Genomic DNA, 58,173 nt, shown 5'->3' on the forward strand with positions numbered 1-58,173 from the left:
GTTGCAGCAAGGTCAACTGTGGGTCATGAATCAAGGTCTCCAGCAGTGTAATAGCAAAATGTAATAACAAAAGTGATATCTAACTTGTGAAGATAACATTTTTACCAGTCAAAGAAATGCTGGGATTTCACTAATGTATAAATAATGAATAGGCCTATATGTTCTTTATTTTTCTCTGTTTACACACTTTCACACTGAGCACATTGGATTATATCAAATTAATATCAGCTGGCTTAATTTTTTACAAGTACAAGATTTCACTGACAGATGACCCAATCATCTGTAGAATGATATTCTCTTGTCTGAGCGACCAATGGTATAAGCCTAAAAGTCAGCGTATCACTGAAGCCGAAAGAGGACCTTCCGCTACTTCGCAACCTCGAACTTTCTAATAGAAGGCGAAGTAAAGCTGCCTCGTCCAAACCATTCAACATTGTTCAACTTTTGTTGACTCAACAACTGGTTGAATGCTGTTGATGTAAGTTGAGTGTGCCGTCCACGCAGCAAATCATATAGGTCAACATTGTCCAACAATGTTGTCGTGTGTTGAGCTGAGCTGTTTTTACCAAACTTTCGATAAATTGGAGGGAAATTTCTATCATTATCTCAAATGCATGAGGCACAATGATTTTATTTTGTCCCTGTCTTTGTAATCTTTGGAGAGAGTGTTGTACAGGCAAGGGTATTTTTCATACTCCTGTATTAACCAACTGTCTCATCGTGAGACCAGTTTCTCTCTTTAGCCTTCGGTGCCGCCATTTGCCAGGTCACGTGTCTTACGAAGGTCACGTTATTTCTACACGCCCGCTGATTGGCTACTTGCACTGAACTTGTTGACCAACATACACATGTACAATTCCGACTGAACAATGTTGGATGCTGATGGGTGTTGTTGAATGATGTCGAATTAAACACGGCTCGACTTGTTGACTTAACTTCAAGTTGATTTTTGCTAAGTCAACAAAATTTGAGTGATGTTGAATAGTTTGAATGGGGCTTAATGATGCGAGAGTTGCTATCTCGCAGCCTCGCTGCCTCACATCATCGCCCTGTAGTAAGAAGGTTGGGGTAACAAGGTGGGGAGGTACAAAGGCAGCGATGCGACCAGGTAGCGAGGCGATGAGGTAGCGAAAGGTTCTCTGTCGGATTCCACAGTGTACATTACTTATACTCTAGTGCACTGATTTTTGAGCCCAAAACCGGAGAGTGTCTATGCAATTGCTTAAATTAAATCACTATTGGAAATGGGCAACATTCACACTGATCCCGTTAGAATGAGAAACGGTTGAGAATATTACACACATGCGGATTTCCCGCTTCAAACTCGACTTTTGTATTGTCTTTGGAGTCATGATCAATGAGTGGAAAGAACACCACTGGCCTTTCTTCACTTAAAAAATCATTCTGTTCATTTTAACAGAAAGTCTGTTGTCTGAATGATGCTAGAATGTATTCTGTTACTCTAACACGATATTGCGTCACATTCAACATAACATCCTGTCAGCCTAATAGAATGGTTATGTTGAATTAATGGAATATGTCTGTTATATTTAACAGAATAACCATTTGTAATAACAGAATACATTCTTGCATCACTCAGATAACAGACCTACTGTTAAAAGATTAATTTTTTGAAAGTACTCTGCTAAAAATGCCATTAAACTTGAAGCTATTATTTGTCAAAAACTTCTCTCCAATGGACACAGATTTATTCCTACATTAGCGACTAAAGTGTGCAACCTTAAGAAGGACGATTTACATTGTTAACAATGAGACAAAGTGTTCTGTTTACCTTTGAAATATGTGCTTTGTTTGTTTGTTTATTCACCAATATAATATACTTAACATAAGATTCATATAAACATACAGAAACATACTGGCGGGAATAAAGCTCCATGGAGCTTGCTCTATCCCATTAACATACAATTTGTATATAATACGGGCATGTGAACTATTGTGATTATAATCATTGTGATTATCTGTTCCTGTGAAAAAAGTAAATAAATAAATAATATATACAGGTGCTTATATTAACGACTATCAAGTATATTATTGTGTGTTAGACTAAACGGAGAACAAGTGCTGCATCATATACGATTTCAGTTTAGATTTGAATAAGGAAATTGACTGAATATTGTGTAAGTATGAAGGGAGTTTGTTCCATTCCCGGGGGCCAGCTACTTTAAGTGAACGATAGGATTGATTTTTGATTGATTTGATTGGTGTTTTACGCCGTACTCAAGAATATTTCACTTATACGACGGCGGACAGCAATATGGTGGGAGGAAACCGGATAGAGCCCGGGGGAAACCCACGACCATTTGCAGATTGCTGCCAGACCTTCCCACTTACGACCAGAGAGGAAGCCAGCATGAGCTGTACTTGAACTCACAGCGACCGCATTGGCGAGAGACTTTTGGGTTATTAAGCAGTGCTAGCGCGCTAACCAACTGAGCCACGGAGGCCCCGTGAACGATAGGACAGATTACTTTTAAAGGGGATTCGATACAGATCTAATAGCCGACGTGTGTCAATGTTTTTAATAAAGCAATTATTAAAGCAAGATGATAATACTTCGGGGTGATAAAAAAAATTTATGCAATATCATATTAGTAGAAAAAATGTTCACTTCAGATAACGGCAGAATTTCAAGAGTACAAAATAACTTATACTTATACGTCTTTGCCCACAAAATAATCCCATGTGAAAAATAAGGGTAGATCAAAGAATAATAAAGGATAAAAAGTGTTTTTTTTATTCACCGTGTCCTTTATGTTCTTTAATATATCTAGATTCCTCGAGACCTTTTTACGAATACAATCTATGTGTGAGGTCCATTTTAGCTTTTCGTTAAACATAAATAGATTAGGATTGGTCTCAGAACCCACACTTGAGGCACACCACATGTAACGTCTGTGGATTCAGACAATGCATTGCTGAAGGTTGTACACTGAGTACGGTTTGACAGGTAGCTACTCAGCCAGTCATTTGACAAGCCCCGGAAGCCATAGTGATCTAGTTTTGAAAGAAGAATGTTATGATTGACAATGTCAAAAGCCTTTGATAAGTCAAGGAAGGTAGCCACAGTATAATGTTTGTTCTCCCTAGCGGTTATAAGTTTGTTATATAATGAGCAGGCGGCGTACTGAGTTAAATGGTTCCTTCTGAAACCATACTGATTAATATCAATTATGTTATATGACTCGAGATAATCAATGATAAAATTGATAGCAGCTTTTTCTAATATTTTGCTTAGACATGGAAGAATAGATATTGGTCTATAGTTTTCTAATATGTCATGCCTACCAGCTTTGCAACCCGGGAACATTTTTGCTCTTTTTAGAATATCGGGGACGACGCCTGATGAGAACGACAGATTAATAATGTGGGCTAGAGGAGCCGATATATAGTCCAAGACAAGTTTCACAGTAGACATGGATACCATCTAGTCCAGCAGCAGCATTAGATTTCAAGGATGTTAGGGCATTAAAGATGTCTGTTGGTGAAATGTATGGAAAGGAAAAGATGATCTGAAAAAATTTTCTGCACTGAAGGTACATTAGACTCAAGATTTGAGGCCAAAGAGCTAAATTATTCGTTGAAACCCTTAGCTATTTCAGTTTTATGTTCCATCAATTTCAAAACACGAGGATAAATGATCCTTGTTTTTGTTTTTCATCAATTCGTTTAATATTTTCCACGTGTTCTTGATGTCATTGTTATACTTGTTAAACTGATTTTCAAAATATTTTTTCTTGCCACACGAAGAGTGGAATTTAGGCGATTTCTGTACATTCTATATTGTTTTCGCGTTCGATCCGTTTTATTTATTAGCTGCTGATGGTAGAGTCTATTTTTCTCATTGATCGATATCAGGATGTTGTTGGTTACCCACGGTTTGATTTTTTTTTGTTTATTTACGCTAATCGTAGTCAATGGGAAACAATAATTATACAGTGAACTAAACTTGTGAAAGAATACGTCCATTGTTATGTTTACATCAGTAGTTTCTTGATAAACAAAATCCCAGTTTACATTTTGAATTTGCCGGGAAAATGTGTCTTTGTTAGTAATGGAGAATTTGCGAAAGCTTGTTTCATGTACGTGTGATTTTTGTTTATATTTGGCTTTTAGAATATGGAATGTGGGAAAATGATCTGTGATGTCAGTTAGGAGAATGCCAGAAAGAAAGCGATCAGTGTGAAAATTAGTAAAAATATTGTCGATTAAAGTGGCAGAGTGGGATTGGACATTATTTATAAAAAAATCTCTATCAACCTTTTCCCCACCCATTCGGTCAGCCTTTTGATACCGACAGATTGAATAAATAACGTTTATTTATTTTATTTATTTGAAACAATATTTTACTTGTATGCTGGCGACCAGCATAATGCCGGTGGACGAATAAATAATAACTAAAAGGGACTATAACAACACGGTGAAGCTCTAGACAAAGCTTCCAATATCATCACAAAGAGTTTAAAAATGGTACTTGTTGCTGCTGCGTTTGGTGTTGAGCGGTGAGGGGTGAGAGGTGAGAACAAGGAAACAGGGCTGGTAGGCTGGTGTCAGTATAATGTTACTGGGTGGGGTGTCATGTTTGGTGTCTTCGGCATTATACTTCATTGACAACACTTTGGCGACATGGACTCGCCCTCCACAAGAAGACACTGTATATGTAAACACGTTCAATGGCCGCCTCTTCGCCATGTAGCCTACCTAACACACCTATTGAATTAAAGCCACAAATGAATCGGCGGGAGCGGAGGTAGTTTTCCCTACTTTGTGAGCTAAAAGGCGTAAGAGTTGCCTCTCCTGAAAATAGATTTCGCTTCGGGCTAACAGCTCTTATTTTCACCAGCGGCTGTGTCCCTTTCACGTGTCCCGTGACAACCGTGGATTTAAGCGTCAGTAGACCTGAACCTCACACAGCAGCTCATCTCAACCTGTCAGCAGGCGGCTCTTGGGGGTAAGTTACTAGCACACTTCTGTTTGTTACCATATCGAATGAATTGCATAAATTGTGGGTACTTCATCATGGTCTTAATTTTCAACATCGGGGACACGGTATACAGTATTCACATCATGTAATCTTGTGCACACGGCCACGCCTGTTAAACGCTGGAAATTTTGGACACTCAGATATATAACTTCTGCACAGTGAGTTGTCACAGTTACAGGCATTGTCTTTCAATCACTAGGAAACACGTGTTAGTCTTGATTCAATCCCAGCTTTTGATTTTCTTTGATTTCCCAGCCATCATATTTTATACAGGTCGGTACTTTTGTACGAGTAACCTTGTTTCCTCCAACCATGAAACTGAAGTTCGTCATACCGGCCCGTATTTTGGGTCACGTTAACACTAAGCTACCAGTGGAGCGGGGTGGGCCTTTTTTGTTTGGGTGGTGTGGGTGGGTGGGGGGGCAATTTTGTACAGTTCAGTGAAGCGAAGTACCGCCATTGTGCACAGATTTAGGCCTACATGTATAAGCCTTACACGCATAATCAAAAGACATTTCAAGAAAATTTGTCATGGAATTTCGTGACTTTTAGTCAACTTTACATGGGATGTCGCAGCTGTTGTCATTTTGCGCTTGTTTTTACAATAAGATACTCTTTAGGCTTCGCTCTATAGATATAATCAGGCAATGGACTCCTCATATTTAATGCTGAAAACATTAATAATTACACATTGTCTCCATTGTTTGCTGCTAGTCTCCATCCTATACGTATCAACGGGTGTACGTGAAGAATGTATGTGACCACAGCTGATCAAGTGACGCAGATTCCACTTAAAAACTAGCGCCTTCTTTCACCGGAATTTAAAATCGGAACTCTCTGTCCAAACACCAGCGCTCTACCCTGTGAGCTATTGTAGAATTTTTTGTTGTCTCCTCTAGCGTAAGCTCTAGAAAACTGCTCCCGTGACATCTCTCCCGTTTCTCAAGTACAAAGGCCGGTGGCGGACATTTGGATTTTCTGGATTTCGATGTTACATTTATATGGTCGAATACACAATAGGAACACTTCCGGCCAGACAACTTAGTTCTCTCACATGGGTGTTCAATTGACGTACAAACATTGCAGAGAGAACTTTAAAATTGCAGTTGCTGTCCAGTAATTCATTGACGAACCAGCTTTGCACAGTGAACATCTCAGAAGGAGCTCTGAAGAATGAACTTAATCTTTACAACCCAGAGATATTTCGTTCCTAGTGAGTTACTTCAGCGATGTTGCTGATTTTCCTCTAGAGGCGACATGCATCGCCTCGCGAACGTTCAATGGGCTAAAACTTCATCTACATTTCTTACACAGCTCGTCAGTCATGTTCGAGATACATTTGAATAAGTACTCGGAAACAGCGGGCTAAGTCTTCGGCTTTTTCTCAGTAGGACTCCATTATACGTTAATTTCAAACACAGCGCATGAATGACAGATGGTGCTTGTAGGTCATGTGCACGGAGATGTTTTGGTACAGAGCACGTTCACATATCTCTAAACCGACACACATCAGCTACAGAAATATACAGGGAGAAATGCGACAATGGTACGAACGTTAGTTCAGTATCCGTCGGAGCAGTTGCGGCTAACTAAAACGGCAATTTCATCAACCGAATGACTCGAGCCAAGCAGTGAAACCACTGTGTACGTCATTTACCGTCCAAGCTAGAAAATAAAAAACGTGAACTGTTTAAAGAAACAAAATTAAGAATCTCTATAAAGTTGTGGTAGTTTAAAAGCACTTTCAGGAACCCTCAGTCCATTGTCCATCAAATGTTTCACGCGAACAAAATACTCGCTTCGAACAACACAAATATAATAATCTAAGAAGTTGACTATGAATTTTCAGCATTAGATAAGGTGTAGTTTATGAATTAGACATAGTATGCTCACGATTCAACGTTTAACAGAAGTCCCTTTCAAGAAAACGTTGGGTATTTCCTATCCGCACTTAGAACCTCCTTTGCGTTACTTGTGCTATACACTATTGTAGCCCTTTCTTATTATCTTGGCATTGCCTGGAACATACAGAACTTTTTAATTTGTTCACCTAACGACCCAGCCACTTTGCAATTTTCTGGCAGCAACAGTGCCAAATCAATAATTGCTTTTTTATGCCAATAACATGACCTTAGGCCAGTGATATAAACTATGGTATTAAAAAAAAACAGACATAACTAGGATGCCCTCCCCTATATTAGATGGACATATGACAGCGTTACATAATAATTTATACTTTGTGTATATAACTCCCTTATACACCGATTATCACTGCTCTTGTTCAGAGAAACCGAGCAATACACAAAATAAAACACTCGCGAGCGACTATAAGTCCTCATATATGCTGGCAGCAGGCAACAGGAAGAACATATACAGAATATAGGTCTCTGTCCATTTCAGCATAGATTCATTTCATCTCCTTCGGTTCCTAAAATGTCAGTTAGGCTAAGCGAAATTTCAGCTATCAAAGTTCAGAAAGCGTTGTCTTCTTATATTATAAACGCAACCGACAATACGTATGGGGTACCTAAGGACTGAAGAACGACATGTTTAAGGGAACTTATTGATGTGTTAGAACCTTCCTGCTGGGATGTACTTGTTTAACAGCTTAAACGCCAGAAAAACCTAGAAAATGCTAAATATTTCGCATGGCGCTAACAGACCACCATAGTGACAAGCCACGCAGTCTGTAAACGGGCTATCTACGAAAGGTTTTACCAAGGAACCAGACATTCGGCGATGCACATGTTTACAACAACCTGCGGATGGTCGTGGGTTTCCTCCAGGCTCCGCCCGGTTCCCCCCCCCCCCCCCCACCATATTGCTGGCCGCCGTCGTATAAGTGAAATATTCTTGAGTACGGCGTAAATCACCAAATAAATAAATAAATAAATAAATAAATTTTATTTTTATTTTTTCACATTGTATCCGTAGATTTACATGCACAGTTTAAAGTGTTCTGATTGCACTGAATAATGTTAATACATGTACATATATGCACGTTTCGTCATTGTAAATAATAAGGGCTGTGACATTGCATACATACCTATACAAATCATGTACAGTTGAAGACGTGATCAAGTAATCATAGCTTTTAATTTGTGATCATCACATACGGATGAACCATCTGCCTGCATGGTTACATCAGGTTGTAAGAACTTTAACGATGTATGTCAAGGAAAGGTTCATTTAGTTATTTTATTTATTCGATTGGTGTTTTGTGTATATAACGTATATGATGTGATATTATCATAAATAACGTAAACGCCAAAAAAGTTACATCGGATAATCTGGTTCCTCCGTCCATAAAATCGTTTAATGGACAAATTTTTGAGTATGGCGTTAAAAAAGTAATCAAAGAAACAAACAAATCAATCAGCATGACCCTCACTGAACGATGGGATTGGAAGCCTCCATATGGCTTGTGTTTCTTAACCTAAGACCCAGAAGGTCACAGGTTCGAATCCCACTGGCCTTAAACCTGACAGCCCCAAGTGAAAATTTTAAACAAACAAATCGCACATTCACAAACTGCATTGTATATAATACATATATGTTCACATCAGACTCTATTGAAAAGGCGACGGGTGTATGAATTGTTAGGCCTAAATGTTTTTGAACACAGTGCGGATGGTGTCGACGGTTTGGGTCATTATCCTTTTTTCTCTGTTTGCATCAGAGTATATCTGACTCGTGAAACGGGCGAAGGCTTTAGTAAGATGGACGTTCAGGATCCCAGCAGACAAACTTGGGGTCGGCAAATCGAGTTCCTGTTTGTAGTCGTTGGGCAGGGAGTAGGTTTCGGCAACGTCTGGAGATTTCCTTATATCTGCTACAAGAACGGTGGAGGTAGGACCTATGCAAAACTCGTATTAGCTGGCTAACAGTACCTATAGCGTCTGTTCAGAACTGTGTAAAAACTACGCTGTATGTTTATAATTATACAGGAACCCATTATTTTTTTTACAGCTGCTTGTTTTTGCTGTAATTTTAGTCTGTTGCCAAATAGGTCTATACATGTCTGCATGGACGAAACTTGGACGAAACGCGTAACTACCAGGGCAACCAGCAATGTAGGTATTAGGTCGTCATGGCCTACGTTGAGTAGGCTTTGTACAGTGGGGCCAGAGCCTAGAAAAGTATTGAATATTATGTTGAGATTTATGCGTTATAGGTGGCTTAAACTTAACAGTATTGCGCCAAGATTCCAAGTGTAACAGGAGTGCCTTTGTCATGTCACTGGTGTCATAGGAAACACAGCTCGTCGATAGTTATACCTGTACTTAGAGTGAATCTTAACATGAGTAGACTATTCAGATGTTTATTTTCTGATTTACATTTAGGTGTATTCTTCATCCCTTACGTTACCGCCATATTCCTACTCGGTATACCAGGCGCGTTCTTGGAAGGGTCTTTGGGACAGTTTACGTCACGCGGAGTGATTTCCTGTTTTAAAATAGTTCCTCTCTTTCAAGGTATTTTTTAGACAGCATATCTTTCATAGTTTTAGTCATCAATTGTCTTTTATCTGTGATAACGTATGACAACCAAATCAAAAGCTCTTCTCAATTTATTTGATTGATGCACTTATACATCGGCGGACAGCATTTTGGTGGAAGGAAACCGGACAGAGCCTGGGGAAACTGTAATATTTTGATATATATATATATATATATATATATATATATATATATATATATATATATATATATATATATATATATATATATATATATATATATATATATATATATATATATATATATATATATTGATGTCATTCCTGTCAGGCATTATGTTGAAGCGATTCTCAGGCTACTGTACAATCCATCGGAGTTCATATATTTATACGGGTATATATATATATATGTACTAAATGCCTGACATCAGTTATCAGCCAATTACATTTCTGGCTGTGACGTCATTAGGGTGGCATTGGGCAGTTGTCACTCAAGAAACATGAATGTTTGCTTGCATACCTCCTCTGGCTGCAAGAAATTGTGCGTACGTTGTGGAGCGTGTCTCCTCACTCACTAACTGTGGCCGGGATTTTCTACATTTAGAATTACGCTGAAGCAAAGGGTCGATGCTAATGGTAATTGTACACTATCACAGTTGAAAAGTCATAAAACCTGAATGAACACAGTGCTCAGTTAAGCGTCCTCCCTACTCATCCGATACCCAAGTCAAGAGCAGACCACAGATGGCATATTCAGAGGAATTTCGTCAGGAATGCAAATGATCGGTTTGGGTTCTCTGACCTTTGAACTTATCTCTTACCAATTTTTTTCTATCTTACACAATCAAGATTGTTAAAGTGAAGACGTCAGACGTCAGTGGTTGCCGGTCTCAAAATCCAGTTAATGTATACTTTTCTTTATTGTTACAGGAGTAGGTCATATGATAGCGATGCTGGGGTATTTAACCATGTGTTACTACAGTGTATTGTTTGCCTGGGTTCTATATTACCTCTTCGCCTCCATGCAGTCTGAACTTCCGTGGTCTCATTGTAATAACACATGGAACACACAGGCATGTCGAGTGATAACAGCTACAAAAGACAACCAGACATGGGGGCCATCAACAACAGTAGGACGGAATATTTCAGAGACCGGAAATAGAACGTTTATGGACCCGGCTACAGAATTCTGGGAGTAAGTTATAGCTCTACATTGTAAAATCTCGCATGTTTTAATCTTGAGTTGCTGACATCATAGCCTGATGACACGGCGATCTATTGATCTCCTTCTAGCTGTTGGTTTAGCCTCTGACTCGTATAATTATGTATCTGGCTCGGTCACAATTTGTGTAAATAATTTAATAACTCCATGTATATATATTTTTGTGTTGAAATAAACTTTCATTTCTTAGATTCTGCATTCTGGCCTTGAACGACCGCAGTAGTACTTTCACTGTTGCTCGGACACCAAAATAGAAAGTTAAAATGATTATTGTTCAGTATAATTCACATAAAGTTCAATTAATCTATAATAATCTAAATCTGTGAACACGGCACCAAGACTGCTACAAGAGACATAATCTTTAAGCCTACAACCTTCATTTGTTATACACAGAATGGTGGACGTAGTATACCCTTAATTGTAATACCCACAAACAGCGTCTGTGCTTGGGCCAGTCAGTTAAAGGTAGTGAAAACACTCTTTCTCCATTCTCAGGACAGTTTATGCTAATGGTCAATCTTGAGTCAACCCTAAGCAGCTACTTGTAAAGACTGCAAGAATAGAATTTCCCCTATGGAGTCTAATGGAGTGGCAATGCGCAGAGTGTTTTAAAGATGACAATATTACCTAAGAATACAATGTATACAACGAATGGTTTTTTCTCTTCTGTACCCCTCAGGAGGGGGGTACTAGCTCTATCCTCTGGAGTGGATCATCCGGGCAACGTCAAATGGGACCTGGCTCTTTGTCTTCTTCTGGCCTGGATCCTTATATACTTTTGTATCTGGAAAGGTGTCCGGTGGATTGGAAAGGTAATGACAATAAATAGCGCCATTATTTCTGTTCTATTATACTTTTGGGCCCGGTTTCATGTAACTTCCAAAAAAACTTACGAAAAGTTCAGTAAACTGTTTATAAGTAGGTAGTCTTTGCATAAGTCGTACGTGAAGTGTCTTTCGAAATAACTTAAACACTACATTGGTGTCTTGGTATGTAGCTTGAGTTAAAACTTTGGCATAAGCCAAAAAACAGGAAGTTTTCTGAAACTGGGCTTTAGACTCTAATTTTGCTTGTTAACAGTGTATCAGTCATAAACACTGCTTCTTGAATGACGACAATCGAATGTCGAAATAGGCGTTCACCTAGCCTTAGTCAATCGGCTTCGTGTGCTCCGGGATCTCATTGGTTGTGTTGGCTGACCCTCACCAGTGAGGTCGCTGTGAGTTCAGCCCAGCCCATCCACTATGGCCGTAAGTGGGAAAGTCGCTCATCAACCTGCAGATGGTCGTGGGCTTCCCCCGGGCTCTGCCTGGTTTCCTCCCACCATAATTGAGGTCGACATCGTATGAGTGACAAATTCTTGAGTACGGCGTAAAACACTAATCAAATAAATAAATAAATCAAGAAATCAATGGTTCTGCAGCGGTTTTAAGACAGAACTTTTGTGAGGTACCAGGTGAAGAGCAGTGGTTTAATTCGGTTTCCTCGATCCATATACGTGACCTCCATCGTATATTATAAGAGGAAAATTCTTGAACACAACACAAAACGCCAATCAAATATATAGACGATCATCACCTCCTGAAATATACTATCTATATTACTTGACCCCTAATATGAGATGGTGCTATTACAGTCTACTAACGACAACATAACGATATGATAGCATTACCCTGAGTTCGCCAGAACATGCAGAAGTTGTACACGACTTTACTGAAGATGTATCGGTACTATTGCTCTCGCAAATGTACAGTTGCCACCGTTTCGTTACCACCACGGTCCAAGAAAAAGCTGTTGTCAATAGTTTCTGCGAAAAACTTTCCTTGTCACTTTGAACGTCTCGTTACCATCAACTTCCGAGAAAATACCATTGTCGCTAGTTATTTAGAAGAGCAGTTCTATATATTATGTTGAGTCAGAGCCCCATGAATTTTAGACCAGTGCGATGGTATTGCCTCTTGTTTAAAGATCTGGTTAACTTCATATCGACGCCATCTCTGTTACCTCTATCATAACCATTGCGGAATGTGTCTGTGATCACGATTCTTCTTTTAAAAAAAAATAATCCATAATCATGTCGTACATTGCCAATATCTTTTCTTGTTTTCTACGCCGTCGGATGTAGTTTTTCATATTTTGCTTGTCTTAGATCAGCTATGTGACGGCCACGCTGCCATACCTTCTGCTACTGACACTACTAGTGTATGGGGTTACTCTTGAGGGATCAGCGAACGGCATCAAGTTCTACCTGTTACCAGACTGGAGTAAACTGGCCGAGCCAAAGGTAAACCGGCCAAGACAGAGGTAATCTACAGACTAAAGTAAACTGGCGAAGCCACAGGTAATCTACAGGCTAGAGTAAACCGAGACAGCCACATGTAATCTACAGACTGGAGTAAACTGGTAGATCAAAAGGTAATCTACAGACTAAAGTAAAGTGGTCGAACCACAGGTAATCTACAGGCTAGAGTAAAATAAGACAGCCACAGGTAATCTACAGACTGGAGTTAACTGACACAGCTGCCGGTGAGTGGAGTAAACTTGCGGAGCCAAAGGTAATCTACACGCTAGAGTAAATTGAGACAGCCACCAGTTATATACAGACTAGAGTAAACTGGTCGCTCGAAAGGTAATCTGCAGACTAGAGTAAACTGAGAATGCCGCAGGTGATTTACAAACCAGATTAAACTGAGACTGCCACAGGTAATCTGCAGACTGGCGTAAACTGGTCGACCAAAAGGTAATCTACAGACTAAAGTGGCACTGCCACAGGTAATCTACAGACCAGAGTACATTGAGACAGCCACCGTAATCTACAGACTGGAGGAAACTGAGACAGCCACCGGAAGTCTGCAGACTAGAGTAAACTGGTCGATCGAAAGTTAATCTGCAGACTAGAGTAAACTTGCCGAGCCACCGGTAATCTACAGACCAGAGTAAACTGAGACAGTCACATGTAATCTGCAGACTGGCGTATACTGGTCGATCAAAAGGTAATTTACAGACTAGAGTAAATTGACACAACCAAAAATAATCACCTTACTGTCTGTACTGGAGTAAACTGACCCACTCAAAGGTAATCTTCACCTTACTGTCTTTACTTAAGTAAATAACCAACCACAGGTAATTATAACCTTACTGTCTATATTGGGGTAAACTGACCTTGCTACAGGTCGTCAGCACTTTACTACCTATGCTTGAGTAAAATGATCTAGTTACATGTAATCTACACATTACACGCGAACTGGAGTTAATGGACACATTACTAACTGTTCTGCAGTAAATTGACACATTACTAAGTGTAGTGGGGTAAATTGACACATTACTCACTGTACACTGGAGTTAATTGACACATTACTGACTGTGCTGGAGTAAATTGACACATTACTCACTGTGCACTGTGATAAATTGACACATGACTGACTGTGGTGGAGTATATTGACACATTATTAACTGTACTGGAGTAAGGTGCATCAGCTAATCTACATCTAATTTCTCTCTACACTGGAGTAAACTGAACCAGGCCCAGGCCCTCTTCACCTTACTATCTGTGCTGGAATTTACGGCCCTCAGACGATAATGTAATCGACTTGCTGCTCACATCAAGGGCGTAGTTATTGTCTACTTGTCTAGCTGGGTTTGAAATGTTTGTCAGCTGTGTATATGCCTGGTGACATGATTACCAAACATGGTTGGGAATTCCGACTGGTTTATCATGGCTGATCATCACTCATGACTTACACATAACATGGGTCATTCAGTCTGATGTTTAACTTTTGAGGGACGTGTTGTTTTTTACATTATGTATTACGTAAGTACATATTTGTTGAGTCTGTGGTTTACACTGTGTGCAAACTGTATTTAACTGTACATTTAAAAATACAAGAGCTGATACATGTATACACACACATGAAATACTTATACTAATAAGATTTATTTATTTATTTGATTGGTGTTTTACACCGTACACAGGAATATTTCACATACACGACGGCGGTCAGCATGATGGTGGGAGGAAACTGGTCAGAGCCCGTGGAAAACCCACGTCCATCCACAGGTTGCTGGGAGACCTTCCCATGTACGGCCGGAGAGGAAGCCAGCGTGAGCTGAACTCACAGCGACCGCATTGCATGGTGAGATGCTCCTGTGTTTTTTTGTTTGTTTTTTTTGGCGCGCCGGCACGCTAAACACCTCGACCGTGGAGGCCCCTATAACATAAGCGGGCAGGTGAAAAAATATTAAGTCGGATATATGTACGTTATCTTGAGGAAGAAGTGCTCGGTGCGAAGGGTTTATTAAAAGTCATGAATGACCGATATAGAGAAAATTGGAGAATAGAAATTATCTGTCTGTCTGTCGCCTGGTCGGTTGGTCAAATTTTGAAGATCCTTCGTTTTAACTTTGAACTCTCATTTCACCAGGATCTGAGTGGAAGACGACACGAAACCCTTCGGTCTTATGTTGATTTTTTTGCAAGATAATTGCAAAAGTCATGATAGGCGTTAACTGTGGATAACCTCTGATTCCCTCCGGTTTTTTTTTCTTTGGTAGTTTCCTCTGGGCAGTGCCAAACAATATGACAGGTTATTATGTGTGTCATTTTACATTCCAGATATGGCTTGATGCCTGCATACAGGTCTTTTTTTCCTACGCCATTGGTATAGCCATACATACCTCCCTAGGCAGCAACAATGTCTTCCGAACAAACATTCTAAAGTAAGTCACGGTGTTCTTTTCTAAGTATACTTCGACAAAACGTAGTTTAATACACCGGTATAGGGGACTATACGATTTTTGAAAAATTTATGTTTATGATTTATACCATTAATGTTAAACAAAATAAGCCGTAATAAATACTTCTGTAATGGAAATGAATGTTAACAAAGAGGATTTGATGACCATTCACAAAGAAGGATTACGTCATTCGTTGACTGGCTCTCAGACAGCAAACTTTTAATGAAAATTCCTTTGATTCGTAAAACACCTAAATGACTGACCTTTGGTTTAACACACACTCTGCATGTGTGGCTCTGTTTTTTTCTTTTGGCGAGCAGGCACTATTTCTTGTTCGCCATTATTAACAGTGGAACTAGTTTTCTATGCGGTTTTGTGATTTTTTCCGTACTTGGGTTTATGGCCAAATCACAGGGGTTGTCCATTGATGAAGTAGCCGAGTCAGGTATGCGAAATTTATTTTTGCGCCTTATTTGGCAGAAATTTTGAGAACTTGTGAAATAAATCTATAAATAAGCAAATAAATTAATGAGCAACTATAAATTAATGCACATAACGGTCCCTACGTCTTTAAAAGCTAGATTTGAGCAACCATATCTTCTCTCTTTTGTTCGGTAACTTCATTTTCTGTGTAGACAAATGTATAGAACTTAAGTTTCCAAAATGTCAATAGAAAACACGTATTTGACCAATCACGATCAGTATTGTTGCGAATAGGTCTATCATATACCCCCCAGCATTGGTTACAAATGTTTATTAATAATCTATCTGCGAATTCGACTATCAAATGAAATGTAGCCTTGTCAAAAGAAGGAGAGTGGGACATAAGGCTAGTAGGACACAGCTTCTGTCTTTTACCTTCTCTGCAAAATCAAAGATGCTCCATGGTCCATAAGGTCTGTGAGCACAGCCACCATGCATAGTCCAAAACGCTCGTGGCCACACCCACCATGCATATATCATAACCCTTGTGGTCACACTCACCAAGCGAAGTCCAAAATGGTTTTGGCCACACCCGTTGTATACTGTTGTGTTCCAGGTCCAGGGCTAGCCTTCATCGTGTACCCTCAGGCAATCTCCCAAATGCCGGTACCTCAACTGTGGGCAGTGCTCTTCTTCCTTATGCTTGCCTTCATTGCTATAGACAGTGAGGTAAAAACTTTAGTACTTACCGTCTGTTATATAAACTCTAGCGGATTAATAACATTTTTCTTTCTTTGTTTGATTGTGGTTTTCTCATATATCATGTCACCCTGTAGTAGGCTGCTCCCAGTGCTGACATATTTACAGTGTTGCCTCACAGCCTTACTTGGCCTCTTGTTCTTATGCTGAGCGCCAAGCCAGGCATTACTTTATTGCTGTTAAAGTCTTACGTATGGTTCGATTCGGAATTGAACCGTAGATCGATGACCCAGAAGCCTCTCACCAATGCAGTTGTGGTCCAGCTCATGCTGACTTCCTCTCCGTTCGTACGAGGGAAGGTTTGTCAGCAACCTGCGGATGGTCTTGAGTTTCCTCTGTGCATTGTGGGATTTCCTCCCACCATAATGCTGGCCGACTTCGTGTGAGTGCGGCGTAAAACTAAATAAATTCTGTTGACCTGTTTACGGTAGTTCTGCTTGCAATTATTTAGTATGTCTTATTGATTTGGAGAGAGCTTTTTACTGGCATGGCACACAACCAACAAACTTGTTAATGCTTGTAAAGTATGTATATGTTTTCTGCACAATGGCAAGGCTTCTGAATGTGTGTGCTCTATCCCAAAAGGCTGAATCCCAAATAATTATAATACTACTGTAATGACTAAGCATTATGACAGTAATCTATATTTAGTTTGCAGCGATCGACGCCGTTATTGTTTCCATCCAGGACCTGTTTCCCCCAAGGTACCGGTCTAGTCCCTACAAGGAAATGTTCGCCGCCGTCACTTGTTTGTCCTGTTATTTGATTGGCTTATGCATGGTTACCAAGGTGAGGCCTCACGGAACATGTTTATAAATTTAAAAATAATTCCCACCCAATAGCCATTCGTTGTGGACGCATTCCCTTAATAAATATTGATTTTAAAATAGAATAATAAACTGCATGGTCAACAAAGTCTCAGCGCCTCCAGCGAGGCCGGTAAATTCCTAGCGACATGCGCATCATCCTCCCATCTAAGAAATAAAACTGGTTAGAGAATTTTGGATTTGAGAGTTACCCATCATCCTCCAATCCAGGAAATAAAACTGGTCAGAGTATTTTGGATATAACAGCTATCTATTATCCTCCCATCTAAGAAATAAAACTGGTTAGAGTATTTTGGATATAAGAGTTGCCCACCACCCTCCTATCCAAGAAATAAAACTGGCGAGAGTATTTTGTATATGACAGTTGCCCACCATCCTCGCATCTAAGAAAAAAACTGGTTAGAGTATTTTGGATATGACAGTTATCAATCATCCTCCCATCTATGAAATAAAACTGGTTAGATTATTATGTTTATGAGAGTTGCCCGCCATCCTCCCATCTAAGAAATAAAACTGGTCAGAGTAATTTGTGTATGGTAGTTGCCCACTGACACCCTATTTTGTGAATACCACAGGCCAGATTAATTTTCAACGTCACAAGATGCCCGTTATCCTTCCATATAATGAATGTTAAGATCAGATACATGGAATACTAAGAAAGATCATATTCCTTTTGAACGGGATAAAAACGCGTGTGCATCCTAATTTTTGCATGTAGGAATGCTCTTGTGTCTTGGCATTGGATTGGTGTCTTGCTTATTGTTTAAACATTTACACACGGTCTTTGCGGCGTGTATTCCTATTCCAGGGCGGAGTGTATGTGGAACAGATCTTTGAGTGGTACTGTGGGGGTAAGCTGATGTTCATCGCCGTCTTCCTGGAGTGTGTCGTCATAGCATATGGTTATGGTAAGTTCCTGGAGTCTGTTGTCATAGCATATGGTTATGGAAAGTTCCTGGAGTGCGTCGTCATAGCACATGGCTAGGGTGAGTTCTTGGAGTGTGTTGTCATAGCATATGGTTATGGTAAGTTCCTGGAGTCTGTTGTCAGAGCATAAGCTTATGGTAAGTTCCTGGAGTGTGTTGTCATAGCACATGGCTAGGGTGAGTTCTTGGAGTGTGTTGTCATAGCACATGGCTAGGGTGAGTTCTTGTAGTGTGTTGTCATAGCACTTGGCTAAGGTGAGTTCCTGGAGTGTGTTCTCATAGCATATAATTATGGTAAGCTCCTGGAGTCTGCTGTCATAGTATATCATTATGGTAAGTACCAGGAGTGTGTAGTCATATCAACTGGTTATGGTAGGTTTCTGGAGTGTGTCATCATAGAATAAGTTTATGGTAAGTTCCTGCATTGTGTCGTCATAGCATATGGTTATGGTAACTGCCTGGAGTGCGTTGCCTCAACATATGGTTATGGTAAGTACCTGGAGTGTGTCATCATATCATATGGTTATGGTAAGTTCCTGGAATCTGTTGTCATAACATATGGTTATGGTAAGTACATGGAGTGTGTCATCATAGCATATGGTTATGGTAAGTTTCTGGAGTGTGTGGCCATAGCATATAGTTATGGTTAGTTTCTGGAGTTTGTTGTCATAGCATATGGTTATGGTATGTTCCTGGAATCTGTTGTCATAGCAACTGGTTATGGTAAGTGCCTGGAGTGTGTCATCATAGCATATGGTTATGGTAAGTACATGGAGTGTGTCGTCATAGCATAAGGTTATGGTAAGTACATGAAGTGTGTTGTCATAGCATATGGTTATGGTAAGTTTCTGGAGTGTGTTGTCATAACATATGGTTATGGTAAGTTCCTGGAATCTGTTGTCATAGCATATGGTTATGGTAAGTACATGGAGTGTGTTGTCATAGCATAAGGTTATGTTAAGTTTCTGGAGTGTGTTGTCATAGCATATGGTTATGGTAAGTACATGGAGTGTGTTGTCATAGCATATGGTTATGGTAAATACATGGAATGTGTCGTCATAGCATATGGTTATGGTAAGTACATGGAGTGTGTTGTCATAGCATAAGGTTATGGTAAGTTCCTGCATTGTGTCGTCATAGCATATGGTTATGGTAAGTACATGAAGTGTGTTGTCATAGCATATGGTTATGGTAAGTTTCTGGAGTGTGTCGTCATAGCATATGGTTATGGTAAGTTCCTGGAATCTGTTTACGTAGCATATGGTTATGGTAAGTACATGGAGTTTGTCGTCATAGCATAAGGTTATGGTAAGTTTCTGGAGTGTGTCATCATAGCATATGGTTATGGTAAGTTTCTGGAGTGTGTTGTCATAGCATATGGTTATGGTAAGTTCCTGGAGTGTGCTGTCATAGCATATGGTTATGGTAAGTACCTGAATGTGTAGTCATAGCATATGGTTACTGAAAGTGCTTGAATTGTGTTGTCATAGCATATGGTTATGGTCAGTTCCTGGAATGTGTCATCATAGCATATGGTTATGGTCAGTTCCTGGAATGTGTCGTCATAGCATATGGTTATGGTAAGTTCCTGGAGTGTGCTGTCATAGCATATGGTTATGGTAAGTACCTGGAGTGTGCCATCATAGCATATGGTCATGGTAAGTTCCTGGAGTGTGTTGTCATAGCATATGGTCATGGTAAGTTCCTGCGATGTGTTGTCATAGCATATGGTTATGGTGAGTTCCTGGAGGGTGTCGTCATAGCATATGGTTATGGTAAGTTTCTGGAATGTGTTGTCATAACATATGGTTATGGTAAGTTCCTGGACTGTGTCATAGCATATGGTTATAGTAAGTACATGGAGTGTGTGGTCATAGCATATGGTTATGGTAAGTTCCTGGAGTGTGTTGTCATAGCATATGGTTATGGTAAGTACATTGAGTGTGTCACCATAGCATTTGATTACGGTAAGTACCTGCATTGTGCGGTCATAGCATACGGTTATGGTAAATACCTGGAGTGTGTTGTCATAGCAACTGGTTGTGGTAAGTTCCTGAAGTGTGTAGTCATAGCATATGACATATGACCCTCAAGTGTTACCTTTGCCTTTAAATCTGCCGACATGGCCCTCTTTTACATCGCATCAATATCTTAGCCAGAGATTTTTTCTCTAAATTCCCAAGCAAAATTTTAAAATTGATAAGAATGGACATCAAATACATTAACATTTTCATTGTATATATTTATTTGACACATCTGAATGCGCCTGCCTTTTTTTAAAGTTATATATAACATCACTTAAAACTAAAGATGCATATTTATGAGAAACAAAATAAAAATTAATGTTTAATATTTCTGCAACCTAATAAATGCTTGGAAACGATTACATATCGCACAAAGTAAACAATTATGTTAATCTTTGGGACTTTATTTGACATTAGTTAAAATGAAAATCAACTCACCCTTTGCTGTCAACTTTGCTTCGTTGAACCCTTCTTGAACGTTTTTATCATGCGTCTCAAGTTTTGAATGTTGTCCAGCTTCTTGCATGGTTCTTGTCCACAATGAATGTCATCCTTGTACTCATCATTTTAGCGACATTAAAGTATTATTTGGGTTATGTCATTTATCACAAAATTAGTCGTGCAAATGCATGTTGTTCGACAAAATTCCAAATATCTCAAAGTTCTTGAAACAAAAGCGTGATAAAAATAAATATTTCGTGTTATATATGACGAAATAAATTTAGAAAGTGGCCTGTTTCAACAAATTCCTGATTCTGGCGTTAAAACAGAAATCATATCAAATCAATGTAATCATTTTCACTTTATACTTTGTAGGTTCTTCCCGATTTCAGAGAAACCTGGAGTATATGCTAGGGTACAGGATCGGTCCGTTCTTCAAGTACGTCTGGCTCTTTGTAACCCCAGCAATCTGTCTGGTAAGACTAAAGTCATTGACATTGGGAATCTGTGAGATTTGTTCCCCTATGTTAGTATGCTGGTCAACAGCTAGCCTGCGTGTGACTCTTGGAATGTTGTGGACACATCAGTTTTCTACACCCATAAAGATGACCGCAGTCACATGAGCGAAATATTCTTGAGGAATAAATAAATAAATGTTTGGGTAAAGACGCGGTTTGATCTTCAAACACGCGTGTTTCGTTGTCCTTCTGGTAAAACTAGCGCCGTTGAATGTTAGGGCCCGGAACTGTACCTTCTATTCTTTAAAAAAATTTTGTTCATTGTCAAAACGGTTCTCTGTTTGGTAAGACTAGCGCCTGTGAATCATAGGATGCGCAAGCCTTTCGTTCCGTTCCGCTTGTTTCCATTCATCCCGTCGAGCCAAAAAGTAAAGCAGACCACACATGGCTACTACATACAGATGTGTCAATATAACCAAGCGCACTGTGTCTTTTAGGACTGACGTCATGGAATGATCCAATCTACCAATCAAATCTGTAACCCTTTAAAACCCTGGATTCACCCTTACTTAACGCATATATCAAGATTTTAACGTGCTAGCAATATTCCTGGCGAATTTACTTCAGTGGGCTTATAATGACTGAACAATGAGCCGCTTTATTTCAGACTTACTTCGCAATATTAACTTTCTCGTTATTGATGTCTGTGGATGGTTCCATTGCAGATACTGCTGGTAACGGACATTGTTCTCTACCCTATCCAAACTTACAAGATGAAATCTGGGATATACCGATTCCCGCCCGGGACAAAAGCTGTAGGTTGGGGACTGGTTTTTTGTAGTGTCGTCTGGGTGCCGGCAGTCGCTGTCTGGAGGCTCAGCACTACAAAGGGCGCATTAATGCAGGTAATCCTTAATCTGAACTATATGTAAGACAAAGCACATAGTTACGTTATCTCTTGGCACCGGCATTATAAGACATAACTGAAGATCTTTGTTCGAAAATGTATTCTAATTGTTACTAGTAAAACCTCGTTCCTGTGGATAAGATGGTTGTTCTGACAACAAAGATCGGCTCCTCAATTAATAGTAAGGTCTTTGACCTGATTTCATGCAGCTCTCGTTGGTACGGAAAAACTCCTGAGTACGGTATTATATACTAAACAAACAAGAACTCTGCATGGGAGTATAATGCAAAAGCAATTCACGCCTTGTACCTGATTGAACCGTCAGAATAATAGTTATGCCAACGTTCATAACAAGTAAAACGACCATAATTTTGCTGAAAATGGATGAAACGGACGAAACTTCGCAGTCTAACTAGCTTGTCTTGGTGAACAAAGCACTATGGTTCAATTAAGAATAACCATCCACTGAAAAATAACATTTACAAAAAAACTAATGTAAAAACCGAGGCAAAAACCGAGGCAAATACGACAATAGTTTTGGACGAATTTGGAAAAAAACTCGAATTTAATATATAACTTGTCGTTTCTGAAGCTTCTACCAAATTTCAACTTCGTATAACAAAGCGTTTCGAAAAAAACAGTCCGGCAAACTATCAAAATCCAAAAACTGACAAAATTTCGTCGAATATGAACCATTCTGCCAAAAACTATATCATCATCTGTAGCTTGTCAAGGTGAAGCCATGTAAGAAGTTTCAATTTAATACAATGAACCGTTTTGAAGTCTGGAAAACTGATTCGTGACAGACTGACAGATTGACGAACTGACCAAAGAGGTGCAAACGCACTGTACAATTATTGATATTAACTCACGATTTCCCCCATATACAAAACAAAGGACATTACATTCCTTCCTTGATAACCCATTGTGCAGCTCAGTGAACCAGTTCAAAGCTTCGTAGCTGACACGACGAGTAGTGAATGTCCGCTTCTTTGTGGTCAATCTGGTGTCATTATACTGGGGCGTTATGTCTAATGCTTCCAGGTGGGCGTATAACACAGGGACACAGTTATATCAGAAAGCAATGACTAAGAGAGCGTTATGAATCCCACGCAAAAGTTATCGTGTACAAACGCCGTTTGAGTTTAAATGTGGTTTAAGAAATGTTTTTAAGCTGACAACAAAACACAATGTGACAACTGAAAGGTTTTAATCGAATTTTGCTATAAAATGAGTTCATTGCAAGGCTAAGATGTATGAACTGATCACGGTATAGGGAGAGAAAGCATTATCTGACATAATGACTGAACATAAGGCTAAGTGTCTGTAAGCACATTTTTGTCCATTGTCTTTTTCCTCAGAGGTTCCGTCAGCTCCTTCGACCAGAGTTCACGACGACACAACAACAACGTGATCGGGGTGTTCATGGGAAAGACCTGGGTGAACCTGAATGTTTGGCCCTGAATACCAAATCTGAAAATCATTGACCGCAGGTCTGTCACAATACTCTCCGATTCTTAGTGAGGTGTGCCACGATCATCTCTAGTTCTTGCTCAGATGTGGCACAAGAAAACTCTAAAACCGCGCTTACACTGTGTGATTTGTCGTATCTCACTGTGAGAAAGCAGCTCTACTCAAACTTGCCACAACTTTCCATAACTGGCTACAGCCACTCAGATATTTAAACCACGTGTGCTACAACCACTTGAACTCTTACTCAGGTGTGTTACAACCGTCATCCGCAACTCCATCTGAACCTCCACTCAGGTGTGTTACAACTGTCAACCATAACTCCATCTGAACCTCCACTCAGGTGTGTTACAGCCGTCAACCATAACTTCATCTGAACCTCCACTCAGGTGTGTTACAGCCATCAACCATGACTCCATCTGAACCTCCACTCAGGTGTGTTACAGCCGTCAACCATAACTCCATCTGAACCTCCACTCAGGTGTGTTACAACTGTCAATCATAACTCCATCTGAACCTCCAGTCAGGTGTGTTAACAACTGTCAATCATAACTCCATCTGAACCTCCACTCAGGTGTGTTACAACCGTCAACCGCAACTCCATCTGAACCTCCACTCAGGGGTGTCACAACTGTCAACCATAACTCCATCTGAACCTCCACTCAGGTGTGTTACAGCCGTCAACCATAACTCCATCTGAACCTCCACTCAGGTATGCTACAACCGTCAACCACAAGTCCGCCTGGACATCCACTCATGTGTGCTAAAACGGTCAACCGCAATTCCACCGGGACTTCTACTCAGGTGTGCTACAACCGTCAACCACAAGTCCACCTGGACCTCCACTCAGGTGTGTCACAACCATCAACCATAACTCCATCTGAATCTCCACTCAGGTGTGTCACAACCGTCAACCACAACTCCATCTGAACCTCCCACTGAACCTGAGTGTGCTACAACCGTCAACCGCCACTCCACCTGGACCTCCATCCAGGTATGCCACAATCTTCCAGAGGTTCTAACCAGGTGTGCCATAAACGACCACAAACCCACTGGTGCACTTACCCAGGTGACTTTATGAAATGTGTAACCCTTCAACATTGAGTCTTAGGTCTGTAAAAGTGGAAACAACCCTCGGAAGTGAGAAAAACCTTCGGGTCTGTGAAAGTGGAAACAACCCTTGGAAGTGAGAAAAACCTTCGGGTCTGTGAAAGTGGAAACAACCCTCGGAAGTGAGAAAAACCTTCGGAAAGTGACAATGTTTTTACAAATATGACACAATTTCAGAACTATATTTCACACATTTCATCAGCTCTCAGATGTGAAACCATTTCACAAATACACTTCCCACTTGTCACCATCACCCCGAAATGACATCATTTCTGAACTACACCCCACTCGTCACCACCCCACCCTCTTCTCCCCCAAGACATTATATCGGAACTGCACCTCAATCTTATCACCACCCCTCCCCCTTCTTCCCGAAGACATTATACCGAAACTGTAACTCACACTTGTCACTATCCCTCCCCCTTCTTCCCGAAGACATCATCTCAGAACTGTACCTCACACTTGTCACCACCACCCCGAAGTAACGCCATGTCAGAACTGTACCTCAAACTTGTCACCACTTCCCCGAAGTAATCCTATATCAGAACTGTACCTCACACTTGTCACCACCACCACGGAGTAACACAATATCAGAACTGTACCTAACACTTGTCACCACCATCCCGAAGTAACACCATACAAGAACTGTACCTCACACTTGTCACCACCTCCCCGAAGTAACGCCATGTCAGAATTGTACCTCACACTTGTCACCACCTCCTCGAAGTAACTCCATGTCAGAACTGTACCTCACACTTGTCACCACCTCCTCGAAGTAACGCCATGTCAGAACTGTACCTCACACTTGTCACCACCTCCCCGAAGTAACGCCATGTCAGAATGTACCTCACACTTGTCACCACCTCCTCGAAGTAACGCCATGTCAGAACTGTACCTCACACTTGTCACCACCACCCCTAAGTAACGCCATGTCAGAACTGTACCTCACACTTGTCACCACCTCCCCGAAGTAACCTTATATCAGAACTGTACCTCACACTTGTCACCACCTCCCCGAAGTAACGCCATGTCAGAACTGTACCTCACACTTGTCACCACCTCCTCGAAGTAACTCCATGTCAGAACTGTACTTCACACTTGTCACCACCTCCTCGAAGTAACACCATATCAGAACTGCACCTAACACTTGTCACCACCACCCTGAAGTAACTCCATGTCAGAACTGTACCTCACACTTGTCACCACCTCCTCGAAGTAACGCCATGTAAGAACTGTACCTCACACTTGTCACCACCTCCCCGAAGTAACGCCATGTCAGAATTGTACCTCACACTTGTCACCATCTCCTCGAAGTAACGCCATATCAGAACTGTACCTCACACTTGTCACCACCTCCCCTAAGTAACGCCATGTCAGAACTGTACCTCACACTTGTCACCACCTCCCCGAAGTAACCTTATATCAGAACTGTACCTCACACTTGTCACCACCTCCCCGAAGTAACGCCATGTCAGAACTGTACCTCACACTTGTCACCACCTCCTGGAAGTAACTCCATGTCAGAACTGTACCTCACACTTGACACCACCACCTCGAAGTAACGCCATGTCAGAACTGTATCTCGCACTTGTCACCACCTCCCCGAAGAAACCCTATATCAGAACTGTACCTCACCCTTGTCACCACCTCCCGAAGTAATTCTATATCAAAACTGTACCTCACACTTGTCATCACCACCCCGAAGTAACACCATATCAGAACTGTACTTCACATTTGTCATCACCACCCTGAAGTAACACCATATCAGAACTGTACTTCACACTTGTCACCACCACCCCGAAGTAACACCATATCAGAACTGTACCTCACACTTGTCACCACCACCCTGAAGTAACACCATATCAAAACTCTACTTCACACTTGTCACCACCACCACCACGGAGTAACACCATATCAGAACTGTACTTCACACTTGTCACCACCACCCTGAAGTAACACCATGTCAGAACTGTACCTCACACTTGTCACCACCACCCTGAAGTAATACCATATCAGAACTGTACTTCACACTTGTCACCACCACCACCACGGAGTAACACCATATCAGAACTGTACTTCACACTTGTCACCACCACCCTGAAGTAACACCATATCAGAACTGTACTTCACACTTGTCACCACCACCCCGAAGTAACACCATATCAGAACTGTACCTCAAACTTGTCACCACCACCACGAAGTAACACCATATCAGAATTGTACCTCACACTTGTCACCACCACCACGAAGTAACACCATATCAGAACTGTACCTCACACTTGTCACCACCACCACGGAGTAACACCATATCAGAATTGTACTTCACACTTGTCACCACCACCCTGAAGTAACACCATATCGGAACTGTACTTATTACTTGTCACCACCACCCTGAAGTAACACCATATCAGAACTGTACCTCACACTTGTCACCACCACCACGGAGTAACACCATATCAGAATTGTACTTCACACTTGTCACCACCACCCTGAAGTAACACCATGTCAGAACTGTACTTCACACTTGTCACCACCACCCTGAAGTAACACCATATCAGAACTGTACCTCACACTTGTCACCACCACCACGGAGTAACACCATATCAGAATTGTACGTCACACTTGTCACCACCATCACGAAGTAACACCATATCAGAATTGTACCTCACACTTGTCACCACCACCACGAAGTAACACCATATCGGAACGAAAGTGCATCAACAATAAGTTTCCCCCAAAATTTTCACGTTATTTACCCAATCGTTGTGAAATTTTGCACACAGTATTTCAGTAATCAAGTCAATACATTGTAGCAAGGATTACCCTTTAAATGCAGATGTATTCGAATGAGCATGCGCAATTGCATTATCGGTCGGATTTTGAAAATTTTACAGATTCAGGATGACAATGGATTTTTTTTATGGATGACAATGCTCAGCCACATCGTGCCAGATTCATAATTGTCTTCTTTGAACATGAAGGCGTTGAGCATTCACAATGGCTAATTCCCCGGATCTCAGCCACACTGAACATGTGTGGGACCAGTCAAAACAAGCAGTGTATCGCCGTGTCCGATCTTGATGACGTTATATATTTGCTTCAGCAGAAATCTGCTTCCCTCAAAATCTGAGCACAAGCCTCATTAACACATTATCTGGTCGCACAGATAGTCAAAATAATCTTCAATCTGTTTGTAAAATTTTCTATATCCCACCGATAATGCTTTTGCGCGTGTTCATTGGAACATATCTGTATCTAAAGGTTGTCCTTCATGCTACAGTGTGGACTTGAGTACTGAAATACTGTGTGCAAAATTTCACGACTGGGCAAATAACTTGGTAAATGCCAAATGTTTTGGGATGAACTTACTTTCTATGCACTGTTTATATTTCACACTTGTCACCAACCTCCAGAAGTAACTGTATTTCACACTTCACTATCCTCAGAAGTAACACCATTTCAAAACTGAATTTCACACTTGTCATCGCTGTCCAAAAGTGAGACTTCTCTAGAAGTATAGTCTTCCCAGACTATGCTCTACCCTATATCGCCACCCTCCAAAAGTGAAAACCGTCTAGAATGTCTTATTTTCACATGTGGACTGATCTTGACAAACATTATGAAATATGTACATTAAAACTGGCAATAACATGAATTAGTCCGTGAATCCAAATTATATTGCACGTGTTCTCATTTGTTCAAAGGGTACACATTTAAGATCGCGGCTTTAACTGCTCATGGGCAATAAAGATATATAAAGAGAACCTTTATTTCTGCCTGTGAGTTGATACATAATACAATGTAAACCATCTTTCTATTTTACTATCCTTTTTGTTATCTCAACAAATTCAAAAACGTTCATTCCAGCGTGCTTGGAATACAGTGGCAGGAATCTTAAGTTGCCGTCAAATTAGCAACCTTTCCATTCTGGGGACCGGTTATATACTTAATTTTGTGATAATACTACACGACTAAGGAAATCTGCTTAAATTCAGATTTGTTGTCTTCATGAATTTATTTATTTGATTGATGTTTTAAAACGCACTCGAGAAACTTTCACTTATACAACGGCGGCCCATTATGGTGGGAGGAAAACTGGCAGGGGAACCGACTACCATCCGCAGGTTGCTGTCAGGCCTTCTCGTATGACCGCAGGAGCTGAACTTGAACCAATATTGACCGCATTTGCGGAGGTACCAGAGTCCTTGTCCTGCGGTAGCAAGTAACCTATTCCGTCCAAAGAGGCTCGGTATCTTCATGGGAGTGAAGACTAAAAATGTGTATTATTTGATTGCCATCCAACGTCAAGGAATTTTCATTTATACGACAGCGGTCAGCTTTGTGGATGGAGTACACCATCGACCGACATAACATGTAGCATCGACTGTCACACAGCTGACTAAACGTCTGTAGTTCCAGCTTGTTAGGAAATTCGACATCTCTGCTGAAACCCCGTTCACAAAATCAAAATAATACACATGAAAACGTCTTTGCCTTTTAGCTACAAATCGTGTGAAATACAATTGGTCCCATCGATATTTCACCTTCCAGTCGATTTTACGCCATCACACCTGTAAACACGGCCAAGGAAACACCGTTCGCCATTCTATAAAACAAGAAGTGCCGCATTTTTACCAGGCAGAATGGATTTCCTTTCCAGAGATTTGGAGGCGCACTATCTTACGGCATAGGTGTAATACTACCGCAATACTTCAGAGAGGGGAATTTGATCTCTTTGTTCAAAACTTTGTGTGCATTGCCTATTACAGAAGAGAGTCTCTGCCCATGAAACAGAAGCAGCAGTAGAAACAGTGGTTACCTTTAATGGCCCAGTGTTATTGGAACAGGGGAGGTAACAAGGGTCCAGGCCCTGAACTAAAACTGCGCGAAATCCAAGATATTGGCACGATAAATGATCTTAGCACTAGCCCACTTCCATTTTTGACTATTGCACCTTAGTTAGCCTTTGAAAAAATGACCCATCGCCATTTAGCACTTCAGTCGGAGAATGCGGAGATAGGATAGATGCCGTTCATGTACCGTCTCAAACCGTTTTAAAATTTGCCGCATACACACTCTCGTTATGCTTAAGTAGAGGCCTGCTTTATACAAGTAGCAGATTTAAATCGAAACGGTGTTTTCCCAGGCAAAGTTGCACTGTTCGTGGACAACGCGAAAGCAGAAGCCAATCCATCACAGATGTGTGTCCCCGTATATGGCGTTTACAGCTAAACCAGTGAACTTCCCCTCTCGTACAACTGTGTGCAATAAAACATTTAGCTAAACATGGCACCGTTGTTGAGTGATAACGCCACACTTCAACTAATTACTGATGCACATGAAGCCATTAATCGTCCAAATTATTGCGAACTTGGTACTTTCATGCGAAAATAGTTGTACTGGAGTTCCAGACTACTGAAGAAGCACGCAAGAATTCATTTTCTGTATTTTGCTATACATATGAAATTTACTTTTAACAATGAGCAATCCAATCCAACAGGGTAACCACTGACATAAAATCAGTGGTTAAATTTATCATATATGCATCTTTTACACATCCGAGACATTTTAAGACAAATGATGTATGAAAAGAACCAATTCCCACTTCCTCTGGTCACTTTCTTTCAACGCGTTTCATGCAATGCTCAATGTTACACGTGTATGGCGGCGATTAGTTTTGTGGGTGTGAACAGCAGGCCGTACCACACCTACTTGGAAAACCTGCCAAAGATTTAGTCGTAACAAAAACTGGATTCGAACAAGATAGTTTCTGAGATTGTATCCTGATCCAATACGGACGGCACTGATTGAAAAATATTCTGAATGGATGGTACTAATACAATTTGCAAGGAAAGTGAAAGGCATCATAATCCAGCATATTATAGGCAGACAAAAAGTGGTTTCCATCGTAACCCACAAATCATATCACTAAAGCCTTGAGAATATACTGTAAACCCCGACTTCTCAAGTAAAAATATGGTACCAGATAGTGTAAAACTGGAAAAGTGCACACGTTTATTGAGATAGCAGCATATCATAAAATAAGATAGCAGCTTATCATAAGTAAGAAATGAGTTTTATAATGTGCTTTTCTGTACAATGTCTTTGACTCATTGGAATTATGAAACAGTCTATCTTAACATGCGAGATTTATCCATGATTCTCCTCCATATAGTATCTTCTCTTCAACAATCATAGCACATGGCTGGTATGAAACAGCAAACACTGACGGTAACGATCCCAGGTCTTGCTGGTAAGTTACTTTACAGTCAGCAAACAACAAATTACAGTACATGTGGTTCAGTTAAAGTACTATACAGATAACCACCTATTAGAAATAAAACTAGGACAGACAATTAACAGCTTAGCATATTTGTACAGCATCGCATGTAGATAGCGCAAGGGGAGACAATCTTTATAACACTAGCTATACAAATATGAAATAAACATTGGCTCCTCACAAGGTCTCAGGGACAATACATAGTCTGTGTGAATGTATGTATGTATGTATATATCATACAAGGTTCTGTACGGCATCTGTCAACTACATTCCCATACTTCAATGAGACCATATAAAATAATATATTAAAACATACTCTTCTCAATAAGTCCTGGGGAAATTTGTTCAGAAAAGCATGGACAAATACGTGTACACTGGGAACAATGATCTCTTCATATGCGTCACAAATTGAAACATAACTTAAACTCTTTCCATGAATCGCAAGAGTCTTCTTCCAGGGAAGTTGTGAAACAAGCTGCCCCAGCAGTAATACAATTATTATGATAATTTCATTTAGTACTACAAGCTGTCCACAAATCGTGATAGTTGGTCTTGTGCAGTCATTTGATTATTGACATCATGATCAGGTTGCCCCATCACTAACTCTGCCGTAGCAGGGCTTTGTAACTGAGACAATCCTGCATGGGACTGCATTTGAGGAAGCATGACTTGCTCAGAGTTCATTTGGTTTGGATCGCCTGTTCCCCCTGGCCCCATCACTGGTCTGGGGGACTGGTTTGGGGGTATGTGATGAGGTGATGGTTGAAGCTGACGAGGTGATGGAATAGGCTGTTGACGTGGTGAGGGAATCGGTTGTGGTGAACGTACTGTTTGAGGGAGGGTCGTGGCTGATGGTGGGGAACGAACCTGCTGCATAAGCTGTTGTGGTGAGGCAGTTTGTTTGGCAAGCATACGCTGAGGGCTCATTGGCTGTACCCCAACCATCTGTTTGTATTGGGCCTTCTGTTGCTGCAGCTGATGTATTAACTGTTGTTGTTGGAACTGCTGGGCTCTATGCTGAGCAGCAGGATCGGGGTAATTTTGCTGCTGGCCAAAGTTTACTCGCGCCCTTTGAGAATTGAACTGTGGTGCCTGTGGTTGTTGGAACTGCTGAGCCTGCTGTTGTTGCTGCTGCTGCTGCTGTTGTTGTTGCTGTTGTTGCTGCTCCTGTTGCATCTGCCGGATACGCTGCTGCTGATACCACAGCTGCTGCTGTGTAGTAGGCTGTGACGTCAACTGTTGCCCCCCTGGCTGCTGAGGCATTGATTGCATTTGAGCAAGTCCTGGCATGTTCTGCATTTGTTGTTGCTGTTGCGGAGGATGAGGTTGCTGATGTTGAGGGTGTTGCTGTTGATGCTGGTGATGCTGAGGGTGTTGTTGTTGTTGTTGAAGCTGTGACAGTTGTTGTTGGGGATGTTGTGCATGCTGTTGTATCTGTTGGGGGTGAGGATGTTGTGGTTGGGGGTGAGGATGTTGTTGGGGATGCTGTTGCTGATGCTGAAGTTGCTGCTGTTGGATCTGAGCTGTTCTCTGCTTCAACACTGCAGCCATAAGATGAGGATGCGATTTGAGAATCGATAAGACCACTTCCTGCTGTTGTGGTGTTGTCGGAGCTTTCAATGCCTGCATGAGCTCATGTACCGGAGCCTGATTCGTTGACTGGTTGAAACGTGGCTGTTGTGGGTTCATCCCTCCCGTGGCCATTGCTTGAGTGCTGGTCTGTTGGGGAGGAGGCTGTTGCATTGGTATCCTCTGCCCAGGTTGTTGAATCGGCTGTGGTTGTGGCTGTCCACCTTGAGGATACGACTGCCATCTTTCCAGCGATGGCAACATGTGCTGTTGTTGTTGCTGAGGTTGAGATGTTTGCATTGTGTTCATTGGCCTAGCTTGCACCTGTGGAGGCGGCATATTAACATTAATAGGTTTCACTCTGGCCTGCTGCTGAGCAACCTCTTGCACAAACCTAGCGGCATGCATTGCAGCTGGTGGAGGACCACCACTCTTCCCACCTACACCCACGGGTACACCTGCCACAGATTGAGCTCCTGGACTGTACTGATTTGGCAAAGACACAGGTGGTACTTGAGCTGGCACCTGTGGAGCTGGTGTTGTTGTTGTTGTTGCCGTTGTAGGATTCCGGTTCGTCTGCATTGAGGCCATTCTTCGTCGCAACATCTGAGCCTGGGCCAGCCTTTGCTGCAGTTGTTGTTGTCTTAACTTATGCTTAATTTGAGTACAGAATGGTACAATGCACTTAATCTCCTGGCAATGTTTTGCATGATAGCAACACAACGCAATGAGCTGCTTGCAGATGGAACAACCACCATTAGCCTTTCGCCTGCAGCTCTTGGTATGTGTAACAACACGTTTCATTTTTGGGCATGTTGAAAGTTTGCAGTTTGCATCTTTGCACTGACATGCATGAACCAAGGACTGAATGCACCTTTGAATTGAAAGTCTCCTGGACTCCTGCGGATTCTCCTGACTATCACCAGACGAAGTTCCGTCCTCTATTTCAAAGCCCAGCTTCTCCATTTTATGTTCATGACTGTCCTTCTTAAAGCAGGGAACACACAGATCAAAATCCTGTTGACAAAAAAAAAAAAAAAGACACATAAGGCATCAGAGAATCTATTAACCCTGAAGAAGGAAACAAATGCCATAAGCCAAAAACAATTATATTTATTTATGGGATGAGATTTATGGGAACCGGAATCTAGGCAGAGCCTACGTGGAACCCAGAACTTCCCTAACAAAACACCAATGCATGCTGATTGCCAGTTGAACTATACAAGTGTGTTTTTCAGCTGACTTCTTTCATCTTAGAATATGGTTTACAGGATTTCACAACCCTGAAGCACATCTATCGAGATTCATTTTTATGCTACTGGGCCAACATTAACATCTCCAGATCAAGACATGAATAACTGATTTATTTCAAAAGGTGCATTCATTAGGCTTCTGGGCCAGTGGTAGTTACATAAGCAGCCCAAATTTAAAGCTTTAAGTGAAGTGGAAGATGACAAAAAGTTTACAAATTGATAGACACATCCAACACCATGATACAATCAATCTTTAATGTAGGGTGTATAATCTGTTGTTTCGATTAAACAATGTTTTTGTATGATGCCTATCACAGTAGACACACATCAAACTCCGAGCAATATTGTTGAAAAAAGAACAGTGCGTTCCAAATTTGAAAATATTTACTTACATCACAAACTGTACAGTGGTATCTGGTTTCCACTTGGGCTTTACAGTTGTTGCACGTGTACACAAAGCTATCCTTGGCATGGTTATGCAGCTCAAACAGTAAGCACATGGTGGAAAATTTTGCCCTTCGTAAAGAAGAAAATTCAAGATGTTTTTCACGCGCGAGGGTAAGGAATGCATCACGGCCATCCATCAAATCACAGGAAATTAAAGGATCTGGATCCTGAATCTTAGGTAAGTTCTGAGCTTGTTGGACACTGTGTAGTCTTATCACAAAGAAAACCTGAAACAAGCAGTCATACAATGGTAGTGAGAATTGACCTGCAGAGTTGCTAAACCAAAAGAAAATGCTTTTCATCATTCCTGCAACCACCACTGCTAACTAAAATATTCCCACCTTTTAAACAGAAATCTGTACACTTCCATTAGCAATAAACTCACAACATAAATGTGTGATTCTGAATTCATAGTACTTTGTTGTTCATATGCAGTGAAGATCACCATGTTAAATGCATACTAACACCCTATTGACATAGGTTACACAAATGGCACCATTTTCATTTTAAAGGTGAACTGCGAAAGTTTTTGACCTAAAACTGAAAGTTATTGTACCTAATTAGTAGCTGGTGTTTAGTCAAAACAGCACAGCGTGAACCTAGACATTTTATAATTTGCTCAAAAGACAGTGGCTTGGTTAACTTGGTTTTGAATCATACATCTGTCTGTGCAACAACATCAGAGAAACCATACATACTTTTTCTTATGTGTGCATGGCAAACATAATAAATAAATAACGCGAGATAAGCCATGGGCCTTTTTTGTATGTTATATTGGATGATTATGAAGATTTATAATATAATTACTTAATGAAATAAGCCTTATTCAATAAAACACAACTGTGGACAACAATTTTTACTAAATTTAAATGCATTGCAGTAACCTTTATTGTCACTGGATACAGCAAGCATCATATGTCAACACAATAAAGAATCACATGAAATTCTAGTTCAAACAAACCTCTTTATGCTTTTCCATTGTGGAATACAATTTTGCAGACAAGTCGCTACCTCCTAAGGGCAGATTACTCTTCTTATTGTTCTTCCGTTGACTGTTCTTGCTCTTGTTAGCTTTCTTGTTTCGGCCACTTTTCTGTCCCTTCTTCTTGCCCTGTTTGCCCTGCAAGAGGTCAGAAAAATCAGTTTGTCAAGTTAGCAAAATTAACACTAGCACAAAAATCATCTTCAATGAAATACATCAGTAGTGATCCTAAACATAGCAAGTATTTTACATGGCTAAACACAGGACACTGTCTAAAGGGACATGCCCTGGCTGTGTAATTTGTCGGGTACAGTTATGCCACTTATTTTTTGAATTTGCTACAGAACAAATTCATAGGAAGCCAACACTCCAAGTGTAAATTAAAGTTCGATTTCTCTCTCAACAAGCTTTGTGTAGGGGATAAATTGTCTCACCGCTAACTGGCCAACATCATCGCCCTCAACCATTTCTGTTTCCACCTGCTCTGCCATCGCAGCTTCTGCCTCTTCCCGCTTGCGCTTTTCTTCCTCCTCCTGGTCCAGCTCTTTTATACTCTCCTCTAACACATTTGGCCAAAAGTCACCCTCAAAATATGGCATTTCCGTTGCACTAGTCAAGTTGTTTTCAATTGCATCTTTGAGTATATCCTGTAAAAAATGTAACGATTGATTCACTGATTGATGTTAAACACCAAACTCAACAAATCAGTTGTTCTACCTTCGAGTAGTTTATTACATTTTTACCATTCTATCTTTTAACAAGGGTTATGCATTTAACTATGCTCGAGTGCAGGACACGAAAGGCTGCAACTGTTGCAAATCTGTACTTGTTCACTAGTATCATGACCGTGAAGTTGTTGAGGTAAACCAATGACTTTTTTCAAGTTACAGACGAACATTTCCACATGTGGCATAATCACTATGCCATATGAGTGGAATACAAGAGGTCCTTGATGAAAGCAGGACAGTACCTACAGCAGTACAGCAACTGTTGATCGCTAAAGTTTCCCATGGCTTCTGCAAAAAGGGAATATACTGTGCGTGCCTTGTGAACATGTCTTACTACATATTGGCTACATATCGTTCCCAAAAGGTAATGCAGCACGACGATTACAAAGCTTTAGTCAAGGCAATCTTTATGATGAATACATGCTTCATCTGAAAACATTTACAAACAAGTCATCCACATCAACCTTACCTTGTAATCAACAACAACTCGTTCAATTATGGCTTTGTCCAGCATTTTCTTGTACCACTCCTGAAGCCTTTTTGGTTTAGGAATACGCTGTTCTGGAGGATGACAGTGGAAGATGTAGTCATCCCCTTCACTGGGTGGGCAAGCCCAGATGTGGGCCATGGTGTACCCTAGTTGCTTTACATACTCCAAATAACCAATGAGTATCTCATGATAAACGGCTGTTCGAAGATGTCTTGGTTGGAAGAAATGAACACTGTCCAGGTATGATATGTACACACGCCTGCAACAGAAAGGGTTAACCGATCATCAAAACAGGCAATCCTTATCGATGTCCTGCCTATTTGTACTCTGCTCTGTAAATTCAGTAATTTGACCTCAAAGTCAATCTGGTATCAACTTTCAGGTCTGAACACAAAAGTATCTAAAAGGTTAACTTTGGAATGATTACAGATACATCTGAATGGTAAAACTTTGAGCTCATTTGTTTCCTGTTATTCATATGAAGGACTTCTTTCACATGTAAAACTGCTACATATTAATTAAAATATTGTATTTTAGATATTACATGACAGCCCAATATCTCCCCCAAAAGCAACAGCTGGAATCTGGAACAGCTGCACTGTGAGAAGCCCCTGCACTACATTTACACCAGTAAACGTAAAACACAGACTCCTACACTAAACATCTAGATAGCACAGTTAGTGGCGTATCTTTATTGCATGTTGCCAAACCATTCTTATGTTTGACTTTCACAGATAACTGTACCTTGTATTAGGCATGTCACATTCAGATCCGTACTCTTGAACATGCATTCCAAAGAAACATACATCTGTGCCATCTATTTCCTCAAAAGCAAACATGGCTTTAGCTCGATAAGGGAAGCTCTCAGGCATATCATTGTTGTCTGGAAATCTGAAAACAATTCCAAATAATACATAGCATTAAAACATATTAATAACAATTCAGATCAAATAATTTTTGAAATCATATTCCTCAACATAATCACTCTTGTACCACTATTCTATTTTTACTGCACAGGTTTCTTAATTTATTTAAGGCCTTGTTGCCAAGACAATAGTTGTTAATAAGACAAAACAAAAATGCAACAGAGAAATATAACATTTTACAGTTAACATACCTCAACTTCATACCCGGTTTTACTTCAACAATTTTGTCAGAACTGGACAAAATCCTAATTGTTACATCACCAGCACCAGCATCTTTTTTCTTCAAGAAGTTGTTGACACGATTTTCCAAATAGGTACCTAGCTTGGTATTTTGGAGACCTATGTGTAATAAAAAAGAATGGTCGTGGAAAGAAATGTCTCCAAAAGTATATTTTAGTAACAACAAACATGACCATCGCATAATAGCTAGTCAACCTACAAGGGACTGTATGCAAATTAATGGTCTCATATAAGATCGTGGAATTTATTGTCATTTATCTCTGGACCACTTTTTACATGTAATCAATCAGAATGTAATGAAATGAATCAACAAAACAATTACCAAAACCTTTCATCAAGGTACATTATCAAATGTGGTTTAGGAGGAATAAATAAATGTTAAAATACATACCATTTTTTGTTGTTTGTAACCCTGTGAAAAAACAAAAGTTCGTAAGTATCTGGAGTCATCAACAGGTCAAAAAAAAAGAAAAACTTCAGGCAAAAAACATACCATTCCATGGAAATAGCTAGAAAAGTACACACAGACTAATTTGTAAACCTTTATGACTTGTGATCTGGATTAATGTATATCATTCTGCACAAATTCAAAACTATACATTTCTTAATTGGCTATCCACAACTCATCTAATTTCCAAATTATATTAACAATCCTTAAAACAGAATGTCTGATCTGTATGTGAATGTCAAAACCATCCAATAAAGTAATAAAGTTATATATATATGTATATATATCATCTGTAGATTTTTAACATTTTAGGAACTTACTTTTTGCATTGAATTTGTTTTCTTTCCTCTTCGACCCTTTTGCTTTGTGGCACCCCTCACAGACATATCTAAAAAAATGAAACTCTGAGATTAAAAACACATCATTACTGCTGCACTATTGAGTGCAATAATATAACACTAAATATGCATGCGGGCCCATGAAAATATATGTATATGAAGAGCAGAAGTCCCCAAAGAAAATATCCAATTGGAATGTTCCTCACAAAGTTCACAGTGCCCACAAGAACTTTAATATACTGTTAAAGAGATTTGCACATGTAATATGAAAATGTTATGGTTTATACTGTTAAGGAGATTTGCAAAAGTAATATGAAAATGTTATGGTTTAAAGTTTCCTTACCCCTGTGGCCATATTGATTCCAAATGTAATGCACAAATTTTATGCCACTTTCGTCCACATTCTAAGCACTCGACAAATCTGTGAACAAAAGAACCAAAAAATGTTTACCAACAAAACCACAATTTTCAAGTGCAAGGCAAATAAGTTATCATTTTAGCTTTGAATCGCAAATGATCTAAGTAGAATGAACACTGAACTATTTATCAATTTATTTGATTTTTAATGCTGGGCTAAATCACTCATATGTTGGCAGTGAAATTTGTAGGCTGCCAGGAGAAAATCACCGAGCAACTACCGGACAACCCTCCGGACTTCAAGCCAGATGAAGCGGACTAACAAATGCAAACCTCACTGATGAAAGGCTGATCAGCTGAGGCAAGAACGCAGGTATTTATTTGATTATCAGATTATTTGAAGCCCATACTCTGGATATTTCACTTACATTAAAGGCAGGCACTTGAAAGGGCTTTCACTGAAGTAATTTTATTCAAACAAAAGCAGAATTATTGTTTCACTATGAACTTACTCTTCATAATCCAGTTGATCATTCTTCATCTGTTGAAACTGGCTCTTCTGTATCCTCCTACAATTGTTAGCATACATACATGTAGAAATAAAACAAAAATTTAGAAGCTGACACATCTAGGCAGGTAAATACAACTGTTTTCCTGGTTACTTGACAAAATGGATAGGCCTGACTTCATTTACACTCCCTTACGATCACACAAAACTTCCAGCTTCTATACTGATCCATAATCAAATTTCTGTGATATAGTTCAAGAACGAAAGCTGCATCAAATCCCCCAAGCTAACCACAAAGAAAAGAAAAATTATTGGCCAACATTCAGTTTTGGTCTCAAAAGAGTTAAAGAAGCTATTATGAATATGAAAGGCATGTAGAAGTAGGCCAAAGGTCATCTGCACCGATTACAGTGCAAATTCGTCCAAAAAAAAAAAAAAAAAAAAAAACTGGGTCAAGGCAGTTCAACAGACATGTAATTATTTGATTCTTTGTTGATGTCATACTGTAAAGGGCAGTAGTGACTGTCAACCTTCATTTTTTCAACAGACTTCCAATCAGAGCAGAAACAAGATCTCAAAATTTCACAAGGGTAAAATATTTATTTATTTATCTGATTGGTGTTTTAGTTACGCCGTACTCAACAATATTTCACTTATACAATGGCAGCTAGCAGTGATGTGGTAGGAAACCAGGCAGACCAGGGTAAATGAATCCTTCAAGATATTTTGATAATGTACAGAAACTATGACTTGCCAAAGTTGGCAAAGGGGTAAAAATTACACTCACCATTTGGAATATATATTTGACTGCTGTTTAATGCCACACTCAAAGAGTTTTTAATTTAAAGATTGCCATTGTGTTTTGCACCTGGAGGTCGCCAGGGTAGGGAATGTAATGGAGAGAGAAAATAAGTTAATTCATAAAAATTTTGAGCCCTTTTTTGCAGGGTCGGTCAGTTTACTTCCAACGAACATACTAATTATGTCCTGGGTTCTGAATTAATGTGGTCCACACATTATACAAACAACTCTATGTGTGAATGTCTGTTAGCTAGCAAAACCTGTAGGAACGTTCTGGCAAACTTAAAAATTCCATCATTCGTGGACAAGATCTGAATGCTGACATTTCAGCTGGAAAGAATTTTTTTTTTTGTTTCTTTTTAAAATTTACACACCTATACACTTGATAATGAACAGATGTAAATGGAGATGCCACAATTAAATTCGCACAGGAAGAGAGTATAATAAAGTACAAGCCCCAGTCAATGCAATCATACTTACGTTACAGGCTGGGTTGGGTCATCTGCTAGCTCAACATCATCACCAACAATTTCTTGGAAACACTTTTCACAGTAAACGTATCTGTCAGATAGAAGGCCAAGTTTTCTTGAGCTGTAGGAGGGCCATGAAATAGAAAAGATAGGGGATGGGGGAATAGACACCAGACAAACGAAAGCCAACTCCGCATTACAAAAAGAAATCAAGTGTAGAAAATAATGACAAGCAAAAAGCATCCAGAGCCAAGAAAATTACTTTCATTATAGCCATCTACAACTAATGAGTCATGCTAGATAAAGAAGTGTACCATCAATATTAAGTGTATGATTCACACAATCTAAATACAAATGACATATGCCTACTGACAAAAATAAGTTTTGTTTCAAAATTATTATCTAATAACTAAGAACAATTCAAACACTTCAAAACTACACAAAAAATTCAATAGTCAATTTTGGGTTACATCACGACAACAAACATAGACATCCCCTGCTAAATATCACATCTTCACGACAAAGCACGGTTGATTACCTATCTCTTAACATGCCAGTATTCAGATTTAGATAAAACTACCCACATAATATTAGTTTTCCCTTATTTGACACCTAAACTCAACTGGGGACACAATTCGTATGAATTATCTCACTAATTTTAACAGATTTTCTATATTCATGTACTACCCATGCTAAAATTGGCAGACTGATCCTACCATGCCCGACGTGATGATACTAACATCAGCTAGGGACGTTACTCTGTTGTCATAACATCATATCTGCAAACCTGCGTGCTCATTAGTAAGATATAAACATCAACTTTTCACTATGGTTAATTAACTTAGTGTAAGGAAGAAACACCTCTATCCTCATTATCACATTTTACCTAATTACAGCATTTTTGTGTCACTAGTTAGAAATAATTATTCTCTTCCTGTAAGTTTTAACCCAAGTTAAAGAAGAAGTTTAAAGGAAGGAAACTTCTTTCCTGCTTAATCAGTTGAATGTAAATGACAACTAAATTCTTGAATCTATATGTTAATGCCTTTGTGCAAGAACCATCAAGTCAAAGCCGATAACATGCACAAAAAAGCAATGCCAGTGAATTCCACCAGGAAGAATGTGCTGATTATGCGCAAAGCAGGCCAAAAAAACAAAATATATATACATATATTAACCATGTGCACAAAATACAGAACTACTACAAATCTAGAGAGAGAAGGGATAAAATGAGGATAGCATAAAGAGATTCCATTATGGTATTAAGTGACTATAGACAGATGAAAGCATGCTTTCCCCCAGAGACAAGGAAGGGATGGGGTGGGTTTGGACTGGGCTGTTTAGATTAGTTTTTGGCAAGACAAGTATCAAATCAACAGTTTGGTCTGACTTACGTCTTTTTACATTTATCACAGAATAGATTAGTTTACTTTTTTTTTAAGTAAGCACAATCCACCAGAGTACTGAAGTAAAAAACTGGTTTAATCTAAAATTAAAAATATCATATTTAAGTTACATGTACTTAATTCAACAATGAAACAATTGCGTGACACTGGCTTCACATTATAGTACATACCTGTTCTGATAGTTGTAATATACAGCATCTCTAGGTATTGTACACAGCTGCTTCCCATAACAGCACAACACTTGAGGACTGAAGACATATTTTCTACCACAGCAATAACCCAAGCTCTGCATCACACCATCAATTTCGCCCTCAAAGATTTCAGCAAGCTGGAATGATAGAGTATCTTTCATTAAAAGTGTTTTTCGGAATTATGCTATTATTGACCTGGAATGTCCTTACTGGTTGATGGCTGGTATATGTATGTATGTCTGTCTCAATGCAACGATGTTAATGCCCTTCACAAACGATCAAATTACCAAGATTATCATGAGAATGCAGAGAGTTGAGTTAATAAAGATTACCACCGTACATTTCCAAGTCGGAAGACTACAATACTCAGAAAATAAGATCTGCACAAAACCTGAAATTAAAAATATTTGCCTTAGCAGAATGCTCATTCCAGTCAACAGACTGAAAACTAAGCATGAGCTTTACCTTGGAGCAATATTTGTACACCCTGGAAGTCTTCCTATTATACAGCCAGGCATTGTCAAACATGAGCCAGACATCATCTACATACTGCCAGGGATCTGTATACTGGCCTGTATCTAACTTCCTCTTGATTGTGGACATGTCCATTGGTTTCTTTACTATTTCATAGTAGTCCTGCAAACACAAACGTACACATACACATATACCTAGCCAAAGGAATCACAGAGTTTTAATGTTGCAAGTATTTTAATATTTTCATTCGCTGGAAAAATTATGAAATCATAATAGAAATAGAATGTAAAACGTTCCACCTCTCCCAAGAGTTTACTTTTTCTGTGGAAAGCAAAAAAACTTGACCCCATGGGCTAAGTTCCCATAAATATTGAAATCTCTGGATACCTTTAAAAGAGTCAACAATATTATGGAAGCTTACAGGAATCTGCAGCATAATTGGGTCCACAGGCTGACGGAAGGGAAGCGACTCTGGGTCTATCCTATAGAGTTTCTCCAGGGTTGGCATCAAAGCTTGACGAAGCTCATCTGGTTTGAAAACTACAAAACAAATCAACCTGACTGAACGCTTTGACCTTCAAATAACCAATTGCCTGTGTAGGTATTTTCATTTTCTTTTTTTTTTTTTTGATTTTCTAAACACCAAGACAAAAAACGATTTTACAATTTCAACAAATTAATTCAACACATATTGTATGTAGCAATGTAGACATAAACAAGTCCAATGACACTGAAGACAGAAACGAACGTACCTTTCTTAGATTTGGGTTTGATTGCATTTGATGCTGGAGTATTGGCAGTAGTTGTAGAAGTGTCCATGGGAGATGGTTTCTTTTCTTCATTTGTTGTGTCTGTGATCTCTGTCTTCGGTGTGAGTGGATCAAAGCCAGAGGAGGGTTCTTCCTTTATCTGTTTGCCATGTGATGATCCTGGTGTGCTCACTCCTGTGGACGCTGTGGTTGATGTGGAATTGGTCAGGATCATTTTGCCCTTTCCTTTGCCCTTACCTCCCGAATCCTCATCCGGCTCACTCTTCACGCCTCCCTTCATGTCTTTGCCCATTGATGATGTAGTTGTGATGGAGGAAGAGGAGGCCACACTGGTGGATGTTGTTGTTGTAGTACTGGTCGTGACAGAGGAGGGAGATGACAGGGCAGCCGCCAAAGCTGCAGCTTGTGAGGACCTCTGAGGTGGGAGAGATGGTTTGGGAACAGGGGGCTTGTTCTGTGGAGCAGGTGGAGTCTGGGGTTGGCTAGACGGTTCCTGTTTCACTTGTAGCAATTCTTGTTTCACCTGTTGCATTTCTTGTTTTACCTGCATGGAGTTTGGTGTATGAGGAGCCTGCTGGCCAGGTTGTGCTACCTGAGCCTGCTGAGGTGGCTGCCCGGAGCTGATCTGCTGGTTCGTCTGTGATTGAGAGGTGTGATTCATTTGTGCATCAGGAGGCTCTAGTTTAATATTAGCTTTGATATCCTGCTGCACTGTTGGTTGTTGTGGAGTCGATGAACCCATCTGAAATGATACAAGTTTTTTCCGTCCACAATCCTTCCAATTCAAAGACAAACACCAAATTGCAGAAACTTTATAGGAATCCCTTCTGAATAAGCATTACCATAAGACTGTGTGATAAATCAGTTGATGCTTAATGCCATGATCAAGAATGTTTCACTTATACGATGGCTGTAAGGTTTTATGGGCACCTGACAACCCTCCCGACCTAAAGCAGCTGCCGAAACAGAGAGAACTGGATCTGAACACACAAGCTCATTTGTCAAAGGCCTGAAAGTCATAATTCGCCACGGCTTAATATGTCAAATAAACATTAGTACTATTATTAGTTCTTACCATTAACTGTCTGCTCAACACATCCTTCATCTGGTCCTGTTGAGATTCCCTCATCCCGACATTTACATTAGCTTGAGATGAGTTGGCAGGAGACACCATCTGTAACAGATTAATATAAAACCCGTAAGTTTTCAGTTATAGTTACTGCTGAGGAAATCTCATGTTTTCATAAAGAGCTCACTAGATACACTCGTGAGCTTAACAGTATACACTCAGGTGCAGATTATTTTAAAGGCTATTTCTTACATCAGAGATATTTCAGGAGTGATGTGTCCAACTTCTTTTTTTGTACCCCAAAGAAGTGCTCTACTCACCTGTGTGGATGGAACGGGAGCCCGTGGTTGACCAGACAAGGGTCCTGATGGTAAACGTAGCACATCTGGCATAGGTGTAGTAGGTGGCAATGCATAGGGGTCATTTGTATTTGCCCCAGCTGGTGGTGTCATCCTGGGAGCCCCAGACTGGATTGGGGGGCCAGGGGGTCCTGGTGAAGACAGTGGCCCATCTAAGGAAAGCAAAAAGCCTGTGTGCTGATGAACTCTGCTTTTATATCAAGGCATTTGCTCAAAAAATTTCATCTTTGACAAATTTATCACTCATTTATTTCAAATCCATTTCATACAATTCAGATGGTATCAAAGTTGAATGCACCTGCATTTTTACGAATATTTATGCTAGAATAAATTGGAATGCAAATCTCTTGTTTGTTTGTAAACTTACTGGGCGGGGGAGGACCCCTGGGCTGGTTAGCATTAGCTGGCCGCTCCTTGATCCGGTTCATTCGCTTCTCTTCCAACTCTTTCTGAATTTTGTAGATTTTCTCAGCCAACAGGTGGTAATATTCCTCCTAAAATTTACACAGAAATAAAGTTTACTACACCAACTAGGCATCCAAAACTGAACAATTCATTGCAGTGACATTTATTAAAGACATATGATTCACTTGCCCGGTGAAATGATTAAAATCTTAAGGAACAATGATAAAAGTTGTCCTACTTACCCGGCTTCCAGCTGTTTCATACATGTCTCCTTCTACCTTACGGGCATATGCGACTAGATTGTTCATCCTCCTGTCCTTTAAAGCTGCTGGGTCAGGAGTAGGGAATATTGCATGCACACTGAAAAACAGAAAACAGATTACCAACATTTTATTCGTCTTGCACAACATACATTAAACAATCACCTCTAAGTCAAAGAACTCACACTTCACTGTGTATAGAAGAAAAAGGAAATGGAAAATATTATTCAATTAGTGGTTAATGCTTTTCACTAGCTCTATACTTACAATAAAGCCAATAGGTGTGACTTAACAGGCCATAAAAAGGTGAAAACTTACAGCTTGTGCACTAAATGATTTCTTAGGTCCTGTGTGACATGCTGGTGCCAGTCTTTGGTACCCATGGTAAATGCAACATTGGGAAGTGCTGCCTCAGCAGGGTTCAGGGGTTGGTTGAAGGGGGCCGGTAAGGCCAGCCCTGCAGAAGCAGGCCGTATCTGGCCTGGCTGGGAGAGTTGATTACTCAGGGCAGCTGGTGGCAGCATCCCAGGACTTGAACTTGCCAAAGGAGCTGCTGAAATACATTGACAGAAAACATAAGCTTTCTCTAAATGAAAATTATTATCTGAAGCATGGTGACATCTTTTCACCTTTAACTTTAACAGGAATCTCACACAATAAGGTTCATTAATCTAATTCTGATCCTTCGCACATGTATAGTATCAGTTTATTTCCACACTTTCAAGTACTATAAGCAGAAGCTTATTACAGTCAAGTACTCAAATGTTACACAAGGCTACCAATAACTGAAGGCATTATTGTAGATTTTACTTGTAACAGTGGTAGATTGAGTTTGAAGACTGTTGAAAAGCCATGAAACTGCTGGGAAATCTCCGTTTTCACCCCTGCTAAACTCACAAACCACTGAGTAACGGGTGGAGGAAACTGAACCACTCCAGGTAAATGTACTTGACAAATTTTCTGATGTATAAGTCATTATTCAAACGGCTTAGAGGGACACTGTGAACCTTACCTTGTATAGGATTATTTCTGTTTTGAGGCGTAGTGCTGGCAAAACTGCTGGGCAAACCTAAAGCACTGAGTGCCCTCTGCATGTCTGTGGGTGATGGACCTGAACTAGTCACTTGAGTTGTGGCAGGACTCTGCTGTACAGTACCAGCTGTATTCCTAGTTCGATCAGATGCATACTTCAAAGGCAGGCATACAGGACAGTCATTTCTGGTGCAATTTTTCCAGTGAGTGATGATCTGCCGTGACGATGCACAATGTGCAACTGAAGATAGAACAGATGTTTCAGCAAAGATTACAACATGTCTTCCTCATTCCACATGATAATTTGTCTGTATTATCCAAGGGGTCATAAATTTACTACACACAACACATGCTACATTTCTTTGAAGACAATTCTCACAAAGCAGGAGAAAGATAAAGGCACAAACAAGGAATAAGGAAAAGACATTTTTAACAGACATTTTCAAAAGCCAAATTTCTTCCCGAAGTCTTTGACGCAGGAATTTAAGTTTACCTTGGCAAGTTTTTCCAGCCTGACATGTGGTCATGTGGGTGAGGACATTCTTCATAGTTCTACAGTGAGGAAGTGCACAGGGTTGAACCTCGCCATTGGCCTGCTCTCGCCTCTGACACTTGTGTGCGTGCAGCAACAAAACCAGTTGTTGCTGGATCAGTTTCCTTTTTTCAGGATCAGCAGTATGAGGTTGCTGCATCCCAACAGCAGGTTGAGCAGGCTGGTAGAGTAAAATATGTACAGTAAGCTTTAGCCATAGAGCTATTAGAGCATTGAAATTGAAACGAAAACAGAAAAACATCAGAGGAAGAGCTTTTAGTATGTCAAACACAGCAAATCCCTGTTTGAAGAGTAATCATAAGAAAATAAGCAATTCAGAATTGATTATACTGATAAATGGAATTAATCAAATACATGTAAGCATATGTCAGCAGACCATAATGTAATAGTGGCACATGAAAACCTGATACATCTACTTCAGCAATTATACAGTATCCACCAAAGACATACAGAGCACTACATGTGAATGAAAAAATACTGTATATGCCTTTTTATTCAACTTTCGCGGATTTGGTAAGAAGACACATTTGCGGGAATCAACTTTCGCGGATCTTAACAGAATTTTTGGACAACTCAAACGAAACTCAAACTTAAATACAGAAAGGTCAAGTAATAAAACAACTCAAGCATTCAAGTAATAATGTTATTTAAACTTTTTTGTACCTTGTACAGTAACTTGATCAGACAAAGGAAGTTAATCCTCCTAAGCTTTTGATCTTTTGAAAGCTGTTAATCTTTATAAGACAAAGCCCTTACCTACTGTTGAGCAAATATTTGTGTCACTCACTCCGGGAGATGACGAAGGATTAAATATGATATAAATAAATCCCACCAATTAGTTCTCCTGCATCAGCAGTACTAGTGAAACTCTGAGTGAACTGTGACAGATTTAAAGTAAATTTGAGTAAATTTCTCAGAAATCAAAATTATGAAAAGGAAGTTTGAAGCGCAGACAACCTCGAGCGATGTATCGGGCGCGTCGGAAAGGTGATCTGACTGGAAGGCAAGTACAGTCGATAAAAAAAACAGCCACCCATCGTATGTATATCGTATCACGTACACATGCCCAGTACAAACTACCAATTTGTACGTCTCTAACAGCGGCAATAAATCAACAACAACAACGTCACAATGTGGCGATACTTAGACAGATCTAAGCCTCCTTAAAAGAAAGCAAGATTAAATGACGATCAATTTAAATGGATTTGTGCAAGCCGGAAAATATTCTAATTAGGTATTTCTAATTAACGTGTTTGGAAAAGTATTAGAACTGTAGTGTTTGTTTGTAAATTCATAACTGTAACGCATGCTACATTAAGAAATTACTTATATGGGTTTTATGTCGATGGCACTTATTTTTACGGAAATGTGTTTGCCGCTAAATCCGCAAATGTTAGTACCACGCGAATAAAAAGGCATTTACAGTACAAGATAATAATAATTTTTTCACAACCACAGGCCTCACAGCATTACTTACAGTATTCATTGATGTCACATTCTGATTGGAAGCAGAGGTCATAGGCATTCCAGAGGCAGTGGACATGGCATTAGGAAGCGGCTGATTAAATGGGGCTGTAGATGCAGGGTGGTTCACAATGGGGTTGTTAAATCCATATGGCCCACCACCAGTACCTCCACCCATTGGACCATTAGGCTACAGAGCAATAAAATATCCATTAAAATTCCCTGGTGTAAATGGACAGCTAATGTCATGTTAAAGTAGCAAATATCCACAACCATGATGCTCTATGCACATGTGTTTTTGTTTTAACTTGTATCAAAATATAGCAGTCTACTAAAGTTCAACTATAAAAACTATAACAACTATAAAAAAGGATATAACAAAGCGTAATCTCGCAACCACCACCATTAAACACAAAAACATTAAGGAACCATGCACCTCAGACACACCTTCAACTGTGGATTGATTTAGGTTTCTGCAGGTTTTGAAAATACCAGAATCGAAATAAAGTACAGAGTGGAAAAGAGCCACATGCACTTCCTTATGCCTGAAAATCTGTCCTTTTCAGCGGTTTACCAATAAAAAGTTAAGTTTTCACATAACTGTCTTTCTTTCACTTAAAAGCTCTTAGAAAGCATCATTCTGAGTTGATTTTTGAAAATTTCTTTATGCGCAGTCATAATGTCACCATTAGCGTTAGGGATCAGAATCTTTAATGTTTTATTAGATATGGTCCCGATTAGTTACCTAAGTTTGAATAAAACATTAAAATCCATTAAAAACTTTGGAAGCTTGCTGCTGGTTACATATAAGACCTAAAATGTTTTGAATTTTAATGTAATTCTAATGCATTTTTGCGGGGGTCTAGACATTAATTTTGGGGTTATTAAGTTACATATCTTAAATGGCCAGTAAATTGAAAAAAAGAAATAAAAAGAAAAGAGAGCTAGGAATTTGTAATTTGCAGGAAACGGCAGGCCAAGACATCCACTTTTCATAGAGGTTCAACCAGTTTAAGCTACTATCAACAGTTTTCTCACTACAAGCATTGAAATGACATCATCCTATTTCAGAAATAGAAAAAGCCCATTCATTTATCCTAGACTTGGACGGCAACTATACCATTATATGCTCTTTAACTGCCTAGTTTAAAGTCCGATTTCCTGAAAGGGGCTGTGTATCATTATACACCACCGTCACTGTGCTGATGATCAACTGTTACAACATTGTCAGGTCGGGAATTGCTCTGTACAGAAGCAGAAGTTGAAAACCTAGTTGCTTTTCATGTTCCTCAGCTTACATAGATTTGTAAAAACCAGAGGGCAACATACATGTACTTACATTACATGCATAACATGTGATGGATTATCTTGTTTTTAAAGATTAAATGAGAGTAGAAAATCATGTCAGAAAAACACATAACTCATCATAATTCGCCGATAGAGTGAGTCAGTGCTTGGGGTTTAACATCGTACTCAACAATTTTTCAGCCATATGACGACGACAATTTGCCGATAGAATCAGACATCAAACAAATGTTGTTTTTCTATTAGTTGATATTCCAGAGACATACACTTTACTTCTGGCAGCTCTTTCAAGTTAAGAATTATGGTGGGAGGAACCCTGGCAGGGTCCGGGGGAAACCCACGACGGCCAGAGAGGAAGCCAGCATGAGCTGGACTTGAACTCACAGTGACCGCATTGGTGAGAGGCTCCTGGGTCATTATGCTGCGCTAGCAGGCTAACCAACTGAACCACGGAGGCCCCTGGTCTTCCAGCTTCTCTTTTGTATGTTATGATGAAAAGAAATGTGAGAAACCTATGATTACCTGTGGCCATGTGTTGTATAGTGGGGTCCTACTATCAGATCGGCCCCAGTTTAGGTTTTACATTAATATATGGTTATATCATCTACTTTGATATTTTTAAGTTGATTAAACACCTTCAAGAATATAAAGACACATGTAATGGTGTCAACTGGTTATATTTTTTCATATTTTTAATTTTAGAAAAAAAATTAAATCTGTGTACATAGAATCTATGTGCATGTTAATTTTTTCCTTAATTTTGAACCCAGCAGCCTACAGCACTTAAAATTTCCTATCCTCCAGTATGTGAATAAATGCAGAACAGTTGTGCGTGTGAGGGTAAACTTTTTGGGTGAACGAGCTAAAAAAAATGGGTCATAGAAGCATCCATGCACCACTAATTTTGAACCCTGGTTTTGCGTTTTGCCATAAGTTTTCCCAATATCGGTTTAAGAGAAACTTGAGTGGGTTATTATTTGTAGCCAAAAATATATATGAAGCCATTTTAATTTGAAGGTTACCGTATGATTCAATGAGTTTTCCTACATGTAAATTTAACTTTGCAAGAACCATGTACAAAATGTTCATTCACACTCCTGTAGATAAACATTTTGGAGTGGCAGTAAAAAAAAATTCTTTAAAAATAGATCATGAGTTGAATTGGCTTATATCAGAGGAATATTACATGCAGCTTAAAGCAGAAAAAAACAGTTGGTTAATAACCAATACACAAATGACGTTACAGAGGTCCAAATGAATGACAACGTACCTGTATGCTAAACAAACATGTTGGTGTACAAGCTGAAGCATCATATTAGCCAGTCTTTCAAACACATCCACACAGAACTCTCTGCATGGATTTTCTGATTTTTATTACTTCTTTTAAAGCAGAAACTTTATGTGTTGAGTTTGTTAAATTGTGTTAAGTTTGTTATTTAAAAAAACTGTCATAGCACTGAACTGGAGTGCTGGTAACTCTTTTTGCCAAATGAACAAATACACCTATGAATCACCCCATACTGCAAAACAAAAATAATCTCCACAAGTGAGATCTGAGTACAACAATTCATGATTTAAGCCAAAATTGTATCTTCTTTTAGGTGATAATGGTTTCCAACTTCAATTGTACAGCAGACACTTTTACACTGATGAATTTACATTACAAAACTTTCTTTTGAGAGGGTCACAGGATTACTGCAGGAAATTTTTAGACAGGCCACAAATTGGTCCCAGTAGCCATATTTCCAACCTCAACACGAGGCTGATGATTGCTACAAAACCCATATTAATCATCCAAATCAAACTTGTCAAGCAAATGGCACAGTTTTTATAGACAAATTGTTCATGGTAGGCAGGGATGTACTTTACTGAAGCAACTGAAGCTGGGGTTCACAGAAGTCGTCTGGACGAGCCAGTATTTGGTCCGTCGCTTGAATAGAAAATCTCAATAACTGGTTATATTTCGAAGTTGTTTATATCAAAGAAATATTTAAAATTTTACATAACCTCAATTTGAACAAAGTCTGCGAAGCAGCCTGTTCGCATGATGAATGATCTCCCTTTTAAAGAAATCTTCCCCACGTTGATTAGATTGAAGAAGGCAATTTTTGAAAGGGGAGAGGCGTATGAAACACATAGAAAGCTTCTTTGGTCCCTACCAAATTGGTCCTCAAAAATAATTTGACCTAGTTCGCCTTCTGATCATTCTAGCGCGAGTGACTGCACATGAGCGCGGTCTGACTGGTTTCCTCTCCCTGATGTCAGGTGGAGCATATATCTTCAGATTCTTTCAGGGTAAGCATGCAGGTTGCCTCCAGGTTTCGTTTTCAGGAGTTTGATAAATGGCTTATAGCAGCCAAATTAAAACCAAATATAAACATTTACCAGCGACATTGATTCACTATAAAAGCATGTTTCTTGTTCAAACACTGCACATTGCGATGTGTGCCAGACAGGACAGTTCAGGCCACTGTGATCAAGCCATATCCATTGTTGAAAAAAGAGACAATTCGTTGTTACACAAAGTAGCAGTGAATATGTAGATTCTCCATTGAAAGATCATTATAGTTAACACTCCATGGAGTAAGTCACCATTTGCGGGTTTCTTTATCTTCTCATTACCAGTGGATGATCTTCGCAGCTTATTTCATATGACCAGTGCCCTGTCAGTAAGTCAAATCATACTTCGTTTTGATCTGCTTTTGCTGATTGAAACCTTTGTTTATTTTAACAAGTAAGAATATGTCAAGAGAATTAGATAATGCACAGAACATTCATCTGTAACTCATCTGGACGCACTAGTCAGATTAGTTTCTAGAACACATTTTCTCGAATTGTTTTTTGGTTTTAGGAGAGTAACAACCACAAATTCCATAAGTCATTAATGCACAACCCTTCTGTCTTGATTCATTACTGTTGAAAACTTTATAAAACTGATGTCAAGACCAACTGTTCATGTTGCAAGTTTGTCAATCTAGACTAAAAATCTAGTTTTTAAGCTTTCTGAGCAGGTCTTTCACGTCACTGTACTGGTAATCTGAAATACATGTACCTAACTGCAATGTGAACCGATTATCAAAAATATTCAATTTCATTATCTCAAACGGTTGGTCGAAACACAAAAAAAAAAAAAAAAAAAAATCAATTTCAGTTAAAACAAAAACTCAGTTTCACCCAGAAAGTGGTGGTCAGTATGTGGAAAAATGACTTCTATGAACCCCGGTGAAGAAAAGTTATTCAAGGGGGATCATCAGTCAAATGATAATCAATGCTGAACAATGTGATTAAACTAATAACTTCCAGAACTTAAACTTGTAACTGGCAACCAAAACTGAGTTCTGATCAATCTGAATGACAAACAGGAACACGATCATAGAAAACAGAGCATGAAGTCAGAGGACTGCAAAGGTACGCAAAGCTACACTGAGACATCTTGATATAACAAAGTCCCTGTTATTATCTAGTGCATAAAATGGCATGACAGAAAGGCTCAACATCAGCGGTAGCCCTTAACCTATGCCTATCTTGAAGACTGGAGATGTATCTACATGGCATACACTTTTATCACTGTTCTTCCATTTTCATTAGGTATGCATTCAACTTGCATGCATTCTACAGTTGCTATCACTACAACACAAGTATAAGATACTTAAGGGAGATAACCTGACAAATTATGGAGTGTGTACTGATCAGAAAGTGAATTTACTTCATGACGCGCACATCAGTATAAGATCAACTAAACTTTAAACTAGTGGCAAATTGTTAATTCATGGATGCCAAAAAAAAAAAATCAGATGCACCTCAGCTGACTGGTTAGACTGTATCAGCCATGGAAAAAAAAACAAAAAAACACTATATAGATATCTTATTCACACTTCATGAATATGGCAAGCGAAGTTTTCAATAAACAGATTTACATTCTGAACATAAATAATAGTTCAAAATTTACATGCAGGTGCTTTAAAAGAGGCAGAAGCCATTCTGAGAAAAGCAACTGGTGTATACTCTAAATACTACAAAAATTACTCAAGCTATAATGTCATCTGTACCGATGGGAATTAACTGAATTCATGGACTGTAGCTAATGTAATTCAGTCACCAGTAAATACAAAAATAAATGTGATGGATCCCATCTACTGTTAATCCATCACAAAAGACAATGTCACTTTCAAGTTCTGCCCTGCTGACTTCCAGTATTAATGCTCAAAAGTTGGAACAGAGATTGCATGACTTTATTGGCTTATATGGGATGCTCAAAATTTTTTTTTTCTCTAAACTGCAAGCAATTTCTCCAAGCATTGATCTACACGCACCCTGAGGTTACAGCCTGTCTAACGCCAGCAATTAGACTGGGCACCATGTTATCACAATGTTTGGAGAATAAGCGTGCTAATAAGCAGTAGAAAGCAATACACTGGCAAAAACAAAATCACCAGCACCAAGTGCTCTGTATTGGCTACTTCTAACCCCCAGTCCACTATTTGCAGATGGCCTACAACTCACCAAGATTACACTGGCCTTATATGCACTATCTTACCTTCATCATTGGCTGATTTGCCAGATTTGCATTCATGCTAGGAGGTCCCATGTTCTGTGAAGGATTCCCTTGCTGGTTTGAGTTAAGGCTATTTCCCAACAGATTACTTGTTGCACCTCGGCCCTGACCTGGTCCACCCATGTTGTGATGAGGCCCATTAATAAGGTGAGAAAGGTGCTGCTGTTGATTGATGCCAACTGCACTATTCAGCATGTTCTGAGAAGCCATTGCCTTCACATTAATGCCCATGTTAGCATTCATGTTGGCCAATGTGCCCAGAGCTGGACTCCCACTCGAGTTCGCCACAGTATAGGCAGCACTATTATTCGGTACCGTAGCGTCATTGTTTATATGAGAAGTAGGCGTTCCCGATTTGTTTAAAACTCCATGAGGGGGAGAAGACAAACTGTTTGATAAAGGACTTTTCACAGCATTTGCCACAGATGTTGAAATGCCCACACTGGGACTTCGACTTGGAGGGCCAGACCCCTGGCTTTGGGGACTGGAAGTGCTGTTGTTGCCACCAGGCTGTGGGGGTGTAGGATTTGCACTAGCCTTCAGAAGATGGGTCAATTGTTGGTGCTTTTGAGATGTATCTTGGGAAAGCTGAGATGTTATGTGTGAATCATTAGGTCCATTTTGAGCAGAATTGGTACTTGCTCCCATCAGATCATCAGGTAACTCTTTCTCCAAATCCAACAGGGCACCCAAGGTGAAAGCTTCTGAAACAAAATCAAAATTAAAGAAACAGTTAGCAGCCTTGTTTGGTAAAAATTCAAAGTGCAACAAATTAGGGCATATCCTTAAATCTTTGTCTTGACTCCTCCCAGAAAAGAATACAAAAGTCCTCCCAAAGTATTTGTATTATTGGTCAAAATTTAGCCGTTAACACATGCTGAGTTATTTCTTTTAACCTCTGAATGCATGATTTCATTAACTTGAAATGACCAGCAGTTACAGGGGGAAGCCCAGCTGCCCATCTCTCTGATCTAACAAGTGAAACTAGTATGTCTCATGATATGATACCTAGCGAGGAATTACTCTGTTTGATTTCCAAAAAAAAAAACTTACAAATAACGCAATTCCAACTGTACTGATCTAGCTTATTCACAGCTGTCGTAATACATGTACTGTCATTACGCATCAAACAAACTCAACATTTTATCCTTAAAATATTCTGGCATGTATGTTTAGCGGACGTCATTCATTGTCAAGACAAAGATATTGTTCATACATATTTTTCAGTGAACCATAATAAGCAGGTTATAGATCCTGTTTGCAACCATTTCCCATGGAAACTCTTGGTACGAAATGACTTGGACAAACGGTTTGGAAAGGAAATTACTGGAAAAGTCAGTCATAACATTCAATTTAATTATTCAACATAACTACAAAAACAGACAATCAGCCCACTTCAAAAGAATAAAAGAAGTATACCATTGATACATCTCAAAAATGCAATTTTCAATTATCCAAGTTGATCTTCTGGATTTGAAACTCCAAGAATACACAGAATGGCATACTCGTAATTTCCACTATATAAACAATGTGTAGTTCAGTCTAAATGAAATGCACTGATCGAGTAAATAACTGAACATCCAGGTATCCTGCCCATGCATCGGTTCCCACAAATGGAAAGTGAACACTAGACCATGTGGATCACATGTGAAGTGTATGCGTTACATTCCAATATTTACTGACCGCATCAACATGCGTTTACAAATTAATAACTTCATCGGTACGAGTAGCTGGTAGTCGTATACCTAAATTCAAATTCCATCTCACTTGTACGCCACGTGATAATGTTGATCGTACACATCCAGGGTCTAGTAAACTAGTGCAAATCTGACATTGACAATCATTCTGGGAAAGCATGTCGTTTCCAAGAGGATGCATGTAAAGACAAATAGCTTGACAGTAGTCATCTTCTCTTCGTGTTTTATGGATCTTAAGCCAACATAAGATCATACAAACATAAATACAGAAAGCAATAATGCTCTTACCACCACTGGCGTCGCTTGAACTTGAAGCAATCTTCTGACGCTTCGGTGGAGGTCCATCAACGCCAAGCTGGTCGGCCATGTTCAGAGACAATTTCCCTTCCACGGAACGGTACCCGGGTATATAAACTCAGAGAATGTAAATAATTTGGCTCTCCGAGCAGATCAAACGCAACAAATTTCCATAAAAAACCAAATCAAGTCCGAATATGCAAAAAGTTTAACTGTTCCCATCCTAGAGCCGAATCCACTCGCTCCTGTGGTCCCGAAATTCACTCGATGAGCTTGCGGGAGCACAAAGCGGCCGTACGACGTCTCATTTCATCTTTAACTCTCCCCCCAGAGAGCTTTAGAACAGCCATGATCCACGTAGGCCTATTCTACGAAACACCATGTAAACCATCTACGGAAAAAAATCCTAATTCCGCGAATAATCATGCGAGAATTTGGGCTTAAAATTCCCTCAAATTGCTCACAAATCCCGTCCAAGATGGCGGCTGTTGATGAAAAGTTTTACGCTTGTCACAGAAAACAGCGAGGATTACCGAACACCCAAATTTCAGGCGGAGATGAATTATTCGTCAAGCTGGGTATTCACGTGGTATAAATCAAAGGCTTTCATTGGCCACGAACGAAAATTAGATCACGTGTCGCACATTACGGATTGTTCCGGAAAGTTCCGAGTAAGGGTTTCTGGGATTGACTTAACATCCAATGGAATGAAATTGCCCCTTCCCACTTCGGAGCCCCGGTTGTATGATAACTGCACACATGAAACATAGCTACAGGCGGGGCCGGGTTACCGTTAGGTCTCTGTCAGGTGTTTGTAACATTTAAGTAGAAGCATTATTCTCCTGTAGAATTATCTGATCGATATGAAGAGCTGTATGCGACGAAATTTTCACCCCAGGCTCAGTGGTATTTGGAGAAAAAGTCTTGTACACAATCGAGCCGAGTAAACCATGAATGAAGTCCTGATTTGATGTTGATTTCAGCAGCAAGCACTGCTGTGGTCATGTGGGAGACAAGTGTCGCCTGGTTTCATGATCAGTTTGAGGTGTACGTACCGTGTTTTATCCCTGTTATTTTGTTTGTGGGAAGGAAAAAGGTGTACCAATTGTACCCAAAAGCTGGTGTTTTTCAGGTTGACCAACTCCAGATACGTGCATGCAAGTACTGAAGAGACATAGCAAAATTGAGACATAAAATGTTAGACCTTTCATGGAGTGACAAACGTGAGATAATATTGTCTAACCCAGGTTAAGATAGATGGGTTTTAATGCCAGGCCAGACACCAAATCAAAAACGGAAAAGAGAAGCAAATTTCTGAAAACTTTACAAAGGACCTGTTATGTTAAGGCAGAAAATCAGCCGCAGTTCAAGAAGCGAAACTGACTGTAGCTGTGATTGACATCTGTTGCACTTTCATTACGCTACTTCTGTTTTCACTTCTGTATTATTCCTCTTTCCCTGTTATATTACACTTGTGCCATTTATGAACCTTGCAAAATACACATTTGTGTTTAATAGTGGTGTATAGGACATCAAATCGAAAAATGGTGTAGCCTATACTCTACACTCTGAAATATCTTTTTCAGACACTGTAGAGTGGGAAACATCACTGGTCCACACATGAAACTCTCAAAAACTCCTGAGCACGCCATTAAACACCAACTATATAAATAAGTATTTAACAAATGTAACTTCAGCGCCATAATTACTGTACATATTGCACGCAACATGGCAATA

General features: G+C 39.7%; 2 protein-coding genes across 7 annotated transcripts; one reads left to right on the forward strand and one right to left on the reverse strand.

The window, feature by feature from the left end:
* Nucleotides 1-8,721: 8,721 nt before the first annotated feature.
* LOC135473587 (sodium- and chloride-dependent GABA transporter 2-like) lies at nt 8,722-23,669 on the forward strand. The gene is made up of 14 exons (XM_064753446.1): nt 8,722-8,851; nt 9,346-9,477; nt 10,392-10,656; nt 11,363-11,495; nt 12,833-12,967; nt 15,296-15,399; nt 15,738-15,862; nt 16,457-16,569; nt 18,235-18,334; nt 18,791-18,919; nt 19,843-20,127; nt 21,193-21,293; nt 22,001-22,090; nt 23,544-23,669. The coding sequence occupies exons 1-14, from the start codon at nt 8,722-8,724 to the stop codon at nt 23,667-23,669; spliced, it is 1,968 nt and encodes a 655-aa protein (XP_064609516.1).
* Nucleotides 23,670-30,272: 6,603 nt separating this feature from the next.
* Nucleotides 30,273-57,713, reverse strand: LOC135473918 (CREB-binding protein-like). Of its 6 annotated transcripts, none has more exons than XM_064753854.1 (26): nt 56,428-57,713; nt 54,425-55,143; nt 48,596-48,772; nt 47,059-47,278; nt 46,546-46,806; nt 45,852-46,086; nt 45,516-45,633; nt 45,236-45,362; nt 44,830-45,038; nt 44,516-44,614; nt 43,423-44,182; nt 43,092-43,210; nt 42,662-42,832; nt 42,176-42,333; nt 40,610-40,720; nt 39,333-39,389; nt 38,807-38,884; nt 38,446-38,513; nt 38,069-38,089; nt 37,629-37,776; nt 37,256-37,402; nt 36,491-36,770; nt 35,728-35,940; nt 35,273-35,431; nt 34,257-34,538; nt 30,273-33,628 (listed from the first exon to the last, which is right to left on the reverse strand). In XM_064753854.1, exons 1-26 carry the CDS (start codon nt 56,504-56,506, stop codon nt 31,562-31,564), a joined length of 7,083 nt encoding a protein of 2,360 aa, XP_064609924.1. In that variant the 5' UTR covers nt 56,507-57,713; the 3' UTR covers nt 30,273-31,561. The 6 variants fall into 6 exon arrangements, with proteins under 6 accessions (XP_064609924.1, XP_064609922.1, XP_064609921.1 ...); XM_064753852.1 differs by having other exon boundaries at nt 45,852-46,083; nt 54,425-55,146; XM_064753851.1 differs by having other exon boundaries at nt 30,274-33,628; nt 54,425-55,146.
* Between the last annotated feature and the right edge of the window lie 460 nt (nt 57,714-58,173).

The sequence above is a fragment of the Liolophura sinensis genome, chromosome 8, assembly GCF_032854445.1.
Source record: "Liolophura sinensis isolate JHLJ2023 chromosome 8, CUHK_Ljap_v2, whole genome shotgun sequence".
In the NCBI taxonomy this organism is placed as follows: Eukaryota; Metazoa; Mollusca; class Polyplacophora; order Chitonida; family Chitonidae; genus Liolophura; species Liolophura sinensis.

Bases quoted from the DNA above. Each gene is read 5' to 3' on its own strand.
- LOC135473918 (XM_064753851.1), bottom strand. From the start codon at position 56,506: ATGGCCGACCAGCTTGGCGTTGATGGACCTCCACCGAAGCGTCAGAAG. The intron at 47,279-48,595 runs GTAAGTAATGCT...TTACTCTACCAG, and splicing joins ATGTGACATCAATGAATACT to CCTGCTCAACCTGCTGTTGG. The intron at 42,833-43,091 runs GTAAGCTTCCAT...TTGTGTTTGCAG, and splicing joins CAATTATGCTGCAGATTCCT to GACTACTATGAAATAGTAAA.
- LOC135473587 (XM_064753446.1), top strand. From the start codon at position 8,722: ATGGACGTTCAGGATCCCAGCAGACAAACTTGGGGTCGGCAAATCGAG. The intron at 8,852-9,345 runs GTAGGACCTATG...ATTTACATTTAG, and splicing joins CTGCTACAAGAACGGTGGAG to GTGTATTCTTCATCCCTTAC. The intron at 15,863-16,456 runs GTATGCGAAATT...GTTGTGTTCCAG, and splicing joins TGATGAAGTAGCCGAGTCAG to GTCCAGGGCTAGCCTTCATC.